At 39.5% G+C, this 72,089-nt stretch overlaps 1 long non-coding RNA gene across 1 annotated transcript; it reads left to right on the top strand.

The window, feature by feature from the left end:
* Positions 1-14,771: 14,771 nt before the first annotated feature.
* LOC136155222 (uncharacterized) lies at positions 14,772-47,602 on the top strand. Its single transcript, XR_010660727.1, has 6 exons — positions 14,772-14,824; positions 30,429-30,507; positions 36,287-36,598; positions 38,442-38,572; positions 45,460-45,558; positions 47,507-47,602. It is a non-coding gene; the product is annotated as an uncharacterized lncRNA (long non-coding RNA).
* The last annotated feature ends 24,487 nt before the right edge of the window (positions 47,603-72,089 follow it).

Below are 72,089 nucleotides of genomic sequence, written 5' to 3'. Positions count from 1 at the left end.
GTGTGTGTGTGACAGTCAGGGAAATATGTGTACAGCAGTTAAGGAAATGTGAGCATTGACTGTATTTGAGAATATTAAGAAAATGTTTATTTTGTAGTTCTAATGATGGCATTGTGGTTGTGTTTAGGAAGAATCCCTTTTTAAATATACATGTAGAATTTTTTTAGAGAAGAAACAGTATGATGACTGAGATTTGTTTTTCAAATAAATTTGGGTTGAGGGGGAATGGACGAAGTGGTTATAAGCATAGATGAAAGAAGCCCATGAGTTGATAATGTTTGAACTAACATGAGGATACATAGGAGTTCATTACATTATTCTCTACATTTATGGATATACTTGATGCTTCTGTGATTAAAATAAACTGCAGATTTTGTGGGATTTAGAATAAGAATGCAGCAATTATAGCTAAACTTAAGGGAAATTATATAGTATACTTCTTACTCCAGGGCAGGAAGTCAATGTGATTTACTTTAAAATGCTGAGCATCGCAGCATGATAAATATGGTGAAAAATTAAGTTAGTTGCACGGTCATATCCGACTCTCTGTGACTCCATGGACTGCACCTGTCCCGCTCCTCTGTCCACGGAATTCTTCAGGCAGGAGGACTGGATTGGTTGCCATTTTCTTCTCCAAAATATGGTGAAGTATGAAGCATTTAAATTGAAAGATGGCATGGTGTAGAAAAATATATCTAGGTAAAATATTAACCAACCATTTATATCTCTTGTATTTTAGCAAAATGAAGTATTTATAAATTGTTTTAACTATAAAACCATGTATATGGAGAGTATCTTGTATTTTCAGAGTGTAAGAAAAAAATGAGAAGTAAAAATTCAAATTGGCACAGTTCATAATTTATTTTGAAGATTTAATTACCAAGTATACTTTTATCTAGTAATAAAAAATATCAGTAACTGTGACATAGTGAGGAAAACAGAAGTGGATCAAGTTGAAAACTCCCTTGAAATGACACAGTTACTCATTCATATTTTCTATTCACTTATATGACCACAGTATATTTGTCTGTAATAATTAATTCTCTCATGTTTCTAAAATCTTAACTTTTTAAAAATAATGTTTGATTATATGATTAATTTTTTAAAACCAAACTTCCAGAATTTATAAATACAAATGAATATTCTCTCCTTTAAAATTACATATTTATTTTAAAAACTGTCATTTCTCAAAACATTTTTTGAAATATTTTGTTTGGAATTGCTTTGTAGTTGTGCTGCATCTTTTAAAAACCTCTTTGAAATTAAGGACTTCTTTTTAGGCTGTATTCAGTATGCAACCCCAAGCAATTGATCAGCCCTACCGCAGCAATTAGAAAACACTGGATAAAAACAAAAACCATTCTTTTAAAGACATTGGAGAACTGTGAAATCATCAAGAACTATACTAACTAAAATTCCTAAGAGGAAAGAGTCCTTTCTAGATGAGCTGAGATCACCAGTAATTTTCTTCCCCAGGGGTATTTACTGATTCTGTAACACACCGATAATTAATCATTGACACAGGCATTGAGACTCCACTGGAGGAAGGAAACCGTTGGGCAAAGACGTGGACATGTGCAAAGCATTGACAGTTAGCAGGGCTCCAAGTGTATGACTAGTGTCTCACATTCTCTCCAAATGCATGGGGTGTTAGCTGAGTCTTGTTGGGGGGAAGATGCCCGGGAGGACTAGGAAGCAGATCACTAAGAGGCAGTGTCCTGCTAAAGCAGGTCTCAGCCTCAGTGTAAGAGAAGAGATACATTCAGAGAACTCAGCAAACCAAATCAGATGTGAAAGCGAAAGTCGTTCAGTCATGTCCAACCCTTTGCAACCCCATGGACTATCCAGTCCATGGAATTCTCCAGGCCAGAATACTGGAGTGGGTAACCTTTCCCTTCTCCAGGGGATCTTCCCAACCCAGGGATCGAACCCAGGTCTCCCACATTGCAGGCAGATTCTTCACCAACTGAGCTATTAGGGAATCTCATATGAATTTCACTTAAACTGCATCTGCAACCCATTTTCAGTTATTGGTTGAAGGAAATCAGACCCCAATGGTGGAAAGGGCAAACTCTGTAAGGGAAACTCTAATTTCAAGTCTTTCCTGCTCTTGTATGTATAATGACTGGCATACGGTTAAAAGTTACAAGAAATACAAAGAAATAGGAAAATGACTGATAACCAACAGAACAAATAGTTAATAGAAGCAAATCCCAAGATGATCCACATGTTGTAAGCAAGTAACAGTCAAGGATTTTAACATAATTATTTTAAATGTTTTGATAAAAATGATGGATTAAGTGGATAAAGAGTCAGAAAATCTCAACAGAGAATTGGAACCTATAATTAAGAAGACTCAAACTTAAACCTTGCTGGTAGGAGTATAAAATGGCACAAACACTTTGAAAAACCACTCAGCAGTTTCTTTTAATCACTGTGACTCAGGGTTTAAACCTCCAGATATATATTCAAGAGAAGTGAGTACGTGTGTCCACCTGGAGATAAGTGCAAGAACGTACATAGTAGCATTCTTCACAATAGCCTCCAAACTGGCAACAACCCAAATGCCCATCAAAAGGATAAGGGATGTATCAGTGGAGATCTATTCATACAGTGGACAACTACACAGTATTAAATAACTGATACATACAACAGCATGGATGAGTGTCATAGAGATTTTGATGAGCAAAAACCACGAGACACAAAAGGCTGTATACTGTATAATTTCATTTATATGCAATTCACAAGGAGGCCAACTAACTGATAACAAAAATCAGAGTACTGATTACTTCTGGAGAATGAATACTGATTGATAAGGGGCAAAAGGGAACCTTCTGTGATACTGGAAATGTTTTGTGTCTTCCCTGGGTGGCAATTACATGGATACTTGGATTATATAAGAAATTTAAGATTGGCGTGCTTTTCACATGTATGTTCTGTCTCAGTAAAACAGAAAAGAAATGAGCTTAATTTTTATTATGGAATAGACACAAACTGTTCACAAGAAAATAGTAATGTAGTCATGCTGGGTGGTGTCATCTTGAGACAAAGTAACTGGATCTATAAATGAACTGCGTATTTTTGAGATTCATAACTCAGAATTTACAAGAATAATTTAAGAGAACACATTGGAATAAGTAGCTTTTCCAAGATAGATGCTTTGAAATTTTAATTTTCTAAACTTTATAAATTTCCATAATTTTATTTACTTTATGGTTATTGCTTTTATCAATAGACTTCTAGCCATATGCACAGAAACTTAAAACTTACAAGTTATGTATATTCACTATCTTTAAAATTTAGGAAATACAGACAGAAAGAGATCAAGCTCACCCATTTAAAAACATTTTTTTAATGTTGGTAACCTTTGATAATGTGTATATTTTTCTCTCTGCATTTTATGCAAGCATGCATTCAATGGGATCATATTTTGCAGCATGCTTTTTAATTTAATATAGCTATCATTTCATGTCATTAAGTATTTTATAGTATTTTCACAGATGTATAATATGCCGTTGTTCGGCTAATGCCATAAATTTATTTAATCCTTTATTGTTGTACATCGCCTTTTCATTTCTGTTGTTGGTGTTATTTTAATTTTTCCTTCTTTTTAATATGTTTTTTAAAAACCAATAATGTGCCATTAATTTTCAAAAATTAAGTATATGTCCTATGACATATATACTATGACATATAATTTTCAAAAATTAAGTATATGTCCTATGACATATACAGGGATTTCTTTTAATTGTTGCTTTTGAATTCTTAAATGCTTGTACTTTTTCTGAAAACAGTATTTGTTTTGATAATATCTGTTGTTTTAAAATGAGGAAACCAAAAACAAAAATTGCTTGTAATCCCAACTTCTATAGAATACTCACTGTTAACACCTTGATGATAGGCTGTAGAGAAGGATCATCTATAAAGAAAGACCTGATCAGAGCTGTGCTTTAAAAGTCTTATTAATCTGTTAGTTCTATGCAAGGTAGGACCATTTAGATTATTTTAGTAGTTTTGGTGGGGTCAATAGTCAGGATAATGACATAAAAATAGAGAAGAGATGGCTAATAAGAGATATTAAGCCTAGAATGCATACCACTGATAGTTCCTTGAGAAAGGTAGCTGTTGAATTGTGAGCCTGAGAATTGTAAGAAATAGGATAAGATTAAAAGATCTTTGAATTACAAGCTGCAGTGGATGGAAGGAGACCCAGGATCCTGAAAACTGCAGGTAGTTTTCAGTGGTAATTCTCAAACTTTGTGGAAGAGAATTGTGTCCTGATGTTTATAGTAATCTACATTCATTCAAGAAAGACATCCCTGTGCAAATTTATTTCCTATCCCACAGTTGTGATACACTGACACAATTTCTGACTATAAATAACAGTCACCTCCACGTTCCCACATCTACTTATCTAAGCCTTTTAACTTCCAACATGGTCTTTATTTGAAGGTCAGATCATTAAGGTCACAGGCTATTTCTTATTGTTAACATAGGAATTCTTTTCTTAATGCTTCTAATGTCACTATCAAGGTAAACCACTGACATAGTCTTTACTATATTTACTCTTTTTGACAGATTTTCTTTTCAATCTATTTATGGATCCTTTTTCACATAGAGGAACACTGCCCATAGCTATAGGATTGTAACTGTTCAAATACATTGTTTTGCATTTGGAATCCTACTTGGCCAGCAAAGATTTTGCTGTGAACTAGAGTGGGATGCCTCAGAATATGTAAAATGTAAAAATATGTATAAATTATTGTTAAGGAATATACAGAAAAACTAGTAGAAAGTGAAAGTTTTTGACCTCCTCTGACAAAAATTTGTTGAGAGAAGGCTTTAGATGGGAAAGGAAGCAATGGACCAAAAGTCAGGAGACAGCATACAGTCACTTAACTGCTGAGTATAAATCAATGTAGTAGAATGTATATAAATTTAGTATATAACTGCTTGGTATTTATTGGGGTGTTAAATGTGTTAATTTGCTGTCTTTCATGGCCATGTTGGTACAAGCTTAGTTTTTCTGTCTTCAGCAAATCTTTTGAGTCTCAGTTGGTCTGTCTGAAAAATGAGAGTAATCCACCTTGTTATGTTATTTCAGAAGTTACAAATATCTTAACTATTCCGTGTATACTGTATGGAGACTATTTGTAATCACCATCACCACAAAGTATCACTGTTGTTGTTGGGCTGTAATTTATTATTTATAATTAGTAATAGGTAATATATGTAAAGTACTTTGCATTTTATATGTTTTCAGATAGATCTGAAATAACTTTTTTCCCCCAGCAGACCTAAATGCCAAGAAAGTTAAAATCATATCTTCAAAAAGTCATTTAGAATTTCATCATATTGAGATACTGTGTTCTTTTTTACAGGAAGTACTTAAACAACTACAAGGAAGTATTGAAGATGAAGTTATGGCTTCTTCTGGACAGATTGATTTATTAGAGCGTCTTAAAGGTAAATTTTTTAAAAGTGTTTTAAAGTAATTTTTTTAAGCTCCAGTTGTCAGCTTTAGGTGTGTGTGTCCAAATACAGCTTCTCTTGATTAGAATGTTGGTGTTGGATTTTCTTAGCCTCATGCATTAGGATGTAATTTTTAAAGTACAAATACGTAAAAAGTCTATTTGCTTGTCATTTTTTCAGTTATAACATTTAACTGCCTTTAAATAAACTATTTTAGATACCTTTCTTGACAATTTTCAGCTCTTTCTAAAACGCATTGCTCTTTTGCCAGTCATTAAGTAGGCCTTTATTAAGCTTTATGCTATAGACTGGACCCATTGCTTCATTTGAAGGAGTCAGTGCCCTTCTTTGTTCCATTCAGAATAGAAGTGCTTTATCTTTGCACTTATATACACACAACACTGATTTTAAGCCATTTTAAATAGAATTTTAAAAGAATGTCTTTCTTGTTTTATCACTTAAAAATTCAAATGTCAAATCAGTAAGTTTTAATTGTAATTGAAGATGGGCAGAGAAATTACTTTTGGATCCCCAAATATATTATTACTTAGTAGGAATCTAAGAAAGCACATTCTGTCTAATTTTTCTTTAACATACTTTTTCCCCACCAGACTGACTCAAGCTATCTTGGAGGGAAAGTTTAGCTATTCTGTTCATAAATAATTGTTCATTCACTCATATACATTTGTGGCTTTCTCTGATAGAAATCTATAGTTGCAGGCCTCTAAACCAAAAGGTGAACACTTTTTATTTTTTAATGACCCAATATTTGTGTATATTGCAAGATGGTCACCACCACAAATGTACCCTTTTATAAGTGCTTTGACCTGGTGTTTTTTTTTTTTTTTTTTTTTTCAGGACGTTTCTGTTTTAGAACCAGTAGTCAGTGAACTTTTCTGGTCATCAGCATTTGAGATAAGGATTTCTTCTGTCCCTGTATAGATCTGCTGCTCAATAACTGCAATAATTTAGTACTCCTGCATACTTTATGTGATATATATATATAATGTATTTCAATTATAAAATGGTTTAAAATTTGAGGGCTAAATGTGAACCTAAGGTTTCATTATTAAAAGATAATATAATACATTAGCAATATTTTAGATCACTTAAAGCAGTTGTTTTATTAAAAACTTGTCTGTATTTTATTTAGAACTTAACTTAGATAGCAGTAATTTCCCTGGAGTGAAACTACGGTCCAAAAATGTCCCTCCATTCTTACGGAAGCCGAGAAGGATCTGTATCTAGTCACTCAGGAGAGTGCAGTCCCGTTCCTATGGGTTCATTTCCATGAAGAGGGTTTGTAAATGGAAGCAGAGAAAATACCGGTTATTTAGAAGAACTTGAAAAAGAGAGGTAACATTTCTTCATTAAGTAGTAAACTTTTATGCTCCAATTTTTGCTAGATTTTGTCGTTTTGTGGCAATACAGAATAGGAGTTATGAAGCGTGTGTTGGAGGATCACAAGCAGCACTTAGAGAGCATTTTCCATTCATTGTCTCAGAGTGATGAATTACTGGGCGTCCTTACCTTACACCTGAAAACGTGAAGGAGGCAGCTTCTTGGGACTCCAGTGCTCAGATGCTCTGTACAGTGAATAATGTACGAATAGTATGCATAATCACAGTGGCTAAAATATGTAATGCGTTTTGATTGACTTTTTGGTTATCTTTTCAAATGAATTAAATGACTACCAGATTCAGTATAAGGTGACTGGTTTCCATTATTAAAGACCTATTTCAAGGAGTCACAAATGAAGCAATTTATCAGTTTTGGTTTCTTAAAAAAATGTTGCCTGATAGAGAATCAGTTCTCCTTTCTAAGAGCTAGTGTGTTAATTCTTTTCTTCTTGAAGTTAAAATCATCACACTACAAGTATCAGAATATATAGTTACCAAGCACTTGGTCAAGTATTTTTGTACGTCCTATGAGATTATAAATTCCTTTTGCATGATTAATACCATATTATATTGATATTCCTAAAAGTTCTATTAGACTTTCAAGAAATACTCAAATGTATAAATGTTAATTTGCATAAATGTCCAAATGTATAAATTCTCTGGGATCTTGGTCAAGTCTTTAAATTTTTGTGTCATTTCCTTCTGTAAAATAGGAATATGGTTCTACCTTGTGGAGTTATGAACAATGGATATTAACATATGGAAAATACCCAGCATATCTCATTGAGAGGCAAAAGACCTTTTACTACTTTCTCTCTGGTTTTAGATGTGTACATCTCTAAAAATAACAATAATCATGGGCCAGAAATAGTGTTAAGCTTTCTTTAATCTCTTGAGTTTCAGTGAATCTCTGTTTCATATCTTGAACCAGGACTCTTTCTGAGAGTCTAGGAAACAGTGTCCTGAAAAACCAGAAGCTAATTGGAGTGTACATTCTTCCATCGCTTTGTCCCCTTTGAACTCTGTCAAGAGGCATGTGAGCATGCCAGTTTTCCTAAGAACTTACTTTGCTTTATGTGATAAAGGCCTAATTTTATTCACAAAGAGTGTGTGTGTATGTAGTTGTCAATACCCTGTGTCCTCCTGGCTCCCACCGTTGTTTGAAGGTAGATTTAGCCCTTGTTTATGGGACAAAATCTGTGTTTTGCTCTTGTACTTGAATGATAGTTTGGCTAGGTCTAGGCTCAAACTCATTTTCCTTCTTTATAATCAGTGTCACTGATGAGAAATTGCATATCAGTCTTAATTCACGTTCCTTTGCAGGAAGTCATTTTTCTGAAGTTTTTAGAGTACCTTGATATGTGTTTTCTTGATTCATCATACTGGATACTACTCACTGTGCCCTTTTGATCTGGAAATTTATTTTCTTCAACTTTTGAAAATTCTGTTATTTCTTTGATGATTTTACCCCCTCTGTTTTTCTGTTCTTTCTTTCTAGACATCCCTTAAGTCAGAGAACTATCTCTGTATCTTTTTTTCCTTGTTCTCTGTATTACCTATAGATACAGTAAGTTTAAGTGACGTAAGTGTTAGAAAACACTCAAGCCAGAACTCAAGCCCAGATGCATACCCTTTTTTTTTTCTTAATTTATTTTTGTTTTTGACTGTGTTGGGTATTCCTTGCTGCACAGGTGCTTTCTCTAGTTGCAGAGAATGGGGTCTTGTTCTGCCACACGGGCTCTAGGGAGCACAGGCTTCAGTGGTTGTGATGCGTGGGCTTAGTTACCCTCTGGGCATGTGGGATCTTCCAGGACCAGGGGTCAGACCTGAGTCCCTGCACTGGCAGGAGGATTCTTAACCGCTCTGCAGCCAGGGAAGCTCCATGACCTTTTTGAACCTCAGTTTTCCAGTTAAAAGATGTTGTGAGGATGAAATTAGATATTTTTAAAAAACTCCTTAGTACTCTTGTCTGATACACCCAAATAGTTATTGTCACATTAGCCAGTAATACTTTTTAACAAATATTTAAATGCCTGATACATGTGCCATGTTCTTCTAGATGATCCTGAGTTAGCTAGAGGACTAAGAAGACTTGAAATTTATGTCAGATCAGTTTATTTATCTTCCTTGGTTCTTGTCTCATTGCAGCAAAAATTTGGAGCAATGGACCAAAAGGTATAGAACATCAGGCAAGTTACAGCTCAGTTCAGCTCAAGCGGACAGACCTTTTATTAGTAAGATACTCCCAAAGGAGCCCTCCTCATCTTCCCTGTGGATCCCTCTTGGTCCTCTTTTATGTGTCCAGTCTCCTCCTTTTGGCCATGCCTGGTGCAGAGTAGGGCTTGTACCCGCCACCAATCAATGAGAGGAATGCAAATGGTCAAACATTCAAGGCCGATTGACAGTTTCAAGTTATATAACAGCAGGCTGTGTTGTTTATGCCTTCCCATGTGTCTTCGCCTAATGCCATCTTATAATTAGATGTAGAATATTCATGAGCCCTTAATGGTCCCCTAACTGCCTAAAGTTACTTGGAGAAGTCCCTATGGTGGTTTTCTGTCCACTGTGTGCCCAGGGCCCATGTGTTGAAAAGTCTCTGTGGTTATTTTGTAGCATCTGTGAGCTCTCATGGGTGTGTCTGGGATGGAGGTCAGAGATCAGTTTGCATCCCTTTCAGCCAGGCCTCCCCTTGTTTATGTCTAACTTCCTAGCTAACATTTACATTTTAAAGAAGACTGTTGACAGTCACTAAATACGCCTTCAATATGCTAAACAACAAAGACCCACCAGCTTCTGAGTCTGTGCCTTGTTTCAGTTTTGAGCCTTAAATACAGTGATTTGAGTTATAAGATCAGTTCCTATCAGTTAGCCACTTGTTACCATGTTGGCTCTTGACTTTGGCTTCCCAAGAGTATTTTGCCAGAGTTCAGTCTTAAAACTTGATAGCAACAACTTGGCCCTATTCTCCTTAACGTTTTTCTCACTCCACTACCATCACTAAAATTAGCTTATTCATTTGAGCACTTTTAGCACCAGATCTTGATTAAATAGGCCAATTTATTGAAGATTAATCAGAAGAAATAGCATCTCCCTCTGTCCCTTGTTCCCTTGCCTTGGTCCTGGTGGGTCCTGCAGGTGCTCACCAGGGATCATTAAAAAAATAGGATCAGATCTCATGTTTTTGCTAGTGGTAATACCCAGCCTGTGGAAGGGGTTCAGGATTTCTGCACTGCTTTCTCCTGCTCCTGTTGTCAAAAATGGAAGGGAGAGGGCAGCTTCTCATTGGTCAGCACCTCTGCCCCAGGTTGGCACATCGTAACCAGGAGCTGGCTTCTTCCCATGAATTCCCCCACTACTGAGGTTGCCGCAGCAAAAAGTGAAGGCTTATTCTTATTTTTTAAGTTGCTTCTCAGTAAAGAATGGAAAGTTTAGCAAGAGTAGAACCTTCCACATACATGCATACTTATTCATCAAGAAAATACAATCAAATAGAATTTTAAAGTATTAATAACAGAGTCAGAGTGGGGAATGACTCGGTAAGAGTGAAGCCCAGAAGCTGTAATAAAAAATATCCTCATATTCAAGTGATTCACTGAGAAAATGTATTTATAACTGACAGAGTACTATCATTCTTAATACAGAAGAGGTCCTATAAATAAGAAAAAGTCACAGAAAAGGAAATAAAAATGGGTTTTAAACTTGGAAAAATGCTTACACTTACCTATACTAAAAGAAATCAAATTAAAACCATAGTGAAAAAAAAAAAAACAACAAACAAACCCATAGTGATAGGGAATTCCCTTTTGGTCCAGTGGTTAGGACTCCGCACTTCTAATGCCATGAGCTGGGGTTCCATCCATGGTCTGGAAACTAAGATCCCACAAGCTGTGCAGTGTGGCTGAAAACAAGGAAGTCCATAATGATATACCATTTTTTAAACCCTAGAAATGTAAAAGAATCTAAAAGGTTTGATGAAGCATTTATATTGTCAAAGGTGGCAGAAGCATAAATTGGTACAATATCTAGTAAGGACAGTAAGTTAAAAGTTTACATATCCTAGGAATTTGTCATCTACACATGCTTGCATATTTGTACAATGAAGTTATATATAAGTATATTCAATGAAGCACTGTTTATAATAGCAAAAGATTAGAAAGACCCTAAATGCCCTCTAACATAGAACCAGTTATTATTTATTCTTTTATGGATTCATAAATATCTTTGCAGCTAGCAAAAAACCACATAGGACCTTTTTATATTCTGGTACAAGAATGATCTCCAAGATAGACTTTTAAGTGGTAAAAAGTTATAAGACAGCACAGATAATAATATGCTATTATTTATGTTTTAAAATGTACATGTACATATGTACACATATATTCTTTCATTTTTATAGAATGTCTCTGGAAATAAATATAAGAGAATAATAGTGGTCGCTTAGGGAAGGAGTCACAAAAAAGGACATAGATCATATATACTTCTTGTACCTACTGATTTTTTCCTCTTAACCCTTTATTTTGCATTTATGTTTATATTGATCAGATACGGAGTATTGATATAGAATATTGATATAGGTTGTTATTGAGGACATCATCGATTGGGTTGTCAGAAATTATGTAACAAGTTCATCTTCAGATTCCAAGCCTAAGAAAATGTCTCTCTCCCTCAGAACAACCTCCTGTTACCACACAGTGATAATATATTTCTTATTTTGACTAATAAGAAGCTGAAAGCTACGTGCAATAGTTCCCTATACTCTAAATTTATTTTTTGCATAATTACTGCTTTTCTTTGCTCCTTTATTATACTTTTTATTCTTATATTTGAGTTTTATTAAATCTATACTTTTAACTGTATACCAACATCAAATTCGTAGACTCTACATGTGAAGAAAGCATTTGGTTGAAATGTAAATATTCTAGTAAGAATGGTTGCCATCTTATTTAGCTGAAAAAGTTTAAAACTTTTAATATTCAAATTTTAATGACTGTAATCTAAGTCCCACCTTCAGAAATCTAAAATTAGTAAAATTCTCACTTATTTATTATATTACTTTAAATAGAAAACATTACAGTTATAGCTTATGAGAGTTGCTGTTATGTGCTCCATATTAGCATTGTGTAAACTTAACTTTTTTTTGAAAAACAGATCATTGCTTCTTGCTGACCTTGACAAAGAAGAAAAGGAAAAAGACTGGTATTATGCTCAACTTCAGAATCTCACTAAAAGAACAGATAGCCTTCCTTTAACTGAAAATGTAAGTAACTTGACAAAATAACTTATTTTTATATCTGAAAGTGTATATAAGTTTATAACTATATAGTTATTTGTAAACTGTAATATGTTTTATCCAACTTCAACATAAATATATAGTCAATGAATTTTGTATGTAGAGATGATAAAACTAAAAGATTCAGGATTCAACTAGGTGTTTTATTATTTGACGTGTTGAATTACCAAAGATACTCTGTAGAAATGTTTATTACCATCTGTCTGTTTTTTGAACTATATTACAGGACTCGTGCCAGATGGTTTTTGCAGTGAAAGTATCTTTGAGATAACCTGAGTCCTATTCTAGTTATTGTAAATGACAGTAGCTGTTGGCACAGATGTTAGAGCTTTTTGCAAGCACTAAAAGTTGTTTGTTTTGCTAATATAACTATGTAAAAAATAACTTAATTCTGTCAGCCTCTCCCTCCCCACCCAAGCTCTCCAAGTCAACTGTTCTATTCATGGGGTGACACGTATAAGAACATTTCTGAAATACATTAATAATTTTAAATAAGACTTTATTTTAACTGTTACCCATAAATTTTAAAACAATTTTTTAGAAATAGGCCAGTTAAAATTAATCTTCCACTCTTAGCTTAGATTTTTCATTTTCTAATAGTTTTGAGAGGACATTATAAAAGAAAAAGTAACAATGAAGGAAAAACCTTTTCCAGAACACGCAGTTAATCACATTCCTGCGTGGGTGGGCATTGTCTGGCGGGAGCTAGAACTAGAAACTTCAGTGGTCAGCCTCCTGAGCACAAACTTATCCAGGTTGTGAGAGGGAAAGAATCTCCCTTCCTGACAATGTCGTTAACATCATTTTGGGAGCTAAGGAGACACCACAAGTGAAAGAACAGTTCATAGAGAGTGTGGACGTATGAGAATTAGGAACTCAGTAGGGTTTGGAGGGATCGTTGCTCTTAATATTAAAGCACTGTTTTGCTTAACATTCACTTTGGTAATTAAAATGTACAGTATTTAGAGTCTAGCTGTCTGCATGCAGTTGTGTATGAAACAGTTCAAGAGCAATTGGTTAATACCTGAAACAAAGATCAGTTGTCAGCTCATTCCCATATTAATTTACCATATAGTCAGTCACATTTATTTAAGAGGATATGTAAGACATTATAGACCATTAAGCAACATTAGCAAATGTAAATTGCTTATATTTCATAAATATTTTTAAATTCACAAAATTTTTATTTTATATTGGGAAGGCAGGTTAAGAATGCTTTCATATAGAAATACTTGTCAGGTTACCAGGCATTGCTTAAAACATCAAATATAAACCACATTATTGTAATATAATGTGTCATCTTCAACCTTTTGCGCAAGGGATTTTTGGAAGTGGAGGACAAATAAGTGTAGTTATAACATGACTCACAGCATGGAGACTATTTCAACTGTGTTGCAACACATAATGTGGATATGCCTATAGGAACGCATCCTGCATATGTCGTCTGTATATTGCAAGGGGAAAGGGTGAAAGCTTCTCTAACTTAACCTGACAACACATTTTGGGATTCTTAGGCCTACAGAATGCTATTCTGAGTCAGACACATACACATGCAGCTTTTGTCTGTGTGTGTGTGTGTGTGTGTGTGTGTGTGTGTGTGTGTGTGTGTGTGTATGTAGGATCTTAGTTTCTGATCAGGGATCAGACCTTCACCCTTGACAGTGAGTGTGTGGAGTCCTAACCCCTGGACCTCCAGGGAATTGCCCACATGCAGCTTTTTATTGGACTTACAGAGCATGAAGAATCTACAGCACTTCCTTATTCCCTTCGTGGTCTGTTATAACTGTCACTCATTATTTTGTCCAGCTGTTCTTTTAGCCTTGGAGCATGTCTTTGTAAGTTTCTTTGCCTTCTCCTTTTTTCATTTTTTATACCTAGCAGTTACCACAACATCTGGAATTGTAGTTAAGAGGGCTAATAAAGTTTTGAATGCACTAACACCCACTCCATGAAGAAGTACTTTTTTTGGTTTGTTTCAACTTTGGTTCATATTTATATTTTTACCAAAAAGTTTGTGTTATCTTGCAATTTATTTTTATATAAAAGCTTTTCTTTATTCTGTCTTCTTTATTTTACATGTGGGAAAGTTCTCTCTATTTAGTCTCCATGTACATAAGAATCCTGAAGTGAGGTATAAACTTAAGGATGATGGACCTGATCCTTGATTTTTCTATTTTGTCCACATTAATATTCTAATTTTTAACAGTTCAAAGTAGTGCTTCTTCAGGGCAGAAGAATTGTAAGGTAACTGAAAATAGGCTTACCTTAACTGGATAAATATATATATTTTAAAGAGCTAGTACAATTTAATTAAAACTATTTGTGACTGTGGGGCAGTAAAAGTGTTTCAACTCTTCACTTCACATCAGAAAGCCAGGCTGAGCCTGGCAGTGATCATCAAGTTTTAGGACTTCTTAGAGTAAAAAATAACTTTCTTATGATAACTTATGTATTTGTTTATTCATTTTCTTTATGGATACTTATATGCTTTTTTATTTTTACTGATAAACACAAGATATTAACATTTCCATTTTACTTGTGGTTTTAGTTTTCCTTACAAACAGATATGACCAGAAGGCAGTTGGAATACGAGGCAAGGCAAATCAGAGTTGCAATGGAAGAACAACTAGGTAGTTGCCAGGATATGGAAAAACGAGCACAGGTAACATATTTATTATTAAACTATGAAACAGTAGTAGCTAGATTTCTATGAAGAATCTAATGAATTACAGCTCTGTTAACTTTGGTTAAGTTTTATTCTTAAAGATTTTTTAAAGTCTATCTTTACTTTGGCACTAGTTCAAAATAAGAATAGTTTACTATGGCTGCTGGGAAGCATAACCAGTATTCACATAATTCTGCCTTCATATTTCAATTCTCGGATACTGTTCTGCTATGCCTTGGAATTATAAGAGGGAAGAAGAATTCAATTCTGGTCATCTTATTAGTTGCTAGCTAACTTCAGTTATCCTTTGAGATTTTTACTTCTGTGTTTGTGTAATGAAAAAAGGAAAGTCTCATTCGAGGAGAGAAACATATAAAAAGAACCTTGGGAAGAGAAACAAATTGAATGGAGAACATTCTCATGTTTCTACCCTCAACTATGTAAAGAAAGAATATTGGCATAAGAAAGGATTTCTTAAGACATTAGACTAATTATAAAGACTGGTAAAATTCTACTATTTTAAAATTAAGAATTTATCTTATATTAGGTACCTTAAAGAAAATGAAAAGGGGAAAAAGCATGTTTGGGAATTCCCTGTCTGTCCATTTGTTTGGACTCAGTGCTGTCACTGCCAGGCCCTGAGTTCAGTCTGTGGTCAGAGAACTAAGATCCCGCAAGCCAAAATGGCACGGCCAAAAGAAGAAAATAAAAAGGTGAAAAGATAAGTTACATATTGGGAGAAGGTATTTATCACCATATAAGTGGTATGGAATCAAGAATATATAATGAATTTCCAAAGATACTTTAAATTATATGATACAATTAATACAGATTTAGTATTTGTAACTGTTGGTGTTTTCATGAAATTATTTTAAAATACCAGGCAGATTTTGTTTGTTGATAGAAAAACTATGAGAAATTTTACTCTGGTTTATATGAATTTACGTTTTTAGAATGTGAATTTATGGAATACTGTATACATGTTTTTCTATATCTGTTAATGTGTTTGCTTTTAGAGGTTCTTAAGAAATGAGATGTTGATATGAAAATGTCTGTATTAATGTATAAATATAAATAAGTATATTCCAGACAGCTTACTCTAGAACAGGTTAACTTGAGTTCTTTCTTGGCCATTTTGTCCAGATATGTGCAGATGTATTCATTTTAATTTTGTTCTGGAATATAGTGTTCTTTTGCTAGTTAATATTCTAAGGAATTTTTAGTCCATATTTTATAAATACAGCAAACATTCATTTATTCTGGAAATATATTAAGCTTAGGGCTAAAGAGATATTGTACACAAAGCAAAAATGGAAGTATTTGCAGTACATATGAGGAGTTACTATCCCTAATATACAGGAAGCACCTACAAATCAATTGAAAACAAGACAACCAAAGAGGAAAATAATCAGAAGGTATGAGTAGTCCCATCACAAAAGTACAAGTGGTTAATAAATCATTGTTAAAATATACTTAAACGTCACTAGTTATCAGGGAAAAGTAACATACAATAATGTTGTTTTTTGTTTGTGGTGGTGGTTTCTTGTTTGGTTGGTTAATTTTCTGCCTATCAGGCTGGCAAAAGCTTTAAAGTTTAGTGTCATGTAATACTGGTGAGATTTTGAGAGATTGTAATATGAAGCATCGTTGTCTGCCTGTTGTAATAAACTGGTACAGTCCTGAAGGACTCTGTAGCACTACCTGTCAAAGTTAAAATGTTTGTACCCTCTGACATAGTAATTCTGTAAGACTCTCAGAATATGTCCTCCAGGAATGTCGAGTTAAAGCAGCAAGAATATAAGTATGGATTTTATGCTATTCATCACAACACTGTAAGACAGAGAGAGAGAGACGATTGCAGTGTCCACCATTTGGGTAGTTATTAAATTATTACATTAGTAGTATGCAACTCTTACAAACACTAATAATTAGGTAATGGGAATAATGAAAATAATTGTCCATAGTAATTCTCTCCCTCATAACTCTGCTTGAGTGACTCAGCACGTAAGACTAGAATGGTCAGCTAACGAACATGAAAGTGAATTCCAAGAAGGCCTGAGGCCATGAGAAAAAAATGTGTTACCTCCTTTGCAAGGAAAAGATGGATAAAAATTCCAAGTAAAATAAAAATAGAGTGAAAGTTTTTTTAAAAAACAATCATGTACCAGAAACAGAAGCCAACATTATATTAGATTGAGAAAATAGAGAAATAATTAGATTATTACCTTTGCAGTCATTAACATGGTTTGCCGCTTGCTCTCATCACTATTACTTAACTTTGTTTGGAGGTTCCACTAATTCAGGTAGAAAGAAAACAAATTGTTTAACTACTGCACTATTTTCCAACTAGAAGGGAAGAGAGCAAATAATTGTCATTTGTAAACTACATTGTTGTCTACCTAGAAAAACCATGGTGAAGAGCCAAAAAGTTTTTCAGCTAATGAGAGAACTCAGTAGGGTGGCTGGAGTTAAGATACATTAGGGTTTCTCTATTAGCAATGACTACCATTTGGAAATGGAAATTGGGTAGAATGATCTCTTCATAATGACAGGAAATTTTAAAATACCAAACACAGACCACATGAAGAAAAATATAAAATTGCTAAAGGACACACTATGGGGCCCTAGAAGTAGAAAAGCCTGTGTGGCTCTCTGCATTGTATTTGTGTTATCTGGTTGCAGCGATGCCAGGGATATCACAGAAGAGGGGCCAACTAAGATTGTAAGGTCCTGCAGGGTATGGAGGAGTGAAGTGAGTAGTCAGACCACTCTTGCTGTCTGTACATCCTGTGAATGCCTGCTTCCCCTGCACCCTGCATACAAGCCTGACCTTCCCACACACTTGCCCCTGGCCCCAGCTATTGTCTGTGCTGATCACTGGGGCAGTGAAGGGCATTCCCCCTCTGTGGCTTTCCCTGGCAACTGATGAGCCAGCCTGACATCACTGTGTAACTGGCACTCTCCCCTTCCACCCAAGAGGGAAGCCTGCTGCGTGTCCTGCCTGCCATCCGTCACACATGGTAGGGTATCACTCCAGGACTTTGTTTCAGGTGTGTAAGATCCCCCTTCCATTAAACCACTGATGTCTCTGTTGCTAAAAATAAATAAGATCCCTGGGTGAGAAGATTTTAATATCCTAATAATGTCTTTCTTTAAAAAGTTGATATAGAAATATAATATGATTCTAGTCATAATCTTAATTTTTTTAGAGCCCAGAAAAATGATTTTTAAGTTTGTAAAGTAAGAATTTCCAAAAGTATTTAAGAAAATTATAGTGAGTGAGGATTTACCTTACCATTTGGTAAAATTTGCTGTAAAGGTGTTGCAGTAATCACAGTATGATATTAATAGCACAGGAATAGACATAGGCAAATAGAACAGAATAGAGACTAGAAAAAGATGTAAGAAAATCTGGAATCTTTTAATGATAGAAGTTGCAAGTTTGGGGGGGGGGAATGGTAAATAACTCAGTGAGAACATAGATGATAACTGGGAACCTTTCTGGTGGTGGTTGTTTTTTAGTCACTAAGTCGTGTCCGATTCTTTCGTGACCCTGTGAACTGTAGGCCGTCAGCCTTCTCTGTCCATGGGATTTCTCAGGCAAGAATACTGGAATGGGTCGCCATTTCCTTCTCCAGGGGATCTTCCTGACCCAGGGATTGAACCCACATCTCCTTCATTGGCAGGCAGATTCTTTACCACTGAGCCACCAAGGAAGCCCTATCTAGTAGTAGAGAAATTAAATTAGATCCCTACCTCACATCTTGTACATGAAGAGTTACAGGTGAGTTAAATATCTAAATGTAAAAAATAAAATTAATAGAAGAAAATATAGGACAAGAGAGATCTTAATTAAGAATGGAAACTCAAAAGCAATAGGAGGGGACAGGATTTATTTTGTAAAATTTTAAAGCATTCATCCTGCAGGAAAAAAAAATACGGGAAACTATTTGTGACACATCAAGGGGGAAAGGTTTAATATCCCTGTACTGTAAGAATTCTACAAACTAAGAAGAAAAAGACAACTTTTTATATGGGCAGAGGATGTAATCATTCAGTTTATTGAAAAGAAAATGCAGATGACCAATAAAACACATACAAATGACTGTGGAACAGTTTTGGGGAAATTGAAACAAAATCCACTCTTGCCCATGCCTATTTGAATTAGTCTCTGCCTGTCTCCATTAACAGTTTGGTTATTTATTTATTTGTTTCTTTATTTGTTCAACACAAATTTGGGCTCATAGTATGGTGCTCCCTACTCTCCTCTATGCGTGTAAGAAAAGGTTGGATAAATGTACATCAGCTTATTCATAAGAGCTTTTTCTGGGAGTTGGAGATTGGTAGAACGAAAGTTACTTATCCTTCTGTGCTGCCGTAATGTTTTATAAATACATGGATGACATAGTTCTGTGTAGCTTTACCTGTTTTCTGCTTGACATATATTTAGGTGATTTATAATTTCTCACTGTTGAAACAACTCTGATAAACATACTTATCCATATCCTATAAACGTGCACAAAAGTTTTTCTAGGTCAAGAGTCTTTTCCTTAGAGGGCTGTATGGTAAGTAGCTTAGACTTTGTCAGACATGTGGTCTGTTGCAACTACTCAACTCTGCCTTTGTAGCAAGAAAGCAACCATAGACAACAGTATATGAGCAAATGAGCATGACTGTGTTTCAGTAAAACATGATTCATAAACAGATGACTGGCAAGCCTTAACTTGCTGACCTCTGCTCTGGTACACATACCTGAAAGCATAATTGCTGGTCCTAAGGTAGGAGTGTTCTGAATAGTGTTGGCCAGATTGCCCTCAAAATGATTTTATCAGTTTGCGTTTCTCCCAGGAGTATATGAGAATTCTGTTTCCTTTGACTCTTGTTTTCTTTTTTTCCTTCAGAAATTGTGAGTCAAACTTTATAATTAACAATCAATGAGCATATGAAACATTATCTTGTCATTTAGTTTATACTTTCATGAGTACTACTGAAGTTGAATATCTTTTCATATATGTATTAGACTTTTAAGATTTTCTTTTTGCTGTTTTTTTCATATTGTTAGATGTCTTATTCATTTATATTTGAGAGATATTTTAATATACTCTTAATACCCATCTGTTATACATGATGTATTTCATAACTGTTCCCTGCCAAATCTGTTACCTACTTTTGCTTAATGATAACAAAAAATTATTTTTTATTGTAATGCTAAATTAGTTATATTGTCGTATTTGTGCTTTCTTCAACCTATTTTTACATCTTTTCCTATCTTTAAATATACCCTATTTTTTTCTAGTAAGTCTAATGTTTTATTTTTCAATTAGATCGTTAATTCATCTCAGATTTGCTATTATATATGTTTTAGAGGTCAGTAAGTCAGTTCAGTTGCTCAGTGATGTCCGACTCTTTGCGACCCCATGAACCGCAGCACGCCAGGCCTCCCTGTCCATCACCAACTCCCGGAGTCCACCCAAACCCATGTCCATTGAGTCGGTGATGCCATCCAGCCATCTCATCCTCTGTCATCCCCTTCTCCTCCCGCCCTCAATCTTTCCCAGCATCAGGGTCATTTCAAATGACTCATTTCTTCACATCAGGTGGCCAAAGTATTGGAGTTTCAGCTTCACTATCAGTCCTTCCAATGAATACACAGGACTGCTCTCCTTTAGGATGGACTGGTTGGATCTCCTTGCAGTCCAAGGGACTCTCAAGAGTCTTCTCCAGGGAGGTGGGAGAGGGGATCGGGATGGGGAATAAAAAAAAAAAAAAAAAAGAGTCTTCTCTTTTGAACACCACAGTTCAAAAGCATCAATTCTTCGGCACTCAACTTTCTTTATAATCCAACAATCCATACATGACCATTGGAAAAACCATAGCCTTGACTAGACGGATGTTTGTTGGCAAAGTAATGTCTCTGCTTTTTAATATGCTGTCTAGGTTGGTCATAACTTTCCTTCTAAGGAGTAAGTGTCTTTTAATTTCATGGCTGCAATCACCATCTGCAGTGATTTTGGAGCCCCAAAAAATAAACTCAGCCATTGTTTCCCCAACTATTTTCCATGAAGTGATGGGACCAGTTGCCATGATCTTAAGTTTTCTGAATGTTAAGCTTTAAGCCAACTTTTTCACTGCCCTCTTTCACTTTCATCAAGAGGCTCTTTAGTTCTTCACTTTCTGCCATAAGGGTGCTGTCATCTGCATATCTGAGGTTATTGATATTTCTCCTGGCAGTCTTGATTCCAGCTTGTGCTTCATCCAGCCCAGCGTTTCTCATGATGTACTCTGCACATTAGTTAATTTTAGCATATGTGCTGCCAAAGCGAGCACTGCACTTTAGTTAAATAAGTAGGGTGACAATATACAGCCTTGACGTACTCCTTTTCCTATTTGGAACCAGTCTGTTGTTCCATGTTCAGTTCTAACTGTTGTTTCCTGACCTGTATACAGGTTTCTCAAGAGGCAGGTCAGGTGGTCTGGTATTCCCATCTCTTTCAGAATTTTCCTCAGTTTGTGGTGATCTACACAGTCAGAGGCTTTGGCATAGTCAATAAAGCAGAAATAGATGTTTTTCTGGAACTCTCTTGCTTTCTCGATGTTCCAGCAGATGTTGGCGATTTGATCTCTGGTTCCTCTGCCTTTTCTAAAACCAGCTTGAACATCTGGAAGTTCACAGTTTATGTATTGTTGAAGCCTGTCTTGGAGAATTTTGAGCATTACTTTACCAACGTTTGAGATGAGTGCAATTGTGAGGTAGTTTGAGCATTCTTTGGCATTGCCTTTCTTTGGGATTGGAATGAAAACTGACCTTTTCCAGTCCGATGGCCACTGCTGAGTTTTCCAGATTTGCTGACATATTGAGTGCAGCACTTTCATAGCATCATCTTTTAGTTTTAGAGGTAGGAATCTAATTTTATGTATATATATATATAAACACTCATGCATATGATTTTTAAATGTGTGTATATAGTATATGTTATATGCAGTATAATTTCTATTCAATAATTATATAATTAGTGATATATACAGACATACAGATACACACAGATAGATATATATTTATGTTGTTAACAGAATTTTCCATTAACATTTATTGGATGCATCTCTGTTTCCCCATGGATTAGTAATGCTGTTTTTGGCATTTGAGAAGTTGTATTTGCTGAATATTTGTGAACTCTGTTCCATTAGTCTGTTTTAGCTTCTCTGGATACCACACTTGTTTTATTTGCTATAATTTTATTAATCTTAAGTCTTGTAGTATGAGTCCTACTTATTTACGTCTGTAAAAATGTGTTTATATTCTGTTTCATTACTCTTTTATTTGAAATTTAGTATCAGCTTATTTTCTTCAAGGAAAAACCTTATTGACTTTTGATTAGTTATACATTGAATTTATAAATTAATTTCAGGAGAATTTATATCTTTACAGTATGAAGATTGGATCTTGGTTGAAAGATTGGTCTCTGGATTCTAATTCCGTGTCACTTATCAGCACAGTGATCTTGTTTAAACTCTGCCTCAGTTTTCTCATTGGTAAAATGTAGAAAATGATTCCCTGTAAAAAATGTAAGGATTAAATGAGTTAATATGCATAAAACCCTTGGAGTTTAGCAAATTCCAAGTAAATATTAGGTACTGTTACTCGTTTTGTATCTCATTCATTTGGGTCTTATTTTATGCCCTTCAGAAAAGCTTTATAACATTCTTCATAAAACCCTTGTTGTTCAATTGTTAAGTCATGTCCAACTCTTTACAGCCTCATGGTCTACAGCATACCAGACTTCCCTGTCCTTCACTTTCTCCCACAGTTTGCTCAAATTCATGTCCAGTGAGTCTGTGATGCTATCCAAACATCTCATTCTCTGTAGTCCATATTCTTCATGATCCTCTTACACATCTTTTTTTTTTTTCATTTATTCCTAGATATCTTAGTTTTTGTTGCTATTGTGAATGGAATTTTCTCTAGTTTACATTACTAAATTTGATGTATCCAGGAGTCTTCCTGAACTCTTTTGTTAGATTGTCTCAGTAGTTTAAGATTTTCTTGGATTTTTTCATTTAGATGTTAAATTGTCTCCAAGTAATGACAGTTTTGTCTTTTCCAGTCCTTTTTTCCCTCTTTGTATTATATAAGAAATGTAATACATCTTTGAATAAAGCAATGATAATTGGTCTTCTTCATCTCACCTTGGCTTTAAAGAGAATTCTGAAATTTCACGATTAAGTATGCTGTTTACTTAAGGTTTTTGATACCATTTATCACGTTAAGGAATTTACCTTCTATTCCTAATTTCTTGAGAGCTGTCCTGAATTCATACTGAACTATTCAGTTCACTTCTGTTCAGTGGCTCAGTTATGTCGGACTCTGCAACCCCATGGACTGCAGCACACCAGGCCTCCCTGTCCATCACCAGCTCCCGGAGTTTACTCAAGCTCATGTCCATTAAGTCAGTGTTGCCATCCAACCATCTCATCCTCTGCCGTCCCCTTCTCCTCCCGCCTTCAGTCTTTCCAGCATCAGGGTCTTTAAATGAGTCAGTTCTTCGCATCAGGTGGCCAAAGTCTTGGAGTTGAATCTTCAGCGTCAGTCCTTCCAATGAATATTCAGGACTGATTTCCTTTAGGATGGACTGGTTGGATCTCCTTGCAGTCCAAGGGACTCTCAAGAGTCTTCTCCAACACCACAGTTCAAAAGCATCTATGCTTCGGCACTCAGCTTTCTTTAAGTCCTACTCTCATATCCATGCATGACTACTGGAAAAGCCATAGCTTTGACTAGACGGGCCTTTGTTGGAAAAGTGATGTTTCTGCTTTTTAATGTGCTGTCTAGGTGGGTCATAAATTTTCTTCCAAGGAGCAAGCGTCTTTCCTTTCACGGCTGCAGTCACCATCTGCAGTGATTTTGGAGTCCCAAAAAATAAAGTCTGTCACTGTTTCCATTGTTTCCCCCATCTATTTGCCATGAAGTGATGGGACCAGATGCCATGATCTTAATTTTGATGTTGAGTTTAGAGCCAACTGTCTCGCTCTCCTCTTTCACTTTTATTAACAGGCTTTTTAGTTCTTCTTCACTTTGTGCCATAAGGGTGGTGTCATCTGCATATCTGAGGTTATTGATATTTCTCCCAGCAGTCTTGATTCCAGCTTGTGCTTCATCCAGCCCAGCATTTCTCATGATGTACACTGCACATTAGTTAAATAAGCAGGGTGACAATATACAGCCTTGACGTACTCCTTTTCCTATTTGGAACCAGTCTGTTGTTCCATGTCCAGTTCTAACTGTTGCTTCCTGACCTGTATACAGATTTCTCAAGAGGCAGATCAGGTGGTCTGGTATTCCCGTCTCTTTCAGAATTTTCCACAGTTTGTTGTGATCCACACAGTCAAAGGCTTTGGCATAGTCAATAAAGCAGAAATAAATGTTTTTTCTGGAACTCTCTTGCTTTTTTGATGAGTCAGCAGGCGTTGGCAATTTGATCTCTGGTTCCTCTGCCTTTTCTAAATCCAGTTTGAACATCTGGAAGTTCATGGTTCACATACTGTTGAAGTCTGGTTTGGAGAATTTTGAGCATTACCTTGCTAGCATGTGAGATGAGTGCAATTGTGTGGTAGTTTGAGCATTCTTCAGCATTGCCTTTCTTTGGGATTGGAATGAAAACTGACCCTTTCCAGTCCTGCAGTCATTGCTGAGTTTTCCAAATTTGCTACCATATTGAGTGCAACACTTGCATAGCATCGTCTTTGAGGATTTGAAATAGCTTAACTGGAATTCCATCACCTCCACTAGCTTTGTTCGTAATGATGCTTCCTAGGGCCCACTTGACTTCGCATTCCAGGATGTCTGCTCTAGGTGAGTGATCATATCATTTTGATCATCTGGTTTGTGAAGATCTTTTTGTACAGTTCTTCTGTGTATTCTTGCCACCTCTTCTTAATACATTCTGCCTCTGTTGGTCCATACCATTTCTGTCCTTTATTGTGCCCATCTTTGCATGAAATATTCCCTTGGTATCTCTAATTTTCTTGACGAAATCTCATCTTTCCCTTTCTGTTGTTTTCCTCTATTTCTTTGCATTGGTCACTAAGGAAGGCTTTCTTATCTCTCCTTGCTATTCATTGGAACTCTGCATTCAAATGAGTGTATCTTTCCTTTTCTCCTTTGCCTTTCACCTCTCTTCACAGCTATTTGTAAGGCCTTCTCAGACAACCATTTTGCCTTTTTGCATTTCTTTTTCTTGGGGATGGTCTTGCTCCCTGTCTCCTGTATAATGTCACGAACCTCCGTCCATAGTTCCTCAGGCAGTCTTGTCTATCAGATCTAATCTCTTGAATCTATTTCTCACTTCCACTGCATCGTCATAAGGGATTTGATTTAGGTCATATCTGATTGGTCTGGTAGTTTTTCCCTACTTTCTTCAGTTTAAGTCTGAATTTGGCAATAAGGAGTTCATGATCTAAGCCACAGTCAGCTTCCGGTCTTGTTTTTGCTGACTCTATAGAGCTTCTCCATCTTTGGATGCAAAGAATATAATTAGTCTGATTTCAGTGTGGACCGTCTGGTGAAAACCATGTGTAGAGTCTTCTCTTGTGTTACTGGAAGAGGGTGTTTGCTATGACCAGTGTGTTCTCTTGGCAAAACTCTATTAGCCTTTGCCCTGCTTCATTCTGTACTCCAAGGCCAAGTTTGCCTGTTACTCCAGGTGTTTCTTGACTTCCTACTTTGCATTCTAGTCCCATGTAATGAAAAGGACATCTTTTTTTGGGTGTTAGTTCTAGAAGGTCTTGTAGGTCTTCACAGAACCGTTCAACTTCAGCTTCCTCAGCATTACCGGTCGGGGCACAAGCTTGGATTACCATGATACTGAATGGTTTGCCTTGGAAATGAACAGAGATCATTCTGTCATTTTTGAGACTGCACCCAAGCATTTCGAGTGCTTTTGTTGACTTATGACATTTCTTCTAAGGGATTCTTTCCCACAGTAGTAATAATGGTCATCTGAATTAAATTCACCCATTCCAATCCATTTTAGTTTGCTGATTCCTAAAATATTGACGTTCACTCTTGCCATCTCCTGTTTGACCACTTCCAGTTTGCCTTGATTCATGGACCTAGCATTCCTATGCAGTATTGCTCTATCAGCATTGGACTTTGCTTCCGTCACCATCACATCCACAACTGAATGTTGTTTTTGCTTGGCTCCATCTCGTCAGTCTTTGTGGAGTTATTTCTAGGAGCATAGTGGGCACCTACCAACCCAGGGAGTGCATCTTTCAGTGCCCTGTCTTTTTGCATTTTCATGTTGTTGTTGGGGTTCTCAAGGCAAGAATAGTGAAGTGGTTTGCCTTTCCCTTCTCCAATGGGCCATGTTTTGTCAGAACTCTCCACCATGACCCATCCATCTTGGTTGACCCTACAAGGCATGCTCATAGTTAGACTGAGTTAGACAAGGCTGTGGTCCATGTGATCAGTTTGGTTAGTTTTCTGTGATTGTGGTTTTGAGTCTGTTTGCCCTCTGATGGATCAGGATAAGAGGCTTATGAAGCTTCCTGATGGGAGAGACTGACTGAGGGGGAAACTGGTTCTTGTTCTGTTTGGCCATGCTCTGTGAACCTTTAATCCAATCCTCTGTTGAAGGGCAGGGCTATGTTCCCTCCCTGTTATTTATCTGAGGCCAAAGTATGGTGGAGGTAGTGAAGATAATGGCGACCTCGCTCAAAAGGTCACATGCCTGCACTGCTACATCCAGTGCCCCTGACCCTGCAGCAGGCCACCGCCGACCCCTGCCTCTGCCAGAGACTCCTGGACACTCATGGGCAAGTCTGGGTCAGTCTCTTGTGGGGTCACTGCTCCTTTCTCCTGGGTCCTAGTGCACACGAGGTTCTATTTGTGCCCTCCCAGAGTCTGTTTCCCCAGTCCTGTGTGAGTTCTGGCAGCTCTATGTTGGGTTAATGGTGACCTCCTCTGAGACAGCTTATGCCATACTCAGGTCTACTGTACTCAGAGCCCCTGCCTCTGCAGCAGTCCACTGCTGACCCACATGTTCACAGGAGACACCCAAACACAGTTCTGTCTCCGTCTCTGTGGAGTCTCTGGGTCCTGGTGCACATAAAGTTTGTTTGAGCCCTCTGAGTGTCTCTGGCGAGTATGGGGTTTGATTCTACATGGTATTTCAATATATATATCAAACTATATTACTAAATAATTTTTATATCAGTTTTTCAAAAGTCATACCATGTCTATATGCCTGAACAATTAAGCATGTTGCATTTTATTTAATTTCATAAATATTCAAGATTGTCATACAGAGAATGGAAAGAAGTGCTACTGACTTCTTCCATTTTATGTTGAGTAACGAAAGCACAAATGTTATTGTGGAAGCAGTCATCAAGGTGCAGACTTGATTACAGGGTCTAGTGACCTAATAGCAATACAGAAATACAGTTCTGTGAAGAGGAATGTTAGGTATATTTTCCTGTTTTCACCCTCTAAATATTAAAAATTTTGACTTGGGACTTTATTGGTGACGGGGAGCTGGTTATATAGAGAGAGGAAAACAATGAAATATTATGAAACTAATAAGTGTAGATAGTTTTGTTGTTTCTGTAATGCCAGGATGTATTTGGTGTCTGATGTAGAAGTAATCACTCATCTCTGCAGAATCTTTAGAGAGCTACTAAAAATATTTCTTCTTCAGCATGTTTTCATGGTGAAAATTGGACATGGTAAAATGTCTTAAATAGAAAATATTATTTACCTTCAGTTCAGTTCAGTCGCTCAGTCATGTCCAACTCTTTGTGACCCCATGAATCACAGATCACCAGGCCTTCCTGTCCATCACCAGCTCCCGGAGTTTACCCACATTCATGTCCAGCGAGTCGGTGATGCCATCCAGCCATCTCATCCTCTGTCATCCCCTTCTCCTCCTGCCCCCAATTCCTCCCAACATCAGGGTCTTTTCCAGTGAGTCAACTCTTCGCATGAGGTGGCAAAAGTATTGGAGTTTCAGCTTCAGCATCAGTCCTTCAATGAATATTCAGGACTGATCTCCTTTAGGATGGACTGGTTGGATCTCCTTGCAGTCCAAGGGACTCTCGAGTCTGCTCCAGTACCACAGTTCAAAAGCATCAATTCTTCGGTGCTCAGCTTTCTTCACAGTTCAACTCTCACATCCATACACGACCACTGGAAAAACCATAAGCTTGACTAGACGGACCTTTGTTGACAAAGTAATGTCTCTGCTTTTTAATATGCTATCTAGGTTGGTCATAACTTTCCTTCCAAGGAGTGAGCGTCTTTTAATTTCATGGCTGCAGTCACCATCTGCAGTGATTTTGGAGCCCAGGAAAATAAAGTCAGCCACTGTTTTCACTGTTTCCCCATCTATTTGCCATGAAGTAATGGGACCAGATGCCATGATCTTAGTTTTCTGAATGTTGAGCTTTAAGCCAACTTTTTCACTCTCCTCTTCCACTTTCATCAAGAGGCTCTTTAGTTCTTCACTTTCTGCCGTAAGGGTGGTGTCATCTCCGTGTCTGAGGTTATTGATATTTCTCCCAGCAGTCTGGATTCCCGCTTGTGATTCTTCAAGCCCAGCATTTCTCATGATGTACTCTTCATATAAGTTAAATAAGCACAGTGACAATATACAGCCTTGATGTACTCCTTTTCCTATTTGGAGCCAGTCTGTTGTTCCATGTTCAGTTCTAACTGTTGTTTCCTGACCTACATATAGGTTTCTCAAGAGGTGGGTCAGGTGGCCTGGTGTGACCATCTGTTTCAGAATTTTCCACAGTTTTTTGTGATCCACACGGTCAGAGGCTTTGGCATAGTCAATAAAGCAGAAATAGATGTTTTTCTGGAACTCTCTTGCTTTCTCGATGTTCCAGCAGATGTTGGCAGGTTGATCTCTGGTTCCTCTGCCTTTTCTAAAACCAGCTGGAACATCTGGAAGTTCACAGTTTATGTATTACTGAAGCCTGGCTTGGAGAATTTTGAGCATTACTTTACTAGCGTGAGAGAGGAGTGTGATTATTTACCTTAAGTTCACTATTTTCAGAATTGTGATAGAGAATTAGCATAGTTGTAGTGATACAACTGAGGGACTGAGAGAGGAAGGTTTCTTTTTTGGTGAGCACATCTGTTTTGAACTTTTCCAAAAAACAGCAACAATAATGATTCCTACTATGGCAATAAAATCATAAGGACATTGTATTTAAACAAAACTATGTATGATTCAAGGGTAAGTTTTGTATGTAAGCTTTTTAGCTGTATATACTTAAAGCTATTCGTTATAATACTTTAATTATCTATTGAAGTATACATGCTCAAAAATCTTTCATTGATGGGTGCATAATCATAAAAAGTTTGCAAATCACTCCGTCTATTTTCTGACACTTTTTCCTCATTGAAACAATTACTCTTACAATACAGTTTCTTATACCAATGTTACAGTGTCAACTATGGAATTCTGGCAGTTGATGATAAAATATTGGCAGTACTTATTTTTAAAACATTTCCCACATTTTTCACTTCCACATTGTTTGATCTGTAGTTACTGCTTTGTGTTCACTTGAAGATCTCAGTATATGGGGGAAGCAATAACTCCTACCATCATTGTGATCTTTAGTGTTTGGAGTAATGTTTAGCTGAAGTATTTGGGAAAGCTAACTCTGAAAGGTACTGCTGACCTGTAATAGGAATAACTTTAGGGAAGATTGTTCTTATTGTTTACGTACTGGTGCTTCTTAAAAAAAGCAGATGCTCTTTCTCTTTACAGGATGCCATACTTTACATAAACTCATTATACTGTACTGACATCTGAATTAATATAAAAGTTTAAATTCAGATGTAATTTTCTTTTTGAAAGTTTTTGAGAACAGCTTTTATATACCAGTTTCACACTGTTATGTATCATGTGTTGTTCAGTTGCTCAGTCATGTCCAGGTCTTTGCTACTCTGTGAACTGCAGCATTGCCAGGCTTTCCTGTCCTTCACTGTCTCCCTGAGTTTGCTCAAACTCATGTCCATTGAAATCCATGATACCATCTAACCATCTTATCCTCTGTTGTCCCCTTCTCCTTCTGCCTTCAATGTTTCTCAGCATCAAGATCTTTTCCAGTGAGTTGGCTCTTCGCATCAGGTGGCCACAGTATTGGAGCTTCAGTTTCAGCATTAGTCCTTCCAGTGAATATTCAGGACTTTAGGATGGGCTGGTTGGATCTCCTTGCGGTCCACTGGACTCTCAAGAGTCTTCTCCAACACCACAGTTCAGAAGCATCAGTTCTTCAGCCCTCACCTTTCTTTATGGTCCAAGTAGATACATAACTTGCATTTGTACAGTTTTCCTAAATTTAGGGATCTGTTTTATAAAGTTAGATATGTTAAAAAGTTGAACTGATGCACTGATGTCCTCAGTATATGAATATGTATATGTATATGTATCTAATTCTCACATAAGAATGACTTGGCATAGAAAAAAGAATGATTTGATATAATCCTACTTTTAAATGGTAACCATAGAATGGTTAATGTTAAATTAATATTAAAAACTAATGTTTTTTTTTAATAAAAATAGATCTAACTTGGTTACTTATTTTATTTTAGCGAAGAATAACCAGAATTCAACAAATAGAAAAGGACATACTTCGTATACGACAGCTTTTACAGTCCCAAGCAACCGAAGGTTAGTGAATTGTCTCTTTTGTTTGTAGTTATAATGATAGGTGGTTGTTCTAAGAAAAGAAAATATGTATAATTAGCATGGCATCATTGAAATAGATGCTCTAGAGAATTGAGACACTTGATAAGCTTTTTCATTAAATTAAGTATAGATTTCAAAAATCTATACTAGTATGATTTCTTCATAACTTTTATGCAATTAAAGCTTATAGAGCCATAAATAGATACCTTACTTCAGTTATCTGTTTACATATAATTTGGCTACTAACAGTTTGTAAATAAGCTATCTCCTTGTGTAATCCATAGTAAAAGTTGATCATATACATTTATCTGTGCTTACTTTACAAACTTCATTAAAATGACAGTAAAAGGGTAAAATGAAAAAGCACAAATACCAGGGAAGGTGACAATAAAATTTGGAGAACTGCAAAGCAGATAAACAAATAATTCTTCTAGATTATGGTAGAGAGCTGACCCCAGAGTGAGCAGTAGGAGGTCACAAAGCAACTCATTTTACACTGTGGAGTCCTGAAAGTTTCCAGAGTTGGTTACACTAGGTACTTCTGGAAATGAGGATTAAAAAGGGGGTTAAAACCATATTTGTCAGCTCTTCAGCTGAAATTTGGTTTTGATCACTACACAGAAGGATGGGGTATAAAAAACCATCCCTTCAGCTATCTGTTTATAGCCACTGAATTTGGGCACTTGTCACTTTGTTTATGGGTAAATAAAAAGAAAACCTACATGGAACTTAAATGAACTATTGCTGAATAAGGAAAAATAGCATGTGGGAGGCTCAGAGAAAATAAAGTATTTCTTCTTAAGTCAACTACAGGATGACCTGTCTCTCTGCAATAAGAGCAAAAAGTGTTGAATAAAAGTCCTCATTGAACAATACAGAATTGTTGCTAGGAAAAATTGGCTCAGTATTTGGGGATATACCAATGCAAAGTTTCTAATATGCAGCCAGATTGAGACTCACATTCCAGATCATACAGGAAAAAAGAAGAGAATGCAAAGAATGAAATATCAACCTAGTGCTTTTTTCTAACTATAATTACTAAAAACATGATGAAGTGCTTGTTGATATTTTAAAATGTTTATGAGATACAAAATAGTATGTACACTTTGATCCCATTTTTTAATATGCACAAACAGTCTTTCAGAAATAATATGAAAAGGCAGGTAACCACTGCTAATACCTCCTTGTTTTCTTAGTTTGGCCAGTTTTGTAATGTTTTTATAGTAGCTGCACAGCTTTTAGAGTGAGAGAAAACTTTTGTATGCGAAACAAATCTGACGTGTCCTTTCATCACCAGCATGCTTCCCAAGTAGCTCGATGGTAAAGAATCCGCCTGCCAGCCCAGGAGACGCAGGTTCTATCACTGGGTCGGGAAGATTCCCTGGAGAACGAAATGGCAACCCACCCCAGTAGTCTTCCCTAGTAAATCCAGTAGAAAGAGACACCTGGTGGACTACCGTCCATGGGGTTGCAAAAGAGTCGGACATGACTTGGCAAGTAAACCACAGCAACAGCACTTACTGCCAGCCCTGAGAATCTGACCGGATAATGAACAGTTCTGTTTGGAGGCAGAAACTTAGTGCAAGCCCATTTACACACAGAGAAGACAACTAATTCTAATGTCAAAAAGTATAATTTTGAAAACAGTGTCTTTTAAGACTCTGGTCATGCATGCCTTGCTTTTTAAATCTCTTAGAAGCTTTGGCTTCAGTACATTTGAATTTGAAATATGTAGAAACATGTACTTGCTAAGTAGTCAAGTTCAGTGTAATAGTCATATTGCTAAAAGTAGTTTAATCTGGATGTTTTAAGTCAGTATGAACCAAATATTTGTAATATACAGACTGTGTCCTTTTTGCAATATTAACTCTTCAGTACTGTTTTTTTCTTTCCAAAATAAAACAAAACTATCTCTTTACTCCTTTTTCAATGTCATTGGCATTGCTGTATGTGGCATTCTGGTTATTATGGCCCCTTTGGGTTTCCAGGGTAGTTTATCTGTGGTGTTTTGTTTTTTTTTCCCCTTGATCAAAATTACTATACTCTATTTTTAAAACTGTTTTTAGAGAGGCAACTTTTGTTTTTTATTGAGCAGCACTGCATTTATATTTTCTTTTTATATATATTTTTTCTGCTTTGAGTGTTTGCTGTTGTTTTTCTAGCTTCTTTAGTTATAGTTAGCTTTTATTCACCATCTTTCTTGTATTATGATTTTTACTGTTTGGCTGCATCAACAGGGTTGTTTTTTTTTTAATTTCTAAATCAATATTTACACTTATTTTTTCTACTTGATTGACTCTTTCATGTGTGTTAAATAGCCTTCTTTGCTGTTAGTATTGCTGCACGGGGCTTCTTTTGGTCATCATTTGCCTGGTATAATATACTCACTGTCAGTACATTTCCAAACGTTACCAACATTCTGGCCTCTAGAAATTCCTAAGAAAAATTGTCATTTGTTAATAATAGTTCTCATTATCAGTACAATTATAAGTTTATTGCAGGTTGGGGGCTTGTTTGTGTTTTTTTATCTGTTCAAGATTTCATTTATATCATTGGATTTGGGACCAACTGTCTACCACCATAACCTAGTCTATTCTTGTTTCTTTTTGTTATAAAAATGGCCATATTTTTCATAGCCTTAAGTCGTTACATTTATTCAGTGAATATAAACTAAAAGAAGGTATCATGTCTTATTTAAGAAAGAAAGGTTTTTAATTTTACTGTTTGCTGTTTCTTTATTACTATCAGAAGGAGAAGCTAGAAAATGGAGAAAACGGGATCAGATACTCATAAATTAGTTCACATACAGTACTGAGAAGAAAAGATGTCTGCCAAATAATTTCTCCACCATGAAGCATCTTATAACACTATCTTTGCCCTACCTGCTAACAATTCTGGTTTAAGATCTAGATGCAGGATATAACTCAGATGATATAACTATTGCACTTGATTCAAATCTCAGAAGTTCCAAGAGGGTACATGAGGCAACCAGTCCTACCACTTTCTTTTGTATTCTATAGGTTATTTACTGACAAATGTATACCATTTGGGGGGGAGGGGCCCCAAAAGATGGGAGCTATAAGGAAAATTGTGGCATGATTTAATAGTCTCTAGAAAATAGCCAATGAGAAATAGTTTTTAAAATCCCATGCAGAGTACTCTTATAACTCATTAATAAAGAGACAACCCAACTTACAAATGGGCTAAAGATTTGAATACACATTTCACCAGAAAAATTCATAGGAATGGCTAATAAGCACATGAAAATAGGCTCGACATCATTGGATGTTAAGGAAGTCAAGTTAAAACCACAATGCTATATCACTCTATACTCACTAGGATGGCTGTAATCATGAGGAAAACAATAAGCATTGGCACGGATGTGGATAAATAGAAGCTGTCATATGTTGCTGATGGGAATGTAAAATGGTTCAGCCACTTGGAAAAGTTTGGCAGTTATCTAAAGTATTAAAGGTATAGTTACCATATGACCCAGCAATTCCACTTCTAGCTATCTAAGAGAAATGAGCACATATGTCCACACAGAGACTTTAATTTGAATATTCATGGAAGTATTATTCACAGTAGCCCAAAAGTAGAAAAATGCAAAAGTGTATCAACTGGTAAATCAATAAATAAAATGTATACCGTTACAATGTAATACTACTCGGCAATTAAAAGGAACAAATTGTTGACACACACTATAACTGAGGTGAACCTCAAAAACATTATACTGAGTAAAAGTAGCTAGACATGTAAGTCCGTATATTCCATTTACAATAAACGTACAGAAAAGACGAGTTTACAGAGCAGAGTCATAGTTACTTGGAGCTGTGAGTGGGAATGGGGATTACCTATAAATGAGCATGAAGGATCTTTTTAGAATGATGAAAATGGTCTAAAACTGAAATATAGTGATTCTTGGTAAGTTTATTCAATGTCATTGAGTTGTACACTTAAAGTGGGTGAATTGTCTTAAAGGCATTTTAAATCCAACGTAACCAAAGCACAACTAATGATGGTCTCCTCCTAAGTCCTCCTTGTGACCCCCACATCCTCCAAATCCTCCTTCTCCTTTAGTATTATCTGTCTCCATGAATGGTACCACCATTATTCAGCTGTGTGAGCTAAGAAACAGAAGAGTAGTTTGTGACCCCAGATCTCTTCTTCCACTCACTGTATCCAGTCTGTCGTGCAGTCCTTCAGGTTGACCTCTGTCTCCAAGCATCAGTGCTTCCCTGGGTGTAAAGGACTGTCATCTCCCACTTACTTTAATATTTAGTCTGCAAGTTGATCTCTTGTGTTTCCCATCTTCTTAGACCATTCAAAATTTGAGTTTAAACGATCAGAATACATGCACCTTTTTCCTTTAGAGTATTGGTTATGTGGGGGCATGAGTGCCATCTGAGAATCACACTAAAATTCAACAAAATCATTAAGTTCCTTTTTTTAACCATCTCTCTGTTCTACTCTTCACACTGTAATTCTTTGATATCCTAGAGCAAACCACGTTTCTCCCATCACAGCTCCTTTGCATATGGTCTCTATTTCCCTAAATTTTTGCATGTGGTCTCTGTTTCCTTCATCCTCTGCCATATCCCGTTTCCTAGAACTCCTGTTTATATTTTAGATCTCAGTCCAAACAATACTTCCTAAGAGAGCACTTCCCCTGACTCCCACAATGTCTGATGTCCCTCTGTTATATATCCTTATAAGCAACTTGTGCTCTTTTTTCAGAGTGCTTGTCGAAGTGTTTAACTTTACTGTTGTTTCTTTCATTATTTGATAGCATCCCTGACTAGACTAAATCTGGAAGAGTGCGTTGAACGATGCCTGGGTTTGTCAGTACTGTGTTCTCCAGCCCTATTGCAAGTAACTGACATAGCACATACTCAATAATTACTTTTATATTGACATCTTCAGTGATGTCAGTGTCAAATCTTTGTAGATTTAGTGCTCGTTGATTCATTTTTTCTCTTCACTGACTTTGTATTCTCTGCTTTAGATGATTTTGTTGAATTTTGTGGTATCACTTTCCCAAGGTACTGTTTTTTCTTGTTTCTGAATTATTGGGACTACTTCTCTTTTGCCTATGTATAACTTACACTTGTTTATTGATGGAAATAGTATATGTAAATTATTTTAAAGTCACATTTTAAATGGTCTAGGAAAGCTTTATGTTTAAATAAATTCCAGTGGAAGCCATTTTGTAACATAGTTTTCCATTATTATGTCACAATTTTTAATGTGTAATTTTTAATTTTGCCTATAATGTTCCTAGAGGAGGCACACTGGTAATTGTTTCTATAAAAGATACTTGATTATTTTCTTTCTTTGATTCTGTGGTGATAGTTTTCAAAGTGACTGCTTTGTACTAGATATAATCTGTCTTGAAATTACTGCTTTTACTGGATATAATCTTGCCCTTTCACTTTACCTAACAGATGGTGGTTACATTAGAAAAGGTTTTGGTTTTATTCATATTAGAATCTAAGAGCTTATCTGTTGGTTTCATATTACTTTTATTAGCAGATGTATATAAAAATATATGTGTGTGTAAGTATAAATATACTTACATAGAAGGTATTTATAAGCTATAGTAACTGCTATATTTGCAGCTCTATTAAATACCAGAACCATGTGACCTTGCGGAAAAGACAGTTATTTGCTCTAGTTGGGTTATGTCCCCGATAGTGATGTGAGCACAGCTGGTGGAGGATGGTGTTTCTGTGGGTCTCAGAAAACCCTTTGCCTTGTGCAGCCCTAGTGTTCGAGGGACACACTTCACTTTGCTGTGACCGAGACAGGCAGCTGACAGCCCGCTGGAGGCTATGGAGTGCAGCTCCGTGCTTTTGTGAACCTGTGTCATTGAGGCCTTCAGAGCTTTAGAGCAAGAAAGAAGGAAAGCTGTGGGCTGAGAAAGCATGCACCGTTTTTGTATGTATTGATGTTAACTCCATATTAACAGAGGTCATCTCAGAGCAAGCATGAAGCTGGCTCACATGAAGCCGAACGGCAGAATGAAGGTCAAGGAGTGGCAGAAATCAACATGGCAACTGTGGGTAGCGGTCAGGTAAATAGATTATTTTATTAATTTCTTTTCTAGTTAACTATTTAAATATTTTAAAAGAAATACTGAGTGAGATGATTCTCACATGACCTGTTTCCTTCCTAAATGGATATCTCCAGAAGAATTCAGTACTAAAATGCTATGTCATTTTTCTTTATTATATTTAACTATGAAGCTTTCAAATTTCCAAGTATATTTTATAGCTCTAAAGTATGTGTCTCTGTTTTAGCCTAAAATGATTAATGTGAGTGGAGTTTCTTTGAAAAATAAATACTAAGCTGCATTTTGGTCATATGTGATTTGACCTAGTTATTACTGCTTGCATTGAATAGATTTGCTCTTTCTCTGTGGCATTCTAAGATATTTTTGTGTTTTTTAAAAAAATCATAAAGAGTTAATATTTTCATCTTCAGTTGTATTCCAGGATTATAGAAACCTAGCATTTAAATAAACAATTCTAATGCCCATTAAAATAAAAGTAAATAAATACCCTAGTCATATTTACTATTATCATCTTTAGCAAAATTATGGAAGACAATTTTTTAAAATGTAGAACATTATCTTGTTGTGCTGCCATCAGTTTTCTATTAGAGTTTGATTGGAATGTATCCTAATGAGTATTTTTCTTTGGAGTGTTCTGTATTCTCCACATTTTTTCAAGCAATATTTTATGTTTTAAATGAATGATTTTTTAAAATACAGTTTCAACTAAGTTGATTTTAAGGAAATTTTCTTACTGTTGATATAAAATATTCCTTTAGTGCCTATAGATTACTTTTAATGATACTATTTATTTGTTCTATTAGTTCATTAAAATTTAAAGCTTAAAATGTCTCATACTTAATTTAAATATTTAAATTTACCACATTTAAACAAAAATATACTTCATTTTAATATTACTGGTCCACATTGTACTGGATAATACTCTACAGATGGTAAATTAGGGCAAAAAAAATTATATTCCAATAGTACATTTGGGTTCTTTGTCTACTACTTAGGGAGTTCTCTGGGATTATCATGTGTTCCTACACATATGTAGAAAGAAGTTCTGTCTTCTTGACAAAAATCTTTTTTTTTTGCTTTAGGATTAAGACCCACTATTAATACTTTGGGGTCATATTTCAATTATTATATCCTTTAAAGCCTCACCTAGCCAATAAGCTCAATATTTATTTTTTTAATTGAATTCTTATCTCATTTCTTATATCAGAATTTAACTCTGAATATATTAGATTTAATGTCAAAGATGAAAACTTTAAAAAACAGTTTACTTATTTACCTATGTTGTGTCTCAGTCGTGGCATGTGAGATCTTCTTCCCTGCGGCATGCGGGATCTTCTGTTACGCCGTGCAGGCCCAGAAGTCGTGGCCCTCGGACTTAGTTGCCTTGCAGTATGTGGGATCTTAGTTCCCAGACCAGGGGTCAAACTCGCATCCCCTGCATTAGAAGGCAGATTCTTAATCACTGAATCACCAGGGAAGTCCCCCAAATGAAAACTGTTAGAAATATTAAAAGTTAAGGAAATGAGCATAGAGTTTTTATAATCATGAAGTGAGTAGGAAACCATAAAAGAACCATAGGCTTCATTTAAAAATGTAAGACTTTAGTGTGCGATAAAATCATAACAAACTTACAAGACAAAAACCAAAATCACATTAATGACGCTACAGCTACTTCCAGATCTTAATGTAGATAAGAGGTGTGTCTGTGAGACTGTGATCCAGTTATGCCAAAATCCCTTTACCTGTCAGACGCTTGGGGTTTGTTCATTTCTTTTGTTATTTGCTCCAGAGACAAAACAGTTGACACTAACAAAACTGAAAATAATCTCTTTGACTTTCTCAGAATCACAGTAATATGATCCATCAAGCTCCTGCCCTAGTGCCCTTGGGGAAGGAAGTTCATTGTACCTCACCTGGTTTCCTGCCCACAGCCACTCTGCCAGAATGATCTTTCACGAGTAAATCACCCTCTTGGTAAAATCCTTTGTTGGCATCCATTGATTCTCAGAAAAAGACAAGCCTTACTACGACCTGTATAACCTGGCTCCTGCCTAAACTTGCCAGCTGTCTGTCACCCTTTGCTCTCAGCACGCCTGCCACGCTGGCCCTTCAGGACTTCCCCTTGACGGCTTCCTCTGCTGCAGCCTGCACACCATCTGCCCATTCCCTCTTGTGCCTTCTCATCCCACTTCACTCAGTTAACAGCAGTTTGTGTGTGTCTGAACTTTAGCGTGATTTCTCTCAAGAGGCTTGAACTGTTCACATCCCATTACAGGCTGTCCTCGCTTGTTCTTCTCACCTTGAAGACCACATTTGCAGTTTTATATTTATTTATGTGGTTATTTCTGTTCTCCCTACTAAATTGTAAGCTCCAGAAAGACAAAGATTCTTTCCAGTTTTATTCATTTTTATATCCCCACAGTCCCTGATAAATAAATAGTAGATAATAGCAATGAATATATGTAGGTTGGAAGGGATAACTAACATCCCTTCTAGAAAGAGGGATTTTTGATCTGTGATTAATCTCCCTTGAATGTTAAATGAAAAGAGAAAGCTAGAAATAAATTATATGGGCTAGATCCCTACTTGCTTAGTATATAACTTTATGTGTAATTCATTTATGAATCGATCTCAGCTTTTCCATTTAATGTTTAGAACCAGATCTCTAGTGAGACAACCAGTAAGTAGTGATGAAGTTCAAACAAGACTGGGAAAGAGATGAAATGGTAGGAGAACCTTTTCCACTGCCAATAATATGTTTTTAAGCCTGTTATTATGGAAAATTTCAAATATATACAGAGGCAAACAGAGTAATAGAGTAATCTGCAGGTACCCTATATACTTTGTCCTCTGATTTTATTTTTGGAAAAGATCCCAGACATCATCATTTTTTGCTTAAATATTAAATACTTCACTGTGTATTTACAGAATATAACATTTTTTTAATTGAAATGTAGTTGATTCCTAACATTGTTAGTTTCAGGTATACAGCAAAGTGATTCAGTTATATTGTATTTTTCCAATTCTTTTCCATTTTAGGTTATTACAAGATATTGAATAAAATTCGCTAGGGCTTCCCAGGTGGTGCTAGTGGTAAAGAACTTGCCTGCCAGTGCAGGAGACAAAAGAGCTGCGGGTTTGATCCCTGGGTTGGGTAGATCTTGAGGGCATGGCAACCCACTTCAGTGTTGTTGCCTAGAGAATCCCACGGACAGAGGAGCCTGGCGGGCTATGGTCCATAGGGTCACAAAGAGTTGGATGTGACTGAAGCGACTTAGCATGCACACATGCACATACTATAAAGTAAATCCTTGTTTATTTTATATATATCAAAGTGTATGTATCTGTTAATCCCATACTCCTAATTTATCCCTCCTCCCATTTCCCCTTTAATAACTATAAGTTTGTTTTCTGTGTCTAAGAATACTTTCTTTTAAATTGAAAATACAGTTGATTTACATTATTGTGTTAGTTTTAGCTCTACAGCAAAGTGATTCAGTAACATATACATATTTTTTGGATTATTTATATCTGTTGATCCCATACCTTTAATTTGTCCTTCTCTGTCATCTGTGGTAACCGTAAGTTTGTTTTCTGTGTCTGTGAGTCTATTTCTGTTTTGTGTGTAGATATATTTGTATTATTTTTTAGACTGTACATATAAGTGATCTCATATAATGTCTGTCTTTGTCTGACTCCCTCACTTAGTATGGCATTCTCTAGCTCCATCCATGGTGCTGCAAGTGGCAGTATTTCATTCTTTTTTGTGACTTCTTAAACCATTGTATCTTCTTAAAACCATCATCTGTTGATGGGTACTTGGGTTCTTTCCAGGTCTTGGTTAATATAAATAGTGTTGCTGTGAACATTTGGGTGCATTTATCTTTTCAGATTAGAGTTTTCATCTTTTTTGGATTTATGCCCAGGAGTGAGATTGCTGGATCATGTGGTAACTCTATTTTTAGTTTTTTAAGAAACCTCCATACCGGTTTTCATTGTGGCTGTACCAATTTATATTCCCACTAACAGTGTAGAAGGATTTCCTTTTCTCCACATGCTCTCCAGACTTTTTGCTTTGATGGTGGCCATTTTTAATTTGAATTTCTCAGTAATCAGTGATGTTGAGCATCTTTTCATGATTTGTTGGCTATCTGTATGCCTTTTGAAGGAATGTCTGTTTAGGTCTTCTGTCCATCCTTTGATTTTTGTTGCTTTTATTTTTTATTTTTATTTTTTTGATACTGAGTTGTATGAGCTGTTTGTACATTTTGGATATTGACTGTCAATCAAATATTTTCTCCCAGTCTGTAGGCTGTGTTTCTGTTTTGTTGATAGTTTTCTTTACTGGAAAAAAATCTTTTAAGTTTGACTAGGTCCCGTTTATTTATTTTTGCTTTTATTTGTTTTCCCTTGGGAGGCTGATCTAAGAAAATATTGCTATAATTTGAGACTATGAGACTATTTTGCCTATGTTTTCTTCCAGAAGTTTTATGGTATCATGTCTTATACTTATGTCTTTAAAACAATTTGAGGGATTTGGGGGGCTTGTTTGTTTATGGTGTGAGGGTGTGTGCTGACTTCACTGATTTACATGTAGCTGTCCAGCTTTCCTAGTGTCACTGGCTGAAAAGACCGTCTCTTCTCCGTTGTGTGTTCTTATCTCCTTTGTCAAGGATTAACTGACTGTAGGTATGTGGGTTTACTTCTGGGTTCTCTATCCTGTTCTTTTGGTCTGTGTGTCTATCTGTCATGTTTCTGTACAAATGCCATGCTGTTTTGATTACTGTAGCTTGGTAGTATTGTCCGAAGTCCCAAAGCACTCTGCAGATTTAATGCAATTCCTGTCAAGATGCCTATGACATTTTTCACAGAACTAGAACAAATAATACTAAAATTTCTATGGAACTACAAAAGGCCCAGAATTGCTAAAGCAGTCCTGCAGCCAGAGGACACCTAGAATACATAACTATTATGCCATTATTACACTCCCAAAGAAACTAACAGTAGTTCCTCGGTAGCATCAGATTTCAAATTTGCAGTTGCTTCGTAAATGTCATAATTTTTAAATTTATTTGACACAAGGGCCAGATAAAGTTCATGCACAGAGATTGGTTAGTGTGTCTTTGAAATTTCTTTTAATCTATAGATTTCTTCTTTGTCTCTTAGATTTTTGCTGTATATTTATTGAATAACCAAAGTTATTTGTCTTCTCAAGTTTTCCATAGTCTGAATTTTGCTAGGAACATCTGCATGGTGAAGTTTGACCTATCTCTCTGTCTTCTGTATTCCCTGTAAATTGGTATTGGGTCTAGCAATGTGATCAGATTTGGTCTCAGGCCCTCATTCTATGCCTGAGACTTTCATAGGTAGCATAGTGGTCTTCCACCAGAAAGCACATAACATCTTTTTGTGATATTCACAGCATTTATACTTAATGTCTACCTTTATTAATTCACTAAGGGTTGTAGAATTAGCTGTAGTACTTTAATAAAGAGAAACTTCTCATCTACTGTTGGGCCACTTCCGTGTACCATCTGTATGAAAAAAGGCAAGGTGAGGAGGGTGCTTGCTTCTTTTGCTTCTTCTCCCTCTTACACAGTTTCACAGAGAGTTGGAGACTGTTGCTACCTTTATGGTGAACTTCTTAGAGTCACTTTGTTTTGTTTTGTTTTCTCAGAAAAATACTGTTTTTTGAGTCCCTTCCTAAAGTGAGCAAGTAGATAATAGAAGAGGGATTTGTACCCAGCAAGTGTAGTTGAAATTGACTGTGTCCCAGCTGTACTGATTGAACTGCCAGGCATAGTCCTTCTTGGGCCCCTCGGCACACATTTGAGTGCCTCTGATGGCAGTGGATATTGAAAGGTGGATAAAGGAGGACCAGAAGATAGAGAAGTGCTTGATTCTAATGTGTGTTGAAAAGGAGATGCAGGTCAGAAGCAACAGTTAGAACCAGACATGAAACAACAGACTGGTTAAAAATCTAGAAAGGAGTACATCAAGGCTGTATATTGTCACCCTGCTTATTTAACTTATATGCAGAGTACATCATGAGAAATGCCAGGCTAGGAGACTCACAAGCTGGAATCAGGATTGTTGGAAGGAATATCAGCAACCTCAGATATGCAGATGATACCACTCTAATGGCTGAAAGTGAAGAGGAACTAAAGAACCGCTTGATGAAGGTGAAAGAGGAGAGTGAAAAGGCTGGCTTAATATTCAACATTCAAAGAATGAAGATCATGGCATCCTGTCTTATCATTTCATGGCAAGTCGATGGGAAAAGTGGGAACAGTGGCAGATGTTATTTTCTTGGGTTCCAAAATCACTGCGAATGGTGACTACAGCCATGAAATTAAAAGACACTTGCTCCTTGGGTGAAAAGCTATGACCAACCTAGACAGCATATTAAAAAGCAGAGGCGTCACTTTGCTGACAAAGGTTCATATAGTCAAAGCTATGGTTTTTCTAGTAGTCATATACGGATGAGAGATTTGGACTGTAAAGAAGGCTGAGCAGTGAAGAATTGATGCTTTTGAACTGTGGTGTTGGAGAGGACTCTTGAGAGTCCCATGGACTACAGGGAGATCAAACCAGTCAATAGTAAATGAAATCAACCCTGAATATTCATTGGAAGAACTGATCTGGAAGCTCCAATACTTTGGCCACCTGATGCAAAGAGGCAAGTCATTGAAAAAGACCCTGATGCTGGGAAAGATTGAGCACAAGAGGAGAAGGGGCAAAGGAGGATGAGATTGTTGGATGGCATCACCAACTCAAAGGACATGAGTTTGAGTAAACTCCAGGAGATAGTGAAGGACAGCTTGGCATGCTGCAGTCCATGGGGTCACAGAGAGTCAGACTTGGCTTAGCGACCGAACAACGATAACCATTTCTTACAGGTTACTGCTTCTCTGGTCCCTCTGAAGGATGTTGGTGCAGACTTAATCATAATAAAAAGGCCCAGGAAAGATTCTCAAGACTCAAGTTCTGGCTTATAGGTAGTATGGGTATGGGAATGTTCTCTTGGAATCTCCTTATAATAAATCCATCTAGGTTTCTAGCTAGAGAGTTTGGGAGAGCAGAGTGGAGAGTGTCCCAAAATCAAGAATCTATATAGAAAGATACTAAGTCTGAAGCTTAAAGGTGATTGATGTCTACACTGAAATGAATGTCAGAACATGTTTCATCGTAGACATGGGTTTTTCCTTGCTTTGTAATGTAACCTCTTGTTTCTCTTCTGTTTCAAACAATATGTTAGTTATCTATTGCTGCCTGACAAATTTAGCAGCTTAAATCAGCAACCATTTATTGTCTTTGTAGGTCAGGAATCCTGGTGCAGCTTAGCTGAGTGCCTCTGGTTCAGGGTCTCTCATAGGCTGCAGTTGCCATGTTGGCTGGGGCCACAGTCATTTCAAGATTTGATGAGGGGAGGATCTGCTTCTAAACTCACCATATGACTGTTAGCAGGCCTGAGATGTCCAGGCTGTCGGCCAGTGGTATCATTTCTTGCCACCAAGGCCTCTGCAAAGAGCAGTTCATAGTGTAGTATCTGGCAATCCCTCAGAGAAGAACAAGAGAGGGTGTCCAGGATGGAAGCCACAGTTTTTGTAAACTTATCTTGAAAGTGACTTCTCATCATATCTATAGCAGTCTGTTCGCTAAAAGCCTTACACAAAATCTGGCCTACACTTAACCACAGGAGTAGTTCACAAGGTGGTGAATTCTAGAAGACAAGGCTCCTTACGGGTTGTGTTACATCCTCACCACCAGAAACAGTCAAAGTATTTAGATATCCTTAAAGACAGTATGCTTGCTTCAGCATAAGGAGTCATTCATTTCCTCCTGTAGATCAAAAGCAGCCCTTTGCCAAAATTTCCTTAAAAGTCTCCCACCTGCTCTCTTTATCTTGAGTCTTGGTCCCTCAACTCCATCCTCCTTATTGCAATCAGAAGAAGCTCTTAATCTCCAAGTGAGTCAGTTTCTCTGTCTCTCTCTCTCTCTCTCTCTCTCTCTCTCTCTCTCTCTCTCTCTCTCTCTCACAGGCACACACACACGTACACATTCTTTGTGACCTGTGCTTAGGGCCTCTGCCTCATCTGAGCTGCTGTGTGGCTGACCCTCCTCTTTTTTAAGGAGACACCTCTCTGTCGTTCACAGTCAGACAGCCCTTTACTCTACAATCCTGAGCTGAGTGCCCGCCACTCCTGTCTGCACACCTGCGCTCGTCACGGCACTGTGTGTTTACATGTTGAGCAACCTGTCCAGGCTCCATATGCAGCGAGGGTGGGGGTGTCTTACTCACTTACATTCCTACAGACTAGCATTGCACCAAGAAAGGACAGAAATGGTATGGACATAACAAGCAGAAGATGCTAAGAAGAGGTGGCAAGAATACACAGAAGAAGTGCACAAAAAAGACCTTCATGACCCAGATGACCACGATGGTGTGGTCACTCACCTAGAGCCAGACATCCTGGAGTGTGAAGTCTAGTGGGCCTTGGGAAGCATTTCATCACTCAATGGGGCTTTCTTCCAGCCAGTGTATATTTAGCTGAATATGGTTTCATGCCTTTTGATTTGGGAAAGAATATTACTCTTAGAATGTCTTCAGTGTTTGGTTTCTTCTACATTGTACTTTGTCTTTTACAACAGTTTTTTTTTTTCCTCCTTCAGTCTTTCTCTAAATTCTACTCAAGTTTATAGATAAAAATACTCATTTTGAGCAGTTATAAATGTTCACACTTTAATGGTATATTTAGCTATTTACCCTAAAGACAGTTCATTTGGAGTATCTTAGCATGAAGCTAGCTATATTTATCTATAATCTAAATTATACTGTCTATAATTTGCTTAATTTCTAGGGGTCAAGTACACGAATAGATCATGAAACAGCCAGTGTTTTGAGCTCTAGTAGCACACATTAAGCTCCTTGAAGGCTGACCAGTCATCTGGGAACCAAGGTAACGGATTATAGAGTCTTGTCGCTAGAACTCTGAGTGCTCTACTAAAACATTCTTCATGCTTCTTTTAATTTTGGCTTAAGTATTCTTTTGTTTCCATCATCGCAGTCTCTTAAAGAAATGACAGCCAGGTCTCTGCAAGCATCCTGAGGTGCAGCCCACAGCTGGCTCGCCCCCCTGAGCTCTCCCCTCCCCGTGACTTTCTGCCTGGCTGCCCTGGCTGCAGTGGTGCAGCCCTCCACTTCCCACCCTGCTGCACAGTGACCCTCAGGGTCCTCGCCAGCCTGCAGAGCTCTTCTTGGGCTTTCCTTCTTTACAGAGCGTTTTCTGACCCAGGGCCCTCGCGCCTGCCCATGCAGTCTGTGTCTGCCTCCTTTGAAGCACTACATTTGGAGCACGGGGACTATTTTTTAAACAGTATATTTTCCATTACATCTAAATACTTCCTTGTTTTCATAGCATATTCTACATACTCTTTCTTTACTTTAGTAATATAATGGCTCTGAGGAAAAGCATTACATAACTAATGTCGATATAAGAAATGAATTTTAGAGTAGCAGTGATATTATTAATATAAAACTTAATCCTTTTAGTAACTCACAATAGTTACTACTTGGGATCACTAATATGCCAGTAACTGCTAAGACTTGTACGTAAACTATCTCTGATCTTTTCCAAAACCCTTTGAATGTGTTATTCTTGCCCCTCTTTTAAGTGAGAATACTAAAGCCAAAAAGATGGTAATTAAATTAGAATTCCACCCCAGTCTGTCCAACACGAGTAGTTTTTACTGTAAAGAAAACCTTTAATATATAAGAGTACTATTGCTTGAAAACTGGCAGCTTGAATACCATTTCCTTTTGGAGTGATTTTTGCATGATAATATTAAGACCTTACTACATTTTTGAATGCCAGCTACTGTCCTGTATACATGTGTGACTTTAGTTAATCTTCACAAAGAAAACCCTATTAGGTAAATTACTCTGTTTGGCAGCTGAGACAGCTGGACCTCAGAGAACTCTGGTAACCTGCTTGTGTCACACAGCTCACTTGCAAATAGTAGGACATTACCAGAAGAGTCTCAAGGTGGCTAAAGTTGCCCCTGGTTTGGAACCACTAATTTATAGATATGATGCATTTCTATAATAGCCTCAACTTTCACACAGTAGCTCTTGCTTTTAAAAAATGCGGTTGATCACAGGACAGGATGACTGGGTGCTATTTCCTGTTTCTGATCTGCTTCTGAGTAAATTCTTGGAATTTACAGGAAGGGAGTAATGATGCTTACCAGCTGCTTAAAAAAAATTAAATAAGAATATTGACTTTGTATCTCTATATGATCAGGGATCATCCCTATATGATCCCTTTATGAGAAAATACTTTTACATGTATAAGGGAGATATCATAATTTTAACAATATTATAATCTGGTGACGGTTAGCAATTGCTTAGAACCAGTACTTAGTAAATAGTAATTGCTAAAAAACATTTTACTGATTATGGTTGTAGATTTTAAAAAGTAAAATTTTTAATTGTGTAAAGAATTTTAGATAAACCACATTTCTTGCTCTGTATGTGTTGGTAGGTGTGTGTGTGTGTGGTGGGTGGGGGAGATGTGAGAAAGAGAAAAATCAGTTGATTGTCTTTCATTATGATAACAGATTTTCACCCACTGATCCAGATAATAGCAGTTTAGGTATGCAAGAACCTACTGTCTCCTTATGACTATATACTACCACTACTAATATTTACTCATAAAGAAGATGGTGATAATGATTATAGCAATATGGATTTTGAAATAACGCTCATTACTTCATCCTGGAAAGAGATTTTTGTTTTTGTTTCTGTTTTTGTTTGAGTTACAGCTAATATCCCATTCATCACTTCATTGGTGTTGGCTTTTGGCTATTAAAGTCATAATTTTGTTTCTAAACTCATTTGGCCCACAGGTGGAAATGGTGTATTCATTGTTGTCAATGCTTGGTACTCATGATAAGGATGATATGTCGTGAACTTTGCTAGCTATGTCTAGCTCCCAAGACAGCTGTATATCCATGCGACAGTCTGGATGTCTTCCTCTCCTCATCCAGCTTTTACACGGCAATGACAAAGACTCTGTGTTGTTGAGCAATTCCTGGGGCGGTAAAGAGGCTCTGGCCAGGGCCAGTGCAGCACTCCACAACATCATTCACTCACAGCCTGATGACAAGAGAGGCAGGCGTGAAATCCGAGTCCTTCATCTTTTGGAACAGATACGAGCTTACTGTGAAACCTGTTGGGAGTGGCAAGAAGCCCATGAACAAGGCATGGACCAGGACAAAAATCCAAGTATGTTCCATATGGTGCATGTGACAAAGCAAATGTAAAAGTTTTTGAAATGAAAAGTTTTTTAATTAGGACGGTGTCTTTATGAATCAGAGTGGGAAATTCATATTAGCCACCTGCACCGCTCACATAGTTTAAAGCTTAATTTCTCTATTTCCCTAGGAAAAAAAGTTAGCAAAGGGAAATGTTGTGTGCACTACAGTACAACCAGAAAATAACAGAAAATCAAAGTAGACTTAAACAGTCATAGCATAGTTGATCTAGAAAGAACTTGAGCGATTATGTTCTCCTTCTCTTGAGATTAAGCTCAGGAAAGTGACTTTACGTAAGTTCCTTCAGCTGTGAGTGACCAAGCCATTCTCTTATATTTGCATATCGCTTTACTCAGTGGATGCAGAGCTGTGTTATATCTGTTATTTGATCCTTAGAACAGCCTTGTGAAGTAGGAAGAGAAGATATTATCATCTTCATTTTACAGATGAAGAGACTGAGGTTCAGAGAGGCCAAAAGACTTGCCTGTGGCTTCACAGGTAGTGGGTGGGGGATCCAGGGCCAGAGGCCAGACCCCCTGACCCTCAGCCCAGTGTCCTTCCCACTTCACTGCCTGTCTTCAGGCCTTGGGGCCCCAGCTGCTGGGGTGATCAGCCACCCAGCTCTTTTCTCAGGGAGAAACCCTCTCCCCCAGGAGCAGGGATCATGGGAGTTGGGACCCTTGAGGAGATAAGTTACTTCATTCCTATGGGAAGAACCAAAAGCAGTAAGTATATAAGGTAAGACCTCCTTTCACCTGGTAAGAACCCACACATAGACATACACACAGCAAAGGACTATCGAGTCAGTATCTTGATTGGGGGAGCAGGAGAAAGACTGATGATGAGAACTTGATCTATAAAGATTTAGTAGATTTCTCTTAGGGTTAGGTATAAAGGTGAATTTATTTAAAATTAAAAAATTTTCAACAGTAAGAATATAGCAGAAATGTCCTTTCTGTTTGTCCTAGGGCTAGGGAGAATTAATAAGTTGCTTTACTGGGAGAACATTATCTTTCTGGATTGTTTTCTTTGGCTGTCCACAATTATGTAATGACTTGTATTGTGTGCTCTTAATACCTGTTCTCAGACAAGTTAAATAGAATAAATACTATTACTTCTGAAAAATAGACTTGGTTTTTCAATTTTTATTTCAAGTAACAGTTTTGAAACTTTATGTATAGCACTAAATGTGTAAGTACATTTTCTTAGACACTTTTCCTTTAAATTTTTATTTACTATCTGGTGTCTATATAATAAACTTTCTCTACTAGAGTTGCACTAGGTTTCTCTATACATTTCTATACAGCCATGTGCCTTTCAGCTTTGAAAATATAAATTATAAATAAATAGTTTTATACCAAAATGTTTTTATTATTTCAAATAACCAGTATAATTTTTAAGTTATTAGTTGAATTATAGCATAAACCTACATGGGAGTTAGTCCAGCAGACTTGGTGAAAGGCTGGTGAGGGGTAAACATTTTTACAGAACCAAGGAAAGCCCTTTACCTGTATTTTCCTTTCCATGTGTATAGTAGTTATTCATCTCTTCAGCAAATACTTGTTGATTCACTAAGCTACCATGCATGAGAAGTATATCTGCAAACTCAGTATTTTTTAGGTATAATAAACATCACTACTTTGAGAAAACAAAGCATTATGGTTTATGTCAACTTTATTTTTCAGTGCCAGCTCCTGTTGAACATCAGATCTGTCCTGCTGTGTGTGTTCTAATGAAACTTTCATTTGATGAAGAGCATAGACATGCAATGAATGAACTCGGTAAGATAAAAATGTTTCTTAATGCCATAGAAGAATCCTGAAGATTTTTTGTCATTGTTGAATTAGGATATAAGGTCACTAACTTCTATTACCATCTGTTTCTTCCTTGTAGCAAGTGACTGGTTTCAAGAGAAGACAATGTCCTAAGTGACAGAAACTGCTACCCTTTTATAGCCTAACTTGGGTTTTTAAAATCTTAGCCAGAGATGGGCGAAAATAAATAAATAAATGGGCCACTCCTGCCAATATTGTCAAGGTAGACTCTGGGTGACAGTTGGTGGGAGGGTAATTTGAATCGTTTTGAGATGTGATGATGTGGAGCTTTGTAATTATTTTTGAACTCAGTCACCTCTGATGGACACAGGAATGAATTATTATTAAGATTCTCATTTATCTTCATGGTCATCCGTACTTTACTGGATTTTCATGATAAGCAGTGTGTTTGGTATCTCTGAAACTCGTCAATAATGGAAAAAGCATTATTCTCTAATTTATGTTAGAAAGCATTCCATTAATTTTGGAAGGATTACTCTCAGTATGTATTCTCACATACTCTGAACCTTACAGAACCTGCCTCTGTGGCCCCCATTTTTCATGTGATGGTTTCTCTTTGGTTTCTAGGTTCATTTTGCACATGTGGTATTTGTAAGTTGCATCATGCTGAGCCATCTCATGTGAACCTGGATAGCTGTAGTCATGCCACAAGCAAGAAGCACGCACTGAGTCTCCATCTTGGTGTAGCTGTGCCCTTGCTTTCTGTGCTGTTTATGTTACCTTTCATTCCAGGCCCCGCTTTGCATCTCTGCCACCCTTACCATTTTCATTCATCATTTATCTTAAAAGTGACATAGTTGTGAGTTTCTTAAGACGCAGAGAACCTGAACAGCTGAGAATGAGTGCTGTCCCCTTGAGACCGTCATTTTGTGAGGCTGTGTGTACTTGGTCTCCGCCGGCCCCCAGCTGCACGTTTCTCCCCACAGGCCCTAGCCCACTTGATTCTCTTCCCTTACTCCCCAGGTTCCTGTGAAATTGAGTATGCACTTGTGAGTTCTCCCCTCCTCAATACAATCCAGCATTGGTGAAATTTCAAGTTTGGGTGGTTTTTTTGGTTTTTTTTAACACTCATAATAATGAGAAAAATAATGAACAAACAGGAAAACTAATCCAGTTTTAAGCTCCCACAAATGTTTTCTCTAAATGTCCCTGTGTTCCAATGAACTGTAGACTAGGACTGACCCACATTAATCATCTGAATTTCCAAGTGAAATCTAGACTCAGTATTTGTTCCTCTTCCTTCTTCAGGTAGGAAGGCTACCCGGGGCATTTCATCCCAGGAGCTATGGCAGGGGCTTTCAGGTGAGGAGCAGGATGGGGCCTACGGGGGTGTTACTGTGGGGATGTAGCCACAGGGGATTACCTTCTCACTCCTAGCCTCTGACTTTGCGTTGGAGCCAAAGAAGAAACTAGGTGTGTAGACTGTGGATAGATGCAGTCAGGTAGCACAAGGGATCTGACAGTGAGGGATAGGAGGAAAGAAGTCCCAAGTAGATGAAGAAAAATTCCTAAGCCCAGTCAGCTAGGACTGTCTTTTGTAGATGCAAGAAAATTCTACAACCATTAGGGTCATTTAAGTTTGCAACTATTAGTGTTGCAAGTTTTAGACTATAATACCAGGAATGTACACATTTATTAATTTCCAACTCTGTCCTAGAAACTGTGCTAGGCACTAGATAACAAAATGAAATCCAGTAAGTGGCCCAGGTGATTCTTATGGGACTAAAAATGCCAAAGCTTCTTTCTTTCTGGCCTCTTAAAAAATACAAAGTCTTTTACACTAAATTTCATTCTGCTCAACAAAATAAATTATATGCTCTTATTCAAGTTATTTGCTTATATCCTTACCCGATTAATAGAGTCTCTGGTGCTAAATATTCAGTTTTTGTTTTACTAGATACAGAAACCTCCACCATAAACTCCTAGTTCTATTAAAACAGACACTGGCCCTGCCTATATTTCTAGATACTTTAAACAATTTTTACAATCTTTTTCTATTAAACATATTATAAGTGTTCCTTATAATCCACAGACACGAGACATAGTCGAACGAGCACCTCACACACTAAAGTTACAAATAAAAAGAACTTAAAGAAAGGGGAATACACAGGAACACTGCTGTCTTCCTTATCCAGAGCAGACTTTACTAGATTCCAACATAAGATATTTTCTCAACCCATCACTATTGTTAATACAGCTTTATTCATTTTAAAGTTTTTAAACCTGCCACAGGGAAATATTTTAACCAGGGCAGAAAGGCATTTCGAGGAACTGAAGGACACGTCTCTTCCCCTGCCCATTTGGTACCAAGACGGGTTAATGAAACAATGGAAATCTGGGAAACTAATCTTACAGGGAAAAGGATATGCTTGTATTTCCCCAGGTGGATCCAACAAACTTTTTCCTCGGAAAATTCGACCCAAGGGGGCCCCCGACATTCAAAATGGAAACAACAAAAGCCCTAAGAGGAAGACGTTCCAATACAGGCCATGGCTGCGCTAAAGATCTCCAGAAAGCACCACCCTCAGTGACATCTGTAAGGCATAGTTCCGGCCAGGCAGAAAAGGAGAGCCGACCTCAACAGAAGTAGGTTGCCTTTGTTCAGGCAAGGAGGGGCGACAGTCGGCCTAACGACAAGGCTGAGCACCGAGAGGGATCAGGGAGGCTTCATACTTATAGGGAGGTTTGTGGAAGCAATAAGGGAAACGTCAATCAGGCGGGATATTTTAAGTATTCTTTTGTTGAAATGACACTCTATAGTTGGGCAGAGGGTGATAAGTCTTCTGGGCGGGTGTAGGGGGTGGTAGGTTTCCGGACAGGGGGTGATAAGTCCCAGATAGATGCAACTGGCCTGGAGCATCAGGATGGAACTAAAATTATGCTTTGTTTTCTCCAAAGTTAGATGATTCAGCAAGGGGCCTTTGAGACTGTTGCTCTCTTTTCTAGGCCCAAAAGACTCCTTCATTCCAGACCCTGAAATCATAAAAAAAAAAAAAAGGGTGGGGGGGGGGAGAAGGGCGCCTTATCTCTCTGGCTACTTCCTGCCGGATGGTGCGACGGTTTTGGGTCTGGAATGGAGGATCGTCCTAGGGCCCACAGTCTCCTTTTTTCTGAGCTTGAGGTGAGGCTCTCGAGAAGAAGAAAACAGTCTTGACCTGATCTCAAGAGATGGCCCGAATCCGTTCTTGGAGAAACCTTTGAAAGAGATTAAAGAGACAGGGTCCAGATAAGAGGAATAGAATGATAAATACTAATGGCCCCAGAAAGGGAGCAGCCAAGGGAGGATCTGTGGGAACAGGTTTTGGGGAATGTAAAGGTTTTCTAACTCTTTCTGCGGCATTCAATTCTGTCTCTAAGTTCTCTGACTCGACCCTGGACTATCCCCGTTTCATTAGCAAAATAGCAGCAGTCCTCTCCTAGGAAAAGGCAGGTCCCTCCCTTTTCTGCAGTGAGAAGGTCCAGGGCTCGCCTATTTTGTAGGGCCACAGAAGCTAATGAGTTAATTTGTTTTGGGATTGAAACGAAGGACTCTACTACCTGCTCCATGTCTTCATTAAGTTCTTGGGACAGCTTGTAATAGAAATGGGCAGAGGTCGAGATGCCTCCCATCCCGGTGCCTTAGGGCTGCTGCTATCTATGCCAGTCCCAACCAGGAGGGGGGGGGGGCGATGACAGCTCATCTTTTTCTGTGGGAAAGTTCCCCTTGGGGGGTAAACTCTTTGTTCTAGCTCTCCCTCTTCGAGGAATGTTAGGCCTGGGGTCAGGAAGACCAAGATGCAGGGTCCACGGGGGTCTAAGGAGAGGCATGAATATGCATAGGTCCCACAGAGAATGAAGATTCCTGGATTGGTGCAATTATTTGTGCTGTTCCAGAGAACCCAAGTGGAACAGAAGGAGGGAGTGGAGTTTGTAAGACCAGTGCAGTTGGGACTAGAGTAGTCAATACAGGTTAGGTTTGAAGAGGCTGAGAGTAAGGACATTGTCAGAGACTGGCCCAATGAGTTGTGTAGTTTTCTGTTGGGAAGGGGAAGTACAGTTGCCCTGTGACAGCCAGGTTGAGGGTAAGGGAATGGCTCTGTGTGGTGAGGGAGAGAGTGACATGCATATCCAACACTGGGATGTGTGTGGTGTGTACTGGAAGAATTGAAAGGAAGAGTTGAGAAGGCGGGGAAGGTGTTGGTTGCCAGAGGTAGGTTTTAGGAGAGGCCGTAATTGGGAAAGGAGGTCTAGGTGTTTGTAAGGCTCAGGGGTCAACTGTAACCGGGAAATTATGTTCTTTGTAACTTGTTCTTGTTTCTTTTCCCGATTTTGATCTAGTACCCCACCCCCGTCTGAGTACCCCCAGTGGGTAATGGGATAGAAACATATGTTTCTTCCATTTGGCTTATGGCAGGTACTCATGAAACTCCCTCTCTTTTGTACTTTGACAGTGAGTAGGGATTTGGACTTCCCGCCCCCGAGGTTCATGTCATGGTGCATGGTTTTGGAGCTGTATTGTAACATGAGGAATGTACGTAGGAATAAATGTCTGAGCAGGGGCAGGGAGTAGCCAGGAGGCTGGGGAGTGCAGCAAGGATAAGGAGCAGGGGAGTCATGGGGCTGTTAGTTAGACAGTACAGAGGAAATAGCACCCTAGGAGTAGAACCCAGCTAGCAATGTAGGCGATACCCACGGAAAGATGAAGAATAGGTGGCCAGTCCTGAGGGGAGACAGTTACTAGGCCTACAGCAAGGATTAAGATTAGGAGTGCAGCTATAGTTAGAGAGACAGGGAGAGGTCAGTCAGGGTGAGGGGCAGAAGGCCCCAAGTTGGTGGTGATTTGAATCTGAGGAGGAACAGTGCTCATTAGGATGTAGAATGATGTAGAGAATGAGAGTAAAGAAATCAATTTCGTCTGGAGTCAGGTTGTAGAAGGTTCCCTGGAGCCACAGTTGAGACACCAGTGCAGTCAGGTCTTTGAAGGAAGTTCCTGTTGGGGCGCTGATCCAGAGGTCTTGTAGTAGTTGGGTCAGGAGCAGTTGTAGGTTGAAGAGAGTCCAGGTCATTCAGTGTCCTCTCCGATAGTTGGCAGGGGTTGTCGCTGGGTGAATTTTAAGGAGGTGGGTGCTGTGCGGGAGACCTGATAGGTGTCATTTAAGGAGGGCAGCGCAGGATTGGAGGTGACCCATTTTAGACGAGAGAGGTGTACCCAGGAGGCGACCTTTTTGAGTTTAGCTGCAGTTGGGGCAAGGAGGATGACTTTGAATGGTCCCTGCCACTGTGGGGTTAGGTCACCCTGGGGATGATCAGACAGATAGACCATGTCCCCAATTTGTAAAGGGGGCAGGGAGGCTTGGGGGTCAGGGGCAGGCAGATTGTGACTGATGTATTTCCAGAGGGCATTGCGGAGTTGCGTCAGCAGAGGGGGGAGTGTAGGAAGCTTGGTATGGGAGGAGGCTCAGGGGGGAGTCCAGGAGGGAGCATGGGCCTTCCATACATCACCTCAAAGGGGCTCAGCCCCAGGGGCTTTCTGGGCAAAGCCTGTATTCTGAGGAAAACAATTGGTAAAAGTTTACTCCAATTCAGATGTACCTCAAGGGTTAGTTTGGTAAGGGTTTTTTTGATTGTTCTACTCATCCTTTCTACCTTTCCTGAGGACCGGGGAGGGTATGGAATGTGAAATTTCCAGGGTGTCTGTAAGAATTGAGGAAGTTGTTGGGTGCCCTTGGATGTAAATTCTGGGCCATTATCAGACTGTAGGGATGAAGGCAGGCCAAACCTGGGGATAATTTCTGTGAGGAGGATTTGGGCCACTGTGTGGGCTCTTTTGTCTGTAGTGGGAAATGCTTCTACCCATCCCGAAAAGGTGTCCCGCAGGAGGCTCCGAGGACCGCGGCCCCGGGCCAAAGCGACACACCTCCGGAGCCACGTGAACCCTGAGTAGCAAACGGGATGGTGGGGGGCGGTGGGGGGGGAGCGGTGCGGCGCCGCTCGCTGCCCCACCCAGCTCCCGCAGGCTCGCAAAGCCGCTCAGGTTCCCAGAAGCGCCCCGGGCCGGGCCAGGCGGGTGCTGGCTGGGGGTGGCGGTGTGCGGGGCTGGGGCGGCGTCGGCTGCTCTCCGAGCTGCAGGGCCTGGCCGGCCGGAGTCCAGTCACGGGTCGTGCGGCTGGCTCAAGTGCAGCGCGCGCCCCCCGTGGAGAGCTGCGGTTCAAGGCCTGACCAGCAGGTCAGAACAAAAAGGGAGGTGCAATGCAGAGCTCTTAGGGCGCCTGGCAGCTGCCTCGGTCTAAGGACATACCACCCTGAACGTGCCCTGTCTCCTCTGATCTGGGAAGCTGAGCAGGTTCGGGCCTGGTTAGTACTTGGATGGGAGACCGCCTAGTAGTTAGACAGTTTTTTTATTTTTCTGAATGCTTACTTCAGAAAGTTAGAATTGGATGACTGTAAACAATAAAACGAATAATATTTTCATAATGTTAAGAATACAGAGTTGGATATTCTTTTTCCTGTTCTACCACAGCTAACTGGAAGTCAGTTGTAGTAAGTGTATATATATATGTATGTATGTATAATTTTTCTTCTTCTCTATATGAATTTGCAAAGAGGTTTCTCTTAAAATACTGTGTTAATGTGCTATACATTTACCCCAGACTCTGTCTTCAAGTTGGTTCTGCCTAAGACTCATATTCAGACTTGACAAACTGGTATGTTTACTCATGCAAATGTTCTCTTAAGTTATGTGAATGAAAGTGTATTTGCTAGAAAACCTGCCTTTCTTCAAGATTCATGTCAATCATTTTGTGGCCGGAGACAACTCACCCGGTGCTTAGGTTTTCGCAGAGTACATGTTGTAGGTGAGGGGCCTGGTGCTATTCTCTTCAGTTTTGAGACATTTCCTTTCTCTAATTAACAGACTGCTGGTAGTTATATGACATCTGGCCAAAGACTAGCAGGGGGACACTCTTTCCGCCCCCTTCTGATGCCTATGTCAGAGGCTTTCTCTATCTCCTTTATACTTTAATAAAACCTTATTACGAATAAGTCTCGATTTGAGAACACATTACCAACATATACTGGTTTCCAAATAACTTTTCTAAAATACTGTAGAAAAATTTCATATCATGATCCTTCTGGTAAGCTGTGAAATTTCTTCAGAAACACTAGATTTATTATTTCTCGCATTATCAACTCACAGCCTATACCACAAGCTGAGGTTTTTTTATATAAATGGGACTAAAAAACGCCGAAGCTTCTTTCTGGTCTGTTGAAAAATACAAGTCTTTTACACTAAATTTCATTCTGCTCAATGAAATAAATTATATGCTCTTATTCAAGTTATTTGCCTATATCCTTACCCCATTAATATAGTCTCTGATTCTAAATATTGAGTTTTTGTATTCCTAGATACAGAAACCTCCACCATAAACTCCTAGTTCTGTTAAAACAGACACTGGCCCTGCCTATATTTCTAGATACTTTAAGCAATTTTTGCAGTATTTTTCTATTAAGAAAAAACGCCTCAGGGTGGTCCTCTCTCAGGGTCCTTGCCCCTGAGCCTGGGGGCCAGCGAGGGGCTCCACACTCCCAGGCCAAGGCAGAACCACATGCACACGTCTGTTCCTGCCCCCTGCACCGTCAGAGAGCTCGGGTGAGCCAGAGTCTGTCAGGCAGCTCCTGGGCAAGCCCAGCAGCACCGCCTGTTGCCGGGAGCCAACACATGAGACCCTACCCCTAAAAAGGCCATAGGGGAGAAATCCTGACAGGCAAGGCGAATCAGGTTTTCAGGGGTTTCGAAAAAGTCAGCTCACGAAACCCTACCCCTAACAAGGCCATGAGGGAGAAAACCTGATGGGCAAGACGAATCAGGTTTTCAGGGGTTTTCGAAAAGGCTAGTTCACAAGATCCCACCCATGACAAGGTCACGAGGAGAAAGCCTGACAGGCAAGGCAGATCAGGTTTTCAGGAATTTTGAAAAGCTGCCCCCGGCTCTAACCTTAAAGATGATATCTGTCTTTCTGATGCCTGCCTCAATGGACTACTCCCTAATTTCTCTGACACAGACAGGAAGGCCTTCCCCGATCTCTTCCCAAATAAGAATCAATTTAGAACTTTAATCAATAAGTTTCCCAGGTGGTAGTTTTTTATGAGATTATTCAGGGTGAAAGGAGTGTTTTAATTCAAACACCTCTGCTGGTAGTTTTGTTAGCCAAATGCATTTATGCGCTTGGTACTAATATGCATGATTGCTTATAATATCCTAATCATAAAATAGCATGAAGAACCTGATTATATAAAAGCCCTAATAGACATAGAGCCCTTTTAAGGGGTAAAGGAGTCCTATTAGAAAACATAAGAAAATTATTCTATAGGTGGTTATTGGGTTGTGATTTGCTTGCTGTGTTTTGCTTGCTGTATTTTTGCCTTTAATGTGCTAAGGTTGTGTTATAAAAACCATTGTTAATATAGTTAAAGATCTAGACAAATAAGAACTTAGCCCTAGTGTGGTAACAATGAGACGGTTGTTAATTGTTAGCCAGGAATACTAGGCAGAAGTTGCCTCACTGAAGCCGCAGAGTCTGTATGGGGTAAACTTCTTAGATAAACGCAACTGACAACTTTTGCACTAAGATTAATTTTTGTATTAACAAGAATATAATTCTACTCTGTACTGTTTCCCTATGACCCTGTTACCTTTCAGTTAAGGTCACCATAAAATCGGAAAATAGGTTTACAATCACTTGACCTGCATAAAATGTTAATAGCCTCAAGGCCAGAAGATCATGTGCTAAAAATTACTATAGAATTAGAAAGCAAAAAAATCCTGCTTTTCCTAAAATTCAAAATGATGTAATGCTAATCCTGTGAAATCATGAGTAAACATCTTGTACCTTAAAAACATTCTGTGAAAGGGTATAAAACCGGTTGTCAGAAAGTAAAACACAGACTTGGGCCTATCAAGGCTAGTCTCACGTCTCTCTCTCTCTCTCTCGCCGACGCCGTTCATCCTGAGGGTACCCCCTGGATCATGTCGAGGCTGGATCCCGGCAAGTGGCACCACGAACAGGGAACCCGAAGGTAAGCCCCCCCCATTGTTCAGTTTTCAGGACGGCTAGGACCCCACTAGGTTGCTGCAGGGCCCCCTGCATAAGATAGGTAGGGTGAGGAAAGTGGGTAGGCTTTAGGTTTCTTCTTTACAACCCTACTAGGGCGCTACAGGCCCCCCTACATAAGAAAGGTAGGGTAAGAAAAGTGGGTACGTTTCAGTTTCCTTCTTCTCTAAATTAAGCCTCTTCCTTTTTTCTCTTTTTTTCTTCTTCTAATTAGCAACAAAAATGGGTAACAGTGAGTTAAAAGAAAGACAACTTTTTATTGGAATCATAATGCAACTTCTTAACTACAGAGGAATTAAAGTTAAAAAGACCAGTGTTCAGTCCTTTTCCCCCTTTGTCCAAGAGCAATGTCCTTGTTTTCCAGAAGACAGCAGTTCTCCTGGGTTCCCTTACCCTCCTGCCCTCCACCCCGGTGCTCTTTCCAATGAGATCTCTTGCTTTCTCAGCACATGTGTCTCCTCCGACAATTCATTTATAAGAGCTCAGTTACGGGCCCTAGAAGGGGTCCCCCTTCCTGCAACTGGTGGGAACTCTTCTTCCCTGAGACTGACATCCTGACCACTCAGGGTACTCAGAGGCCAGCTTGCCTGCCAATGGACCAGACCCAGCGGCCGCAACTGGGACCCTTTTGTCCCTGGTCTCCTCCTGACACAGACAACTGGCCAGAGTGCCCCGACTAGTAAGGAACAAGAGACTTTATTGACCTCTTTCCCCTTCCCTCTCTCTGTCCTCTCCTTAGCCCTTCCTATCCCTCCCGTTTTTCTAATCCCCCAGTAATTTGGTCGAAGGGCCTCAGCTTGAGCTGAGGATTGGAGACTGATCACCTCCTCTTGGCAGAGAACTCGAATTCCGGTAGGGCCGAGTTCCAGTCCTCCCTTCTCTGGATGCCTGGGTACCTGCAGGTGGCAGGAGACGTCTGTAAGGCCACCCTTTTTGCCCCCCCCTTTCCCGCCTCCTCCTCCTTCTCCTTTTCCTTTCCTCCTCAAAATCTTTGAAGACATCTGAAGTTCTGTGTCTATCTAGAAGGTTTTCTGAGAGACTGTATTCTTGTATTTAAGGGAGTGTCTGATGAGGACTGCCAGGTTTATATGTGTGTGTTTTAACTGTGTTCTGTGTTGTGATTTTTGATGGCTATTTTGCTTTTTGTTAGAACTTGATTTTCTTTCCCTGTGCCTTGAGACCAGGGAACACTTATCTAGACCATCTCTAACTCCTGAGACTGAGAGAAAAAGGGGAAAAGCCTTTAAAATTTTTTATTTATTTCAACTTTTTTATAAACTAGTAAATTTTATATTATAATATCTAATTCATCACCAAACTTAAAATATGAAGCTAGATCTCGCACTGTGTCTGTCTAAATATGTCTTGGTATATCTTTGTCTTTGGGTAGTATTTTTTAGGTTAATTTGTAAAAGAGCTCTATTTAATTGGCTTAAAAAAAAAAGGTAAGTGCTTACAAATCAAATAATTCTAAATTAAACAATAAATTCCAGGTTCAGGTAAACTAAAAAATATTCAATATTAAATACCTGATATTAATGTTTGTTTGTTGACCTATCTAATATAGACATGTCTTAGAGTAATTAACATCTAGTAAAATATTTTCATTATGCCTAGGTTTATTATAAGTTAAATGTTGTTATACTGTAATATCTGTTACAAGTTTGTCAGCAAGGAAAGTACCTCAAGTAAGAAACTTAAAAAAAAAGAAGGTAAGTGAGATATGAGCTTTTAAACTTTATTAAGATTAAAAATATCTGTCTAAAACAGTTTCTCTAGGTTTTGGTAACCTAAATTTCTAAAGTTGTGCTAAACTAATAGCAGAAGTTTATTAAATAGCTTGGTCATTTCCAAATAAAATAAGATTCTGAAACATTCATTACTGAATACTAACTTACAGAGAAACTAAAGATTTTAGACTATTAATAAATAATGTTTGATGCCATCCTGAGATGTTCATTAGAAATTTTTTAGAAATTATCACTGGTATTTATGTTCACCAATCTATAGAGTGCTAATATAAAGGTAAATTCTTGGTTGCTTAAAGAAAGTAGGATGTGTGTGTTCAGTAAAAAAGGTATAAAAAATAAAGTTACATTTTACGAAGGGAAAAGAAAGTAAGTCTGACTTACAGGTGGCTGTTTCAGGATGGGAGAACAAAGTAATGGGTACAAAAAGTGTTAAGAAGGCTTGATGGAAAGTACACTCCAAGGGAAGAGTTTTGTGCATAAATACAAGTTTTCTTGAGACGTTGAACTGCCTTTGATAATGGATTTTAAGTTTCTTTACCTCTAAAGTGGTCTGTTCTATGTTTACCTTTAAAATCTTTTTTACTTTGGCTAAGTAAATATATTATTTCACAGTGATCTATATGATTCTACCTGACAGAGTACTATAAACCCTTTTGATATTTATTGACAAAACTGCCTAAATAACTTGACTTCTAGCTGACTTTGGGATGCTTCAGAGGGCCCCTGAGACATCCCAAAGAGCTATTAAACTACCTGAGTTCATTTGACCTGTTAAATTGCATGGGAATTACTGTTGGAGGAGTGATAAATCTTCAGGTTATATTGTATGGTTGATGTTACTTATATAGATATCCTAGAAATTATGTGAAATTCATGAAAATCTGATATGTCCTGGTAAAATATTGTCAGTTATCATTTTAGCTATCACGTTAAAGTGTTAGAAGTCACAGCAATGACCAGGCTACAATTTAATTAGATTTTAAACATGCCTTGTATGGTTTCACTCTCATGCCTTTTAAAAAAATACTGCTAGTTCTTCGAGATTTATAAAAAGACTTTTCTAAGATTAACTAAAAAAATTTGTTTGTTTGCTATCCAGTAAATTGGTAACAGACTGGAATTTAGTCTACTCTCTATGTTAAGAGAAAAAAGTTTTCTTAGAATGAATCTTTCAATAAATAAGTGTTATTTAAGATTATGGTACATATAAAAGCTCATTCTGCTTCTACCAAAAATAACCCCTCACTGTTAGACTTGTGCTATCTTAATGTCTTAAAACTGACAACGCCCCTGCTTACACTTCTAAACCTTTTCAAGCTTGAATATTGGGGCAACGACATTAAACCCATTCATACCCTTCATCCCGTCACAGAACTCATCAGAGCAACCCCAAGCAGTGCAGGACTGGACCTCTGTTCCACCGTCACAACAATACTAACACCTGACTCCACCGCTGTGAAAGTTCCCACTGGTGTTCATGGCCCTTTGCCTAGAGAAACGATGGGACTATTAATAGGCAGGAGCCCCACATCCTTACATGGGATCACAGTGATTCCAGAAGTCATAGACTCAGACTATACTGGTGAAATTCAAATAATGGTGTCTCCCCCCACTAAGACTATTCAAATCTATAAAGGACAGAAAATAGCTCAGTTGCTGATGCTACCTTGTCATGCTGACACAAGAAAAGCAGCTTCAGCTGCCAAGTGTTGGGACAGGGGGTCTGATTCAAGTGATTATGCCTTTTGGGTTACACAAGTTACTCAAAAAAGACCTATGAAGACAATTCTAGTTAATGGTAAAAAGGTGACTGGCCTGCTAGACACGGGAGCAGACATTTCCTGTATTGCGGGCAGTGACTGGCCCAGTGCTTGGCCAACTCAAACCACAGCTAATGAGTTGGTTGGCATTGGTAGAGCACCTTCAGTGACAAAGAGCTCACAAATTTTACTTTGGTATGTAGATAAAGACTGCCAGGGACATTTTCAACCTTATGTAATTCCTTCATTGGGAGAGATATTTTTGCTCAGATGGGAGTTTTGCTGTATTGCCCAGATGAAAAGGTGGCTGCACAGATGTCGCAGATAAGTTATAATCCTTTTATGGGTCTGAGTAAAGATCAAGAGAGACAAATTGAGCCAGTTGTCCCAAAAATAAGAAGAGAGAGACAAGGCTTAAGATATCCAAATTTATAAGAGAGGCCATTGTTCTCGCCGCTGACCCCATAGTCTGGAAATCTCCTGATCCAGTGTGGGTGGAACAATGGCCTTTAAATTCAGAAAAACTTTCAGCAGCACGACAGTTAGTGAGAGAACAATTAAAGGCTGGACATATAGAGTCTTCAAATAGTCCATGGAACATGCCAGTTTTTGTAATAAAAAAAAAATCGGGGAAATGGAGACTCTTGCAAGATCTAAGAGCAATAAATGCCACTATGTAAGATATGGGAGCCTTACAGCCTGGCCTTCCCTCCCCTGTGGCTGTTCCCCAAGGCTACAATGTTATAGTGATTGATCTTCAAGATTGCTTCTTTACTATTCCCTTAGACCCTCAAGATAAAAAGAGATTTGCCTTTAGTCTTCCCTCAGAAAATTTTAGACAACCTCATCAGAGATTTCAATGGAAGGTTCTTCCCCAGGGTATGAAAAATAGTCCCACATTGTGTCAAAAGTTTGTGGACGCTGCCCTACAAGGTATCAGGGAGAAACATCGGGATGTCTATCTAGTCCACTATATGGATGATATATTGCTAGCACACCTGGATAGGGTTTATTTACAGTAAGTTTTGATTAAATTGCAAGAGACTTTGAATCGCTGGGGCCTAAAGGTGGCCCCTGAAAAAATCCAAGTGAATATGCCTATAACATATGTGAGAAGAATCCTAAATAATGAAACAGTTACTCATGTACCTTTGCAGCTTAGAAAAGATAATTTGGTTACTTTAGATGATTATCAAAAGTTGTTAGGGGATATAAATTGGATTCAGCCCTTTTTAAAGTTGACTACTTCTGATCTTAAGCCTTTCTTTGACATTCTTCAAGGGGATCCAGACCCCACCTCTGCTAGAATGCTGACACCTGCAGCCAGGGAAGCCTTAATGAAGGTAGAAGAAGCTTTAGATAAAAATTATATTAAGAGACTTGATTATAGTATGGCATGGCAATTTATAGTGTTGCCCACAGCTGTGGCCCCTACAGGGGTGCTTTGGCAAGAGGGTCCCCTAGAATGGTTGCATTTACCTGTCACGGCCAAAAAGGTTGTGGCCTGTTATCCAGGACTAGTGGCTACTTTAATAATTAAAGGGAGACATAGAAGCATTGAAATGTTTGGAAAAGAACCATCTGAAATCATAGTGCCTTATAATAAAGAGCAACTAAATGCCCTTCTATCATTAAATGAAGACTGGCCGATTGTCATTGGTAATTATCCAGGACAAATTTTACACCATTTACTTGCTAGTCCTTTATTAAATTTCCTCTCACGACATCCGGTGATATTTCAAGAAAGGTGTCAAGTTTCCCCTATCGAGGGGGCAATGTTGGTGTTTACAGATGGGTCTTCTAATGGAAAGGCTGCTATTGTCACCCAGACTTCAAAAAGGGTTTTAAATACTGGGGAAACATCAGCCCAGAAAGCAGAATTAACAGCCGTGATAGAGGCGTTCAAAGAGTTTTTAGACCAGGCTTTTAATTTATTTTCTGACTCACAGTATGTAGTTAGGTTGTTCCCTCAAATTGAAACGGCTGTTTTACCAGAAAATAAAACCACAATTTTTATATTGTTATCTACCCTTCAACAGCAAATTTGGAAAAGGTCAAAACAATTCTATGTTGGACATATAAGAGCTCATTCTAATTTACCTGGACCCCTCCATACGTTTAACCAAGAGGCAGATTTGCTAACCCGAACCATAGTGGCCAGTGATTTTGAAGATGCTAAAGCCTCACATGCTATGCATCATCAAAATGCAACTGCCCTGCAATACCAGTTCCACATTCCTAGGGAATCTGCACTCGAGATTGTTAGAACATGTCAACTTTGCCCTACTTCAGTTCCCGCTTTGCTTTTTGGGGTAAATCCCCGTGGCTTACTACCTAATGTGCTTTGGCAGATGGATGTAACACATGTTCCTTCTTTTGGAAAACTATCCTTTGTGTATGTTACTGTAGATACCTTCTCCCATGTCATTGTGGCTACTGCCAGAATGGGAGAAGCCTATAAAGATGTAGTTCAACATCTTTTTGCCTGTTTTTCCTATTTAGGAATGCCAAAATCAATTAAGACAGACAATGCTCCAGTTTATACATCTAAGTCCCTTAAAAATTTCTGTGCCCAATTCGGTATATCCCACTCTACAGGAATTCCTTACAATCCCCAGGGACAAGCAATTGTAGAAAGGGCACATCAGACACTTAAAACACAAATTTCTAAATTACAAGAAGGGCAGTTCAAATACAGTTCTCCACACCACGTTTTGCAGCACGCCCTCTTTGTGCTCAATAACCTTAACGCTGATCAAGCCGGTTTAACAGCTATGTTCCGTCACTGGAACCCAGAACAAAAAGATATGAAACCTTTAGTAAAGTGGAAAGACCTCCTTTCCGGACTATGGAAGGGACCTGATCCCTTGCTAACCAGTGGGCGAGGGTATGCTTGTATTTTCCCACAGGGTGCTGACTCGCCAATTTAGATCCCAGACAGACTGATTTGCCATGTCGAAGTCCCCCAGACCTCCGGTTCCCTCGCAGCCTCAGCCACAAAAGAGGAAGAGCACTCCTCTGCCCTCGCCTCGGTCACTCACCCGGGAAGTCCAGCAGACTTGGAAATGACCGGCAACAGAGATCCCGGAGGAACCAACGGCGGATCCACCCACTAAACAGATGTCATGGCTTTGCATGAAAGATGGCGCCCAACCTCCTACTCCTTCACGTCGCAGAAGACCACCAGGACGTCCTGCGTGGACAACTCAACAAGCCTCCATACCCACATGGGGACAAATTAAGTCACTCTGTCATCAAGCACAGGGAATAGCTTCCCTGCAGGGATCTTCAGCCTCTCCCGAAAGGGTTTTTATTGCTATGCTTGCTTTACTGTCTTGTCAGGCAAGTGCTACCTCCTCTACTTCAGAAAAATACTGGGCATATTTCCCTGGTCCCCTGACCTTCCAAGTAGTTACTTGGAACAGCGACCCTATACGGGTCAACACAGACCAGCCTCATCTCTTGGGAGGATCCTATAGTTCTTATGATAAAGATCATTATCCCATCAATTTTAACTATACTTTTAGGGGATTAACAGATGACCTTCCCCTTTGCTTTAACTTCCCCCATAGTCATACAAGTGATCTCATCACTCCCTCTAAGGAGGGACGTGTTGGAGCCTCCAAAACAATTCTGACAGATTCTCCAGCATCAAAATTTTCAGACAATACAGGAGATCGGCTGGTTTGGATATTACAGGCTCATATGCCTGGGGTCCTTGACCCCTATAAATCTTTGTTCCTTAATGCTCCACCAAAATATCCAAATTGTATTGATGTTGCTCCGTCAGATGTCATATGGAAAACTATAGACAACCGCCTGGGATACCCAGTATGGAAATCTTGTACTTATAATTCAAACATAGATTATAGAATACCGGGAGGTGGAAATTATTTGGTACAAGACTGGAGCAATCCAAATCCAAGTCAGAATCTAGGAGCTGTCAGTAGGCTTAGCAATTAAAATAATGATTCCCTCCCTTGGCCATTGGTGCCCAGCAGATGGCATTATAATCAATTTGTTCCCCCCATGTTGTCCTATACAACTAAGGGTAAAACTTTTTGACAGCCAGAAATTTGGAGAGCCCTTGCTGCCACCTCCATTGTTACTTTAACTCGACCAGAAAACAATTCCACCTATTCTGTGCTGGCTTGTTTACCCTCCCCTTAGGTTTTTTTGTTTACTAATGATTCAAAAAGACTTCATATACAAATGAATCATTCAGGTGGACCAAATATAGTCTACTGTGAACAATGCATGCTTTCATCCTGTTTAACCCCTCAATGTAATATTTGTTCTTTTGTGGTACTGCAACGTCCACCTTATCTTATGGTGCCTGTCAGAGTGAACGCCTATTGGTATGACAATTGTGGTTTAGCCGTTCTGCAACACCTACAAGATTTAATGTGTTCCCAACGGTTTGTAGGACTACTTATTCTAGGGATTTCAGCTTTGATAACAGCAATTACCTCTGTCACTGTGGCAGCGATATCCTTGACTCAACAAGTACATACCACTCAATATGTCAATGATATTTCAAAAAATGTTTCCTTAACTCTAGCTATGCAAGAGATTATAGATAGGAAATTAGAAGTAAAAATAGATGCCCTGGAAGAAGCAGTCATGCATATTGGAACTGAGTTACAGGCTTTAAGGGTAAAGTTAGCGTTATCCTGTCACGCTGATTATCGGTAGATCTGTGTAATGCCCCCCAAAAGTAAATGATATGGATTACAATGGAGAAAAGATTAAAAATCATATTTCGGGTATATGGAATAGCTCCAGCATTACTTTAGATCTTGGAGAGCTTCACGGTCAGATAAAAACATTAGAACATTCCCGCCTGGACTTTATTACTACAGGAGCTGCTAACGATATTTTTCATAACTTTTCTAACTTTATTACTGAAAAAAATATCCTATCAACTATTTTCAGTTATGCAGCTGTAGCAGCACTAGTTTTACTATTCATTATAATCCTTCCTTGCATCGTCAGAACTCTCCGGCAGAGCACTCAAAAGCTTGCGACTCAGATCCATCTGGCTGTCTTAAAAAGTAAAAAAAGGGCGAGATGCCGGGAGCCAACACATGAGACCCTACCCCTAAAAAGGCCATAGGGGAGAAAACCTGATGGGCAAGGCGAATCAGGTTTTCAGGGGTTTCGAAAAAGTCAGCTCACGAAACCCTACCCCTAACAAGGCCGTAAGGGAGATAACCTGACAGGCAAGGCGAATCAGGTTTTCAGGGGTTTCGAAAAAGTCAGCTCACGAAACCCTACCCCTAACAAGGCCGTAAGAGAGAAAACCTGATGGGCAAGACGAATCAGGTTTTCAGGGGTTTTTGAAAAGGCTAGCTCACGAGATCCCACCCATGACAAGGTCACGAGGAGAAAGCCTGACAGGCAAGGCAGATCAGGTTTTCAGGGATTTTGAAAAGCTGCCCCCGGCTCTAACCTTAAAGATGATATCTGTCTTTCTGATGCCTGCCTCAATGAACTACTCCCTAATTTCTCTGACACAGACAGGAAGGCCTTCCCCGATCTCTTCCCAAATAAGAATCAATTTAGAACTTTAATCAATAAGTTTCCCAGGTGGTAGTTTTTTATGAGATTATTCAGGGTGAAAGGAGTGTTTTAATTCAAACACCTCTGCTGGTAGTTTTGTTAGCCAAATGCATTTATGCGCTTGGTACTAATATGCATGATTGCTTATAATATCCTAATCATAAAATAGCATGAAGAACCTGATTATATAAAAGCCCTAATAGACATAGAGCCCTTTTAAGGGGTAAAGGAGTCCTATTAGAAAACATAAGAAAATTATTCTATAGGTGGTTATTGGGTTGTGATTTGCTTGCTGTGTTTTGCTTGCTGTATTTTTGCCTTTAATGTGCTAAGGTTGTGTTATAAAAACCATTGTTAATATAGTTAAAGATCTAGACAAATAAGAACTTAGCCCTAGTGTGGTACCAATGAGACGGTTGTTAATTGTCAGTCAGGAGTACTAGGGCAGAAGCTGCCTCACTGAAGCCGCAGAGTCTGTATGGGGTAAACTTCTTAGATAAACGCAACTGACAACTTTTGCACTAAGATTAATTTTTGTATTAACAAGAATATAATTCTACTCTGTACTGTTTCCCTATGACCCTGTTACCTTTCAGTTAAGGTCACCATAAAATCGGAAAATAGGTTTACAATCACTTGACCTGCATAAAATGTTAATAGCCTCAAGGCCAGAAGATCATGTGCTAAAAACTACTATAGAATTAGAAAGCAAAAAAATCCTGCTTTTCCTAAAAATCAAAATGATGTATGCTAATCCTGTGAAATCATGAGTAAACATCTTGTACCTTAAAAACGTTCTGTGAAAGGGTATAAACCCAGTTATCAGAAAGTAAAACACAGACTTGGGCCTATCAAGGCTAGTCTCACGTCTCTTTCTCTCTCGCCAACGCGGTTCATCCTGAGGTACCACCTGGATCATGTCGAGGCTGGACCCCGGCAGCCTCTGAGGCAGGGCCGACCTAGGGGCACAGTGGGCCTCTTGCTCTCCCTGCTGCCCTGAGGCTGCTGGGCCAAAGAGGCCTTGGGCATCGACCCCCTTCCTGGCCTCTTCCCTCTGACCAGGCCGTCCAGGCTCCAGGCCCCTGCAGTGTGGAGAGAGCCCCTGCCAGAAACCTCCCCTTCAATTAGGCCTCAACTGAGGCCTAGGCAACAGGGGAAAGGCGCTAAGGGAATGAGCCTGGGGAGGCATCTGGGCATGCCTGGACACACTTCCCGCAGCCTGCCTCCTTGTGGGGCAGTACCCCCAGAGGCCAGGAACGTCTGGACAAGGCTGGCCTGGGGCAGGGTCCATGCTGGGACCTGCCCCTGGCCTGTGGGGCCTCTGAGCAGAACCGGCCCTCACCGCTGGAAGACCTCCCCGGATGCCTCCAAAGGCCGGTTTGCAAGCACTCTCGCTGGCTGGCCGCCGCTCCCTCCCCGAGGGAGGCCCGCGTTTCCCATAAGCCACGAACTCTGCTCCCAAGCCTGGGAGAAAAGCGCTTCGGGGTGATCCTCTCTCAGGGCCCTTGTCCCAGAGCCTGGGGGAGAGGTATAGGCTCCACAATCCCAGGCCAAGGCAGAATCAAATGGACACGTCTGTTCTTGCCCCCTGCAACGTCAGAGAACTCGGGTGAGCAAGAGTCTGTCAGGCAGCTCCTGGGCAAGCACAGCAGCAGCACCTGTGTGGGAAGGGGCAGGGCCGACCTAGGGGCACAGTGGGCCTCTTGCTCTCCCTGCTGCCCTGAGGCTGCTGGGCCAAAGAAGCCTTGGACATCGACCCCCTTGCTGGCCTCTTCCCTCTAACCAGGATGTCTGGACTCCAGGCCCTTACAGTGTGGAGAGAGCCCCTGCCAGAAACCTCCCCTGCAAGTAGGCCTCAAATGAGGCCTAGGCACCAGGGTAAAGGCACTAAGGGAATGAGCCTGGGGAGGCGCCTGGGCATGTCGGGACACACTCCCCGCAGCCTGACCCGTCGTGGGGCAGTACCCCAGGAGGCCAGGAAGGTCTGGACAAGGCAGGCCTGGAGCAGGGTCCATGCTGGGACCTGCCCCTGGCCTGTGGGGCCACAGAGCAAATCCAGCACTCTGCCGCTAGAAGACGTCCCCGGCCGACACCTGAGGGCATGTTTGCAAGCACTATACCCGAGGAAAGCCCACATTTCCCGCAAGCCGCGCACTCTGCTTCCAAGCACGGGAGAAATATGATTAGTGGTGGTCCTCTCTCAGGGCCCTTGCCCCTGAGCCGGGGGCCAGCTAGGGGTTTCACACTCCCAGGCCAAGGCAGAACCACATGCACACGTCTTTTCCTGCCCCCTGCACCGTCAGAGAGCTTGGGTGAGCCAGAGTCTGTCAGGCAGCTCCTGGGCAAGCCCAGCAGCAGCACCTGTGTGTGATGGGGCAGGGCTGACCTAGAGGCACTGTGGGCCACTTGCTCACCCTGCTGCCCTGAGGCTGCTGGGACAAAGAGGCCTTGGGCATCGACCCCCATGTTGGCCTCTGTCCTGTAACTAGGCCGTCCGGGCTCCAGTCCCTTCCAGTGTGGAGAGAGGCCCTGCCAGAAACCTCCCCTCCATGTAGGCCTCAAATGAGCCCTAGGAACCATGGGAAAGGCGCTAAGGGAATGAGACTGGGGAGGCGTCTGGGCATGTCTGGACACACTACAGGCCGCAAGCCCCTTTGTTGGGCAGTTCCCCCGGAGGCCAGGAAGTTATGGTCAAGGCTGGCCTGGGGCAGTGTCCTTGCTGGGACCTACCCCTGGCCTGTGGGTCCTCTGAGCAGTACCAGCACTGTGCCGCTGGAAAACCTCCCCGGCAGCCTCCAAAGGCCGGTTTGCAAGCACTCTCACCGGCTGCCCGCCTCTCCCTCACCGAGTGAGGCCCGCGTTTCCCTAAAGCCATGAACTCTGCTCCCAAGCCTGGGAGAAATGCGCTTCGGGGTGTTCCTCTCTCAGGCCTTTGCCCCTGAGCCTGGGGGACAGCTAGGGGATCCACACACTCAGGCCAATGCAGAACCACATGAACACGTCTCTTCCTGCCCTCTGCACTGTCAGAGAGCTCGGCTGAGCCAGAGTCTGTCAGGCAGCTCCTGGGCAAGCCCTGCAGCAGCGCCTGCCTGTGAAGGGGCAGGGCCGACCTAGGGGCACAGTGGGCCACTTGTTCCCCCTGCTGCCCTGAGGCTGCTGGGCCAAAGAGGCCTTGAGCATAGACCCTCTTGCTGGCCTCTTCCCTCTGACCAGGCGATCTGTGCTCCAGACCCTTGCAGTGTGGAGAAAGCCCCTGCCAGAAACCTCCCCACCAAGTAGGCCTCAAATGAGGCCTAGGCACCAGGGAAAAGGCGCTAACGGAATGAGCCTGGGGAGGTGCATGGGCATGTCTGGACACACTCCCTGCGACCTGCTCCTTCGTGGGGCAGTACCTCCGGAGGCCAGGAAGGACTGGGCAAGGCTGGCCTGCGTCAGGGTCCATGTTGGGACCTACCCGTGGCCTGTGGGTCCTCTGAGCAGGACCAACACTCTGCTGCTGGACGACCTCCCCGGCTGCATCCAAAGGCCAGTTTGCAAGCACTCTTGCCAGCTGGCCGCCGCTCCCTCCCCGACGGAGGCCCGTGTTTTCCGCAAGCCGCGCATTCTGATCCCAAGCCCGGGAGAACTGCGCTTGGGTGGTCCTCACTCAGGGCCTTGTTCCTGAGCCTGGGGGTCAGCGAGTGGCTCCAAACTCCCAGGCCATGTCAGAGCCACATGCACATGAGTCTTACTGCCCTCTGAACCATCAGACAACTCGGGTGAGCCAGAGTCTGTCAGGCATCTACTGGGCAAGCCCAGCAGCAGCGCCTGTGTGTGAACGGGCAGGGCCGACCTAGGGGTGCAGTGGGCCACTTGCTCTCCCTGCTGCCATGAGGCTGCTGAGCCAAAGATGCCTTGAGCATAGACCCCCTTGCTATCCTCTTCATCTGACCAGGCCGACCGGGCTCCAGACAATTGTAGTGTGGAGAGAGCCCCTGCCGGAAACCACCCCTCAAAGTAGACCTCAAATGAGGCATAGGAACCATGGGAAAGGCGCTAAGGGAATGAGACTGGGGAGGTGCCTGGGCATGTCTGGACACATCTCCGCAGCCTGTCACTTCTTGGGGCAGTACCCCCGGAGGCCAGGAAGGTCGGTGCAAGGCTGGCCTGGGGCAAGGTCCATGCTGGGACCTGCCCGT

Source organism: Muntiacus reevesi, unplaced genomic scaffold (assembly GCF_963930625.1).
Source record: "Muntiacus reevesi unplaced genomic scaffold, mMunRee1.1 SCAFFOLD_65, whole genome shotgun sequence".
NCBI lineage: Eukaryota > Metazoa > Chordata > Mammalia > Artiodactyla > Cervidae > Muntiacus > Muntiacus reevesi.
This window is presented reverse-complemented; position numbering and strand designations above follow the sequence as displayed.